The following is a 51,222-nucleotide window of genomic DNA, read 5'->3' as shown; positions in this document are numbered from 1 at the left end:
ACCAATCAATTTCATTTACCCCAGGTGAACTCCAATCAAGTTGTAGAAACATCTCAAGGATGATCAATGGAAACAGGATGCACCTGAGCTCAATTTCGAGTCTCATAACAAAGGATCTGAATGCTTATGTAAATACATTATTTTATACATTTGCAAAAATCTTTTCACTTTGTCATTTTGGGGTATTGTGTGTAGATTGCTGAGGATTCTTTTTTTAATCCACTTTAGAATAAGGCTGTAATGTAACAAAATGTGGAAAAAGTCAAGGGGTCTGAATACTTCCCGAAGGCACTGTGTGTAAGGCTACTTTAGACTCAGTGACACCAGTTAAAACCAAGATTAAACTGTCTGCCATGAGTCTCACCCTGGTTAAATGACCACACTCGTGCCTTAAAAAGTGAACTTAGAAAGGCTGAACGTAAATAGAAGGCCTGCAAACTTCCAGTATTTTATGAAATAATGAGGAATCTGATGATCAATTTCACTGCTGCGATTAAAGATGCAAGAGCGAACTAGTTCTCTACCCTAATCTGAGAAATTCCACAAGTCAGAAATGATGTTTAAGACAATTGAGTGTTGTTGGTGCCCCCCATATATACTATATGGAAAATTATTCATTTGAAAATCCCCAATAAAAACATTCTATCGGAATGGTGAGCATTCGGTGACGTTAAACATAAGCACCATCAGATTTTTTGTTTATGGAGTTGACAAAAATTGAATTATTCTTCATTAAAGTGGTATACACAGTAACAATTTCGTTTTTCCTCCGTTTATGACTCGAAAACCTAATTAAATGTAACATGTGAACCCAAATTAATATTATATGAGGCCGATGGAGTTTACAATTTATGATTGTAGTCATGGTGATTCCAATATTGTTTGTTTAAATCTATCAACAGTATTAGTATGGTATAGCTGACTTTGCTCATTCCTGATTAATTTAGGATTTTAGACAAAAATGACAGTGTTGACCACATCTTTTAGGAATCACAGTTTTGAGAGAAATGCTCTTTAATGTCACAGAGGCCTGGCTACACAATATTATTGTTCAGTTAATATCCATTATTGGCTATACGCTTTTTTTTTTTATAGTTTGAAATTGGGTTCCTTTCATCTGCACAAGAGCAGACATGTAAATAAACAACATTTGAAGTATTTCAAAAATGTACACAACAAATATTTTCCCTCGTAAAATTCCCCGAAATGTGCAAATAAAATATCTGACCTAAATTCCCGATACATTTTGCCATGACGCTGAGTTTGTTGTTGCCGTTTTTAAAGCTAATTTCATGCCATTCTAAACATGTATTTAATGGCTTATGACGTGTTCATCTGTCTGGGAGAAAAGATCATTCGGTGACTCATCTGTAGATTTTTTTTTGTATTTGTATCGCATGCGTTTAGTTCAGTTTCCCAAATATGTCTGCTACATAGGCATAGTATCTATACCCGAGTTCTGCGCTGGCCCGTTGCTCTCGGTGTATCCATTCTAGCTCAGTGGGTGTATCAAACAATAAGTCTGTATGGCAGAGGGAGACACATTCATTACTAGAGTGTAGAGGCCTGCGCGCCGTCCTGCAATAGATGGATGGAGCCCTATATGTGCCAAAGCCCACCTTTAGATACCATGGAATCTGTTTTTCGTCAATATAGCCACGCAGCACACTGAAACATCCCCTGTGCCGTTTCATGCTCGGGAATCGTGAGACATAACAATATGTCCTCTTGAATAGCATACCACAACATGTAGCGAACAAAAGTCAATGCATCTCGGCCCTCACAGCTAACGTCCATTTGGTGAGCATTCGGTGGGGAGTTTGAGTCGTTCAGTCAGTTTCCTCTTGATTGCTAGCTATAGCATATCTTTTTTGTTTCACAGAGTTATCTGACAACGGTATTGATGCGAGTTTTTGTGTCTCTGCCACCCCACACATTAGTTTCATGATATCAATTGAGACCGGTAATATTAAAATCTCTGCAACAAATAGAGTGGTTTCCGAGCGCAGCGGGCTTAGCCATTCACGGCGGGAAGGATTCAAGTGCGGTATTTCCCATGATCTAAGGACGCTCTCTGGTTGAAATGTAACTTTAAGATTTGCATCATTTTTTATTTACATTCAAGGTTAAGCATATTACAATGATTTTGAGAGAAATACGATATAATTTATTTTTATTTCAAAATAAATTACCAGGATTTTGAAAATTCTCCCTCGACCCCATTTTCATATCAGGCGTACCCACATGGGGTCGTGACCCCTAGTTTTGTAAGGGCTGCACTATGGTGAGCGTTACATTCATGCCAGGAACGAGAGGGTTAAAACGGGGAGGGGATCATGCTGGGAGGCTGACGTATCGAGCACAGTCAGTGGATAACTGGGTTGCAACATCAATAACAATCGGTATAATACCGCTGGATCATCGGCGTTGCATGCGTTTAAATACAGGAATCCCCCAGGCCTATTGAATGCGATTGGTATGCATTGTCACAACCCTAGTAGAACACTGCAACGAGGAAATTCGGACTAATATTCGTGGTTTCGTTATCTGTAACGAGGGCGTTACAGGAAAGATGCCTTGTCCATCGGTGAGTGCGGTGCGCGATCGCAGATGATAAAGAACGGTGCATTTGAATTTTGATATGTGGATATAACACACGGCTTATCGTGTTATAGTTGAATAACGGTGTATAGGAAAATATCTATGACAAATGGAGTCGAACAGATGCTAAAATGCGAGGTGCCCGGTCTATCTGCGCAGGTGGATCACCAACCTGATGTTAACAATCGCGTTTCTCCCCGCGTCTGCCGGGTCGGTATGCTGTGAAGCTGGTTGTGAATACCGGGACTCGAGTCATGCTTCCCGGGGTCGGCGTGTTTGGCACCAGCTTGACCACGCGGGTGATTATCCCGCTTTTGCAGAACGAAGGATTCCCCGTCAAGGCTCTATGGGGACGGACTCAGGAGGAAGCCGAGGAGCTGGCCAAAGAAATGAACGTACCGTTTTATACCAATAGAATCGACGACGTTTTGCTGCATCAGGATGTGGATTTGGTGTGTATCAACCTACCTCCACCTTTAACGCGGCAGATTGCTGTCAAAACATTAGGTGAGTCGTGGTGAAGAAATGGGATGATGTGACATGCGCGTATTGCCTTTGGGAAATCAATAGAGAATACTTAAATCACGGTTTATTACAAAATTCAAATGTATTATTCTCAATGAACAGGGGTGTAAGTAAGGTAGACCATTTGCGTAGAAGAGCTGGCCTGTTTGATGTGAACATAGGGACAGGTGTGGCATTCTTTCCCAATCAACTGCAATATTTTGTGGGGAGGGGGAGGGGGGGGGGGCAGTATGGTGTAAAATAAATATATATATTGCAGTTGATTGGGAAAGAATGCCACACCTGTCTATGTTCACATCAAACAGGCCAGCTCTTCTTTGCAAATAGCCTACCTTACTTACACCCCTGTTCACTGAGAATAATACATATCAATGTTATAAACTAACTGTCATTTAAGTATTCTCTATTGATTCTCTAATGCTGTAAAAAAAAAGAGAAGAAGAAATCAGCTGCAATCTGAATGAAAATCAAAATGCACAGCTGCTACTTCTGTGTAATCCACCCCTTTCACACAGAAGGCTTTCTCCATCCCTAACCCAGATAGTCAGGGTCTTGTCTCATGTTGGCCTACATTGAAGGGTTGGGTGGGCTACACCACACTGTCCAGTATCCATTACACCCCTGGATCCAAATGTATCTTTATGAAGGATCGTCATTGGCTGCTGCCTTGGGAACACACAACACAGCCCGAGTCTCAACAGGGAAGTAGAACACAGGGATGGGAATATTAGTAGCTCATCGAGACCATCCCCCACAACATGAACCAGTTAACATCTACTAGAGCAGGAACATTTGAAAATGGAATTGTTACATCATTCTGACACGGATCCCTGTCTGACTATCGACCTCTCTAGACCATGTGATAATGGATACTTCAGATGGATGGACTGACACACACGCAGATGTCCAGTGGCGATGATCATATAGGAAATAACCCTGAGGAGTAGTCATGGTTCATATCCTGACATGGGACCTGGCACAGGGAGTCTCAAGGAGGACCCCGAGCTGGCTGACCCAGCAGAGAGGGGAAAGATACGTCACTATGGCGACATTACAGAAGATGACACCCTCGTAATAAGTAGCCTTACTCTCTGGGTTGCTGGGAGCTGTGGCCTTGTTACATCAGCAGAGACTGAGTATAGTTAGCATATGGGTCAGACTCAGCAGATGGGAAGTCACGGTCTTAAAGGAGGAGTTCAACAGGGTACTCTCACTGGTACTACTATGTTGTTATTGTACTTCTGACAGGTTTACTGCACAGGTGGGCCAGTGTGTGTGTGTTCCTGACACTTTTAATGTATCTTTCTTTCCACTGTAAATCTCTCTGGATAAGAGTGTCTGCTAAATTACTCAAATGGTAATGGGATGTCAACTCTTCCTAACCGGGAAGGCATAGGCATGTGCCCAGACCAATATATTTGGTTATCATTGATGAGTGCCGATTTACATTTTGACTTTTTAATTTATCTTTCTTTGCACTGTTGCCCAATCAGCGGCAGCAGCTGACATCAACACCAGATAACATCAGCCTCAAGGACACCGCAGTGGTAGAGCTGGATGGGGTCGTGGAGGTTCGTTGACCTAAAGTCATACCAGACCCTGTTTGACAAGAATAACCACGGCACGGACGCTGCGGAGCTGAGAGGTCAATGCGTCATCACTGTGACTTTGAGTAAATTCATAGTGCTGATTTTGTTACAGGAGTGTCGGTATGCATGGCGATGATCTCTGTCATAACTTGAATTATACTCTGGCGTGACGTACAGTGTAATGTCCCCAACAGTGACTGTTCCCTCAGAGTCAACATGTCCTCTAGCTTCTAATCTTACACAGTTGTCTTTAGAAGAGCCCCCTGTTCATTTGCCCGCTCCTGCTTTGTTTTGGTTAATGTAGTGATGGTGTTATCAGACGAGAAAGGAAAACCTCAGCTTATTTCATGACTGGACTAATGCGAATGATTCGGAATGTGTGCGCGCGCACAACTTCTAGGAATTTATTCAATTTCTATCTGTGGTGACGCGTTATCTCCCCATTTGAACAGGTACAGACACTTTGCATTATTTTACATTGTCGTGTCTCGAGTTGGGATGCAGGCCTGTATGGAAATGTTGGAGCTGGCTACATAGTTTAGGATGTCAACCTGGAACGCTGTAGCCCCGCCTCTCCGTTGTGTGTCAGAAGCATTCTTTTTTAGCTCGCTCTCTCACTCTCTGACGTGAGGAGGGCGAGGGTCAACATACTGGTACTGTGACAGCGGCCCATTATGGCTCAGGAAAGTGCTGGCTTGGAATAGTTGGCAGTGGAATACAAAACTATTTCCCCTTTGGGAATGTGCACTTGGAAGGCATTTGCCAACACAGTCCAACCCAAACCAGAGGGCCTGACTTTGGGCATTGAACCAAACAGAGTAAACCAGGCTAAAACATTAGCATGAGCCCAGTGTTTTTCCCCCTAGCAACTGCTATTGTTATGCAGTTTTACCTTTCAGTGTGACAATCTTAGTCACATTACAGCCAACTGGTATATCCAGCCAGGCCACATCGCTTCTTCAATAGTGATTTTTATTGTTAGGGTTTTCACCCTCCTCCTTCCTACTGTAGCATTCTGTTGACGCAGAGAGTCTGATACATTTCTCAGGGAATTGGCTCTTTGGCAAGCAAGTGTGCCTGTTGCAATTAGTATCTTGTGTCCCAGTCTGCGTTTTTAAAGAAGGACTCGTGCGAGCGACTAGCATTTCTTGGCCGGCGACCATATGAAAGTGCGTTTTCAGGCTGTTGAGGATTAGAAGCTCCTTTTGGTCATTCCATTTTTTTTTTACCCGAATACATTTAGCGTTTCTGATCCACTCCGGCCCAAATAACATCCCATTTTGCTTCTGTGATGTTCGAGCGAGGCAATAGAGGCAAAAGAGCAGATTCCTTCTAGCGTCTGGCCTACTACATTCATACAATCAGAGACTCTGAAAGGGGTTCACACATGTCATTCTGGGAGAAAAATGAACTGCCAGAACACAAAGCCAAGTAGTGAAACCACAATGTGTGAACGTTGTACAATAATTAGACTACAGACAACATTTGTCAGTGCTATCGGTCTGTCAGTCTCTTCTAACTATGGCATGTCAATCAGTGGGTTTATCAGTGTCTGTTTTTATAGACTGCTCGCACCCACTATGAAGTTGGTTCAGGGGAACAGAAACCTTGTGGAGATGTGATCGGTGAGGTGAATTAGTTGGACCTGAGAGGGAGGTTAAAAACCTAGTCTTCTCCACATTTAATTTTCCTTTAAACCTATTCACACTTTTCATATCAGTGCATGCAAAGGAGAGGAGACGAGGAGAAGAAGCCACTTTAGACTAATGAGATGCACCCTACAGCCTCTTTCGTTTAATGAGACTCACCCTACAGCCTCTGCTCTCTGGCTCAGTGCTGGGTCTATGATGCAACTAAGCTTTACAGCACCGCGCAAGCCTTCCTGCGGTCCTCAGCCTGGCCCTGGCGTCAGTGGCCGGGCTATCAGGTAACAGGTCAGCGTCCTCTGAAGCTGAACCGACAGACACTTCCTGATCCCCGCTGACTGTAGGAGGCCGCTAAATATAGAAAAAGCACAGGAGGAGCTACAGGGGTGCAGCGGTACTAATCATGTCCCGTTGAAAAGGGGCAAGTAGGCCTCCCTTAGCTTGAACACTGACACCCACACGCTAGACTTCTGATACACCTGGTACCTACCCAACTCTGCGTGGATTGGATATCATCATGCCCCCTGCAGTTGCTTCACGTGCGTGTAAGTTACACTAGCTGCAACTGGCTAACCTCTGTGACACTTTGTGTGTGCCGCTGTCCTTCCCATGCTGAAAGCTTTCCTCTGGTGCATCTCATACCTATCAGGCTGTAGAGACGTCTGAAGGTGGTCTGTCTAGGGACCTTGGTTATAGACTAGTCTGATGGTGGTCTGTCTAGGGAGCTTGGTTATGGACCAGTCTGAAGGTGGTCTTTCTAGGAAGCTTGGTTATAGACTAGTCTGAAGGTGGTCTGTCTAGGGACCTTGGTTATAGACTAGTCTGAAGGTGGTCTGTCTAGGGAGCTTGGTTATAGACTAGCCTAAAAGTGGTCTGTCTAGGGAGCTTGGTTATAGACTAGTCTGAAGGTGGTCTGTCTAGGGAGCTTGGTTATAGACTAGTCTGAAGGTGGTCTTTCTAGGGAGCTTGGTTATGGACTAGTCTGAAGGTGGTCTGTCTAGGGAGCTTGGTTATAGACTAGTCTGAAGGTGGTCTGTCTAGGGAGCTTGGTGATGGACCAGTCTGAAGGTGGTCTGTCTAGGGAGCTTGGTTATAGACTAGTCTGAAGGTGGTCTGTCTAGGGAGCTTGGTTATGGACTAGTCTGAAGGTGGTCTGTCTAGGGAGCTTGGTTATAGACTAGTGTGAAGGTGGTCTGTCTAGGGAGCTTGGTTATGGACCAGTCTGAAGGTGGTCTGTCTAGGGAGCTTGGTTATAGACTAGTCTGAAGGTGGTCTGTCTAGGGAGCTTGGTTATAGACTAGTCTGAAGGTGGTCTGTCTAGGGAGCTTGGTTATAGACTAGTCTGAAGGTGGTCTTTCTAGGAAGCTTGGTTATGGACCAGTCTGAAGGTGGTCTTTCTAGGAAGCTTGGTTATAGACTAGTCTGAAGGTGGTCTGTCTAGGGACCTTGGTTATAGACTAGTCTGATGGTGGTCTGTCTAGGGAGCTTGGTTATGGACCAGTCTGAAGGTGGTCTTTCTAGGAAGCTTGGTTATAGACTAGTCTGAAGGTGGTCTGTCTAGGGACCTTGGTTATAGACTAGTCTGAAGGTGGTCTGTCTAGGGAGCTTGGTTATAGACTAGCCTAAAAGTGGTCTGTCTAGGGAGCTTGGTTATAGACTAGTCTGAAGGTGGTCTGTCTAGGGAGCTTGGTTATAGACTAGTCTGAAGGTGGTCTTTCTAGGGAGCTTGGTTATGGACTAGTCTGAAGGTGGTCTGTCTAGGGAGCTTGGTTATAGACTAGTCTGAAGGTGGTCTGTCTAGGGAGCTTGGTGATGGACCAGTCTGAAGGTGGTCTGTCTAGGGAGCTTGGTTATAGACTAGTCTGAAGGTGGTCTGTCTAGGGAGCTTGGTTATGGACTAGTCTGAAGGTGGTCTGTCTAGGGAGCTTGGTTATAGACTAGTGTGAAGGTGGTCTGTCTAGGGAGCTTGGTTATGGACCAGTCTGAAGGTGGTCTGTCTAGGGAGCTTGGTTATAGACTAGTCTGAAGGTGGTCTGTCTAGGGAGCTTGGTTATAGACTAGTCTGAAGGTGGTCTGTCTAGGGAGCTTGGTTATAGACTAGTCTGAAGGTGGTCTTTCTAGGAAGCTTGGTTATAGACTAGTCTGAAGGTGGTCTGTCTAGGGACCTTGGTTATAGACTAGTCTGAAGGTGGTCTGTCTAGGGAGCTTGGTTATAGACTAGCCTAAAAGTGGTCTGTCTAGGGAGCTTGGTTATAGACTAGTCTGAAGGTGGTCTGTCTAGGGAGCTTGGTTATAGACTAGTCTGAAGGTGGTCTTTCTAGGGAGCTTGGTTATGGACTAGTCTGAAGGTGGTCTGTCTAGGGAGCTTGGTTATAGACTAGTCTGAAGGTGGTCTGTCTAGGGAGCTTGGTGATGGACCAGTCTGAAGGTGGTCTGTCTAGGGAGCTTGGTTATAGACTAGTCTGAAGGTGGTCTGTCTAGGGAGCTTGGTTATGGACTAGTCTGAAGGTGGTCTGTCTAGGGAGCTTGGTTATAGACTAGTGTGAAGGTGGTCTGTCTAGGGAGCTTGGTTATGGACCAGTCTGAAGGTGGTCTGTCTAGGGAGCTTGGTTATAGACTAGTCTGAAGGTGGTCTGTCTAGGGAGCTTGGTTATAGACTAGTCTGAAGGTGGTCTGTCTAGGGAGCTTGGTTATAGACTAGTCTGAAGGTGGTCTTTCTAGGGAGCTTGGTTATAGACTAGTCTGAAGGTGGTCTGTATAGGGAGCAGCCGTCCACTAGAGCAGCCGTCTATGTGATCTCTTACTCTTGAGAGAATGATGATGACCAGAATGTAAATCTGGTGTGATTAAGCTTCAGGGCAGCCAGAACATGTTGGTCTAGATGATCTACTAGTCTTCCATCCCTCTGTTCTAAGGTCCCTGTTGAGACTCAGGCTGTTGTTGTGTTCACAGTTTTCTGGTTAGCCAGGCGTATAGGAGACAGAATGACAGTGTCATTCCCTTTACTTCCTTGAATGGCACAGCTTGTTTTTTTTTTGTTGAGAGTTTACAGGCGGCCCTTCATGTTCACTCCTCCAGGACAGCCTTTTACATGCACAGCAGATTGGCCAGTGTTACCTAACATTTCTAGTGTTGATTCAGGTGTTACATTAACACTTGCTGGTGTAAAAATAACCCAAGTGTTGGTGTTAATAACCAGTGTTTAACCAAAACCACACCCATCATTATCATATTTCCCAAAATGCTCTATTGCAGGTAGATTTTTTTCAAAATGGTTTTGTTTTTATACATTGATTAATTAATCTTATGCTACTCAAATATAACATACGTTTTTCTAAACTAATCCAATCTGTTTTATTCCACCCATTACTGAAATTGTTGTTCCAGTTTAGGTAGTCTCCTATCTTAGACTTCCCAACCCAGCAGTCGTTCTGAATTCAGGTTATTGGTGAATAAAAATTCCATATGTAGGATATCCCAACTAGCTGGATTCCATTAGGAATTTCACTTTGCAAGGCAGCATAATGTGACCTGCATTCCTAAAAACCATGTGTTTCAGGCCACTGTATTAGGGCAAACCTAAGCCCTCAAAATAAAGCATTTTTTTTAAATGCTTGTAACACGTTGAATAATTCAATGTTTCCTGATAATATATGCACTTAGGATCTCACTTGGTGTGAAGGCCATAGGACAAAAAAGACTGCAAAAACCATATCTCTATCACTAACAAATAAAGTCATGGGTGGTAACTCCACAATTCACCAGAAAGGCAAGGCATTCTGGGAAACATGTAACACTGGAGAATTTGTTGTGTGCCAATAGAAGCTGGAGTGGGAGAAAAAGGGCCTACTCTTGCGGTCCTGTGAAGTTGTCTATGTTAGAAAAACTGAATCTCAGAAAAAGGAGCTCTACCAGCCTACCTTCTCCCAGTACTGAAAAGTGAGCATTGCTCAAGTTAGGGGGGAAGAGTTTACTCATGGAAACACGTCCATTGTCTATGAAATGAGGGTCTGTTCTTTTGCTGTTCTGTGGCCCCACTTGTTAAAGTTTGTTTTGACAGTGCCAGATTGGCTACATTTGGCCATGCATGAAGCCTTATTTTGCTGCTGCTATTCATGTTGAGATACGCTGCGCTAACCGTCTGTACTTGTGCCACTGATCCAAATATCCATCCAGGGATTTTCTACAGGATTGCCTTGTTGTTGCCCAATAATGAATATGCTGACTGTTTGTGGGAACGTGATGTTCCTTTTAAGCAGAAGGGAAGTGTGGGCGTTTTTCCCTAACCACTCCTTCCAGGTGGGTTTTTAAACGGGGCTAGTCTTGTCTACACAAAGTACAGACTTGCAGCTACTGTACCAGTCAGTTAGAAACCAGGGATTACAGTATTTCTCTGCATACACTCATAGACACAGAACCTATTGTGACAAGCTATTGACACAGAACCTATTGTGACAAGCTATTGACACAGAACCTATTGTGACAAGCTATTGACACAGAACCTATTGTGACAAGCCTATTGACACAGAACCTATTGTGACAAGCCTATTGACACCGAACCTATTGTGACAAGCTATTGACACAGAACCTATTGTGACAAGCTATTGACACAGAACCTATTGTGACAAGCTATTGACACCGAACCTATTGTAACAAGCTATTGGCACCGAACCTATTGTGACAAGCCTATTGACACAGAACCTATTGTGACAAGCTATTGACACAGAACCTATTGTGACAAGCTATTGACACAGAACCTATTGAAAAATGATTTATTGCTGGTAGCTACAAACCCAAGCTATTAGCAGTGTTATGTTTCCTACCTATCGTCATTGCCAAGGGGGGGGGGGGGGGGGGGGGGGGGGGGGGGGGGGGGGGGGGGAACTTCTCTAATATCCTTTATGTGAGTTTTTAAGGGAGCAGCCACACTCGTGTTTCATAATTGGACGATGGGGACGAGAGACCTCCCGTCTCTCGTCCCCATCGTCCAATTATGAAACACGAGTGTGGCTGCAGGCCCACATTGAGGCAGTCCCGTGAGGGGACAGCAGATTTCACTACTACCCAAAGGTCCCCATCATTCATCTGCATTAGGAAAGGGTCTCTTAAGGTTGTAGAGGTTTGGGGCTGACAGTAACAGTAACCCAGATGATCAGTTCAAAACATGCTATTAATAATGCAGCTATTGTGTTTTAATGCTAACGGGGGTTGGAAAGAAGAGACTTGTACTGTAAAAACGGTAAGGACATTTGTATCCCATGTAGCCGCAGGACATTTCTCACTTCCTGTGTGTGTGTGTGTGTGTGTGTGTGTGTGTGTGTGTTTTCACGCTCCAGTATTTGAGAGTATTCAAGTGCACATTTGCAGGGTGTCTTGCTAGCAGCAATGAGCAACAGGGGAAAAAGGAAGTTCCCTGCTATGGAGATGCTAATGATGGCCACAGACACTATGGGCGGCTGTCGAGGGTGCAGCATCCGAAGGCTTAGTTAAGAACAATGCCTCAGTGCCAAACCCCAAAACGTCCCTCCTGAGTGATGCGTAGTTGCCTTTTACCCTTTTATCTTGCTTCTAATCTCTCCAACACGTTTTCTTCCCGGCAACCATTCAAACACGCGTCTCCCTCCTGGTGAAGTCAGACGTGTTTTCACCCTCAAAGAAAAATGACTTCACAGGAACAAAGACTCCAAGATAACTGATTTTCATTTCCTGACATCGTGGACATCTATCACTTAATTTTTAATTAAATATTAGCTTTCTTTATTTAGGCATGGACTGCACTGAAATGTAGCTCTTAGCTGCCAATGTTGTACACCATGACGATAAACTAAACCTTGAATAAAAATGAACCTTTTTAATGATAATCATGGAATTGGCATTTTCTATTCATGGTATTCAGGGACAATATGCACTGACTCTTGACATTTCCCACATTCATCATAGCCATTGATTCTGCTTCACTTCACAATGTCTATTTTTTTAATCTCCAATCCTCCGTACTACCAACACATGGCAGGCACGAGGGCCCTACTCCATGAAGGGCTCAGTAATGAAGCAGTCCTACGCTCCGCTTCGTCCTCTAATATACTGTACACAGCAAGTCATTCAGAGGGTACGCTGAATGGTCTGCAGCGTTTTTGTCTGCATAGCTCTAGGTCAGAATTAATTGTACGCCATAGGCATTCTAGGAGAATGATGGCTGTGGCAGAATGTAAATTCAAATGTTTTTTTTCTTACAGTATTCTGGGTTGGTCTGCATTGAAGTTTGCACAGAATTTGGACAGGAAGTAAATGAGTAATGCTTAAGAGGTAGGCCGTTTCCTCGACTAGAGAACCGAGCAGAGAGATGGTCAGGTTTTGTTGGAGTGTGTGGTGGTTGTTATGGCCCCTCTGCTCTGTGACCTTTGGCACACCAGCATGGTAAAGGTCTCTGTGACCTTTGGAATACCAGCATGGTAAAGGTCTCTCTGTTGAACCCTGTGTGCTGAGAAATGGCTATAACACTCATACCATCTGTTTGCTCATGTAAATAATCGTCTTCTTAACCATGCTGTGCATATTTCATCGTGTTTATCTGACGTCTTGAGGCAGGAATCGCACAAATTATTCATTGTGGCGTTCCTGTCAGCCACGCTTTTTTTTCACACAAACACTCCACTATCTGCTGAGTGGACCCAATATGCTCTGCCAAGGTATCTGCTGAGTGGACCCAATATGCTCTGCCAAGGTAACTGCTGAGTGGACCCAATATGCTCTGCCAAGGTATCTGCTGAGTGGACCCAATATGCTCAGCCAAGGTATCTGCTGAGTGGACCCAATATGCTCTGCCAAGGTAACTGCTGAGTGGACCCAATATGCTCTGCCAAGGTAACTGCTGAGTGGACCCAATATGCTCTGCCAAGGTATCTGCTGAGTGGACCCAATATGCTCAGCCAAGGTATCTGCTGAGTGGACCCAATATGCTCTGCCAAGGTATCTGCTGAGTGGACCCAATATGCTCAGCCAAGGTATCTGCTGAGTGGACCCAATATGCTCTGCCAAGGTATCTGCTGAGTGGACCCAATATGCTCAGCCAAGGTATCTGCTGAGTGGACCCAATATGCTCTGCCAAGGTAACTGCTGAGTGGACCCAATATGCTCAGCCAAGGTATCTGCTGAGTGGACCCAATATGCTCTGCCAAGGTATCTGCTGAGTGGACCCAATATGCTCTGCCAAGGTATCTGCTGAGTGGACCCAATATGCTCTGCCAAGGTATCTGCTGAGTGGACCCAATATGCTCAGCCAAGGTATCTGCTGAGTGGACCCAATATGCTCAGCCAAGGTATCTGCTGAGTGGACCCAATATGCTCAGCCAAGGTATCTGCTGAGTGGACCCAATATGCTCAGCCAAGGTATCTACTGAGTGGACCCAATATGCTCAGCCAAGGTATCTGCTGAGTGGACCCAATAAGCTCAGCCAAGGTACCTGCTGAGTGGACCCAATATGCTCAGCCAAGGTATCTGCTGAGTGGACCCAATATGCTCAGCCAAGGTATCTGCTGAGTGGACCCAATAAGCTCAGCCAAGGTATCTGCTGAGTGGACCCAATATGCTCAGCCAAGGCAATTTAAGGCTGGATTATCCAGTTGTTGCTGTAGGTTTACCAGATGGCCAAAAGCAAAAAGAGCAATTTAAACCCATCGCTATGGTATTTCAATACATATTGCGTGTGTTGAAGAGGTTATCTGGGGTAATTGACCTCAGATCTTGTATGTTTTCGTTACCTTTACACCTGTGCTGTCTTTGTGTGGTAACGTCACCCAAGATGGTGGCTGTTCTCAGCACTGTCTATAAAGAGGCTGAAAATGGTTGACCCTCTTTCCTTTAGAGAGATATGTGTTCTCTCTCTCTCTCGTGCTTTCACCCTCCTCTCTCACTCTCTCTCGACCCTGAGTGGGAGGATGACAGAGGTCATCACCATGCCAACAATGTGCACCCCCTTCTCTCTCGAGCCAACTGACTCCTCTTTCCCAGTTACCCGGGCCAGCTCATTGTGTTTCTCTCGTCCACTGAACAAGAGGAAGTTCAATTGTAGCCCGTCTTTACAGAAAGGACTGGCAGTGAGGCGTACAAGGGAAGCTGTGTTTGTCCATAGCTGTTCTATATGCCTTTGCCCTGCAGTCAGTGAGTCAGATGTCTGTCTCCATTAGTCAGACCTGGCTGAACCCCGTCCAACACCTTTTGGATGAACTGGAACGCCGACTGCGAGCCAGGCCTAATCGCCCAACGTCAGTGCCCGACCACTAATGCTTTTGTGACTGAATTGAAGCAAGTCCCCACAGCAATGTTCCAAAATAGGGTGGAAAGCCTTCCCAGAAGAGTGGAGAATGCTGCTATAACAAAAGGGGGGGGACCAACTCCATATTAATGGCCATGATTTTGGAATGATATGTTTGAGGAGCAGGTGTCCACATACTTTTGATAATGTAGTGTATCACTCTGAGAAAGAGAATGAATGTAAGGGGTAGTGTTGTTAGTCAACCATCATGTGGATCGGTCTTATAGGATGATACAATTGGTCAGGAGCCGAAATGTTTTTCCCTCAACTCCTCCCTACTTATCCACTGCTATGTCATCTTCTTTAATGACAGTCACACTCCAAACCAGCCTGTTGTCTCAGGAGAACGATGGGGGTCCTAAAAGGGTCACTTGTTTGTCCCTTTTAATTAATTATTTTCGACAGGGGGTTGTGCATGAGGCTGACGACCCCCCCCCCCCCCCCCCCCCCCCCACCTCTTCTCCCCCACCTCTCCCCCAGTGTTGTGGCCAATTACTCACTCTACGCTAGGCCATAACAAACACGTTACTGCTTCAACGTAGCCTGTAATTGTTTTGACATTTATACTGACAGATTAATTAAACGGAGTGCGCTTACGGCCAATATGCACAGCTAATTTTCACAGCGTGTGTCTGATACGACATGCGTTCATTAGCATGAAAAATGAACCGAGTGACTGACTGAACAGAATATAATAATGCCCCATCATTCTTCTCCTTTGTGCGGTTCCCTGTTTTATAGTACACGTGTAACGTTGTTACAACGGTGATATATAGTATGAAGGGACGTGTGCTGATTTTAAGTAGGCGGTGGCGGTTAGCGCACGTGGCTAATTGGTCCCTCGGGACTAGAGGCTAGTGGAAGGTTGATCGCCATGACACCATGACAGGACATCAATATCTTTTGTTAGTCTCTAAAAGGGAGGAAATCACAGGCCTGCAGATTGTTTTTGGTTGAAAGATATACCACTGTATGCTGATTTTTAAACGCTAAGCCAGATGTTGTGGTAGCACTGCACCTACCGTCAATTCCGCTGTCCTCTTAATGGGTCGGTATCCACCTTCTATGATATTAATGCAACGTAATAGCTGCACTCTGAGCATGTGGGAAGGCTCTGTTTAATGACTCCGCGGGGCGTCAGCGGGAGTAAAACCCAGCTCAGTGATGCTAACGCCTTCCATCATCATGGAGATATTCACCGCTCGCTAATGGAGCCCCGAGTGTCATTCAGACCCAGATGCAAATGGTCTGTACTTTTCAAATCCCTCCAACTTGAATATTCTGTTCTAAAAGAAAGGGACCCATTCAAATGCGAGGCTGTTTCATTTGACCCATTTCATACCGCAGTAAAGACTTGTCTGTGACGTGTGAAAATAGTCTTGTAGTAAATAGTCTTGTAATAATTAGTCTTGTAATAATTAGTCTTGTAATAATTAGTCTTGTAGTAATTAGTCTTCGGCATGTTTTTTTTTCATCTTTTTTTCAACAGGTTGATGCAGATTTTTTACATTTTAAACTAAACCACACTGTTCTCTACTAAATGTATTTTAACCACCAAAATGTGGACAGGTCTCTTGTTTGGTTAATTGAGGTGGGAAAAAGTCAGTTAGTGTGCCAGCTGGCTGGACGGCTGTCTCTGACATCTCTCAGTAACAGTGTGACATGTAATATCATCTGACATTTAAAAAGGGTTATGTTATGTAAATTGAGGATCAGCAGGATGTTCATGAAGTGGAGGCGAGCCTGGGAGAAAGTGGTTAGTTGGCGAAGGTAATGTTTCCCCACTGACATTAGAGTTACATTTCTGTGTTGTTTTGTACTTAAGTGAGAGTAAAGCAAACATTGTTCTGTCCCTGGAGATGGGGCTGTCCGTCCCTGGAGATGGGGCTGTCCGTCCCTGGAGATGGGGCTGTCCGTCCCTGGAGATGGGGCTGTCCGTCCCTGGAGATGGGGCTGTCCGTCCCTGGAGATGGGGCTGTCCGTCCCTGGAGATGGGGCTGTCCGTCCCTGGAGATGGGGCTGTCCGTCCCTGGAGATGGGGCTATCTGTCCCTGGAGATGGGGCTATCTGTCCCTGGAGATGGGGCTATCTGTCCCTGGAGATGGGGCTATCTGTCCCTGGAGATGGGGCTATCTGTCCCTGGAGATGGGGCTATCTGTCCCTGGAGATGGGGCTATCTGTCCCTGGAGATGGGGCTATCTGTCCCTGGAGATGGGGCTGTCTGTCCCTGGAGATGGGGCTGTCTGTCCCTGGAGATGGGGCTGTCTGTCCCTGGAGATGGGGCTGTCTGTCCCTGGAGATGGGGCTGTCTGTCCCTGGAGATGGGGCTGTCTGTCACTGCTTGGAGGGACCATTTAGCTGCTGACTGGACACTGGAGGAGTCAAGCCCCGTGGAACAATGAGCAAATTAGTAAGCAGAAAGCTCTTTTTAGTTTGATTCTCGTTCGATTTAGAAAGCAGAGGCTGTAGCGATACTAACTTGTGTTCCTTAGCTCAGTGTTTCCTCCCTCTTGTAGTTACTTTAGGACTAATTCAGTTTGGGCAAGCAGCCTTAAAGATGAGATTGTTACTAGGTGTCTGGTTTTCGTCTGTCACTATCCTTCTCTCCTTCGTCAGCTGCTGCGTTGTGGATGTGTCCTTTTTAATTTGTAAAAGCCGAAGAACGGTAGTGGTATGATGCCCAGTGCATTACACACTTCCAGTGACGGGTCTGTGTGCCTCTATCATTCAACCTTTTGTGATGAACATGATGGCTAGAGAGGTTCTTAGCTCAACTGTACGTCAGCATTTGCTCAGTAAAATAGTTTTCTGTTCTACGGAGCTACAATATGGAGCGTTAGCACAACTTTGACTCAATCCCAGGTTGGAACTACTTCAGAAGTATCTTCTCTCTGAGATGGAAAAGCTTCAATCTATTACTCATTCATGCAATCAAAACTGGATGCATATTTTTATCGTTATCAACCGGTCCACTCCAAACAACAGCCCATTTTTATCTCCCATCCATCAGCGTAAATCAATTTAGTGTTTTGAGCTTCTGAAAAAGCATTGGATAAATTAACACTGATTGGACAGAACGTTGTAGCCTCCTTGAGTTCATTGGCTGCTGGGCTAATTACTTTTCCGCCGAGTCGCTAGCGGATGTCTTTGGAAGCCCAAACACTCCTTATTTTCCTGTTTACTACATGTGCACACAGACTCACACACGGAGTCATAGCACCCGCGAGTGCATGGTGACAGCTGGTTATTTAGTTCCTGTACAACGGCAGTAAAATTCCACTACCTGTCCCACTCTATGAAACTTGGCCTGGCTGGCCTGGGCTGTCCTGGCTGGCCTGGGCTGTCCTGTCCTGGCCAGGCTGTCCTGTCCTGGCTGGCCTGGGCTGTCCTGTCCTGTCCTGGCTGTAAATCTGTTGACACCGTGGAGCCTCAGAGTAGCACACTGATAGCGTCCTAGATGGCAGATCACAACGACTGGTTCCCATTTTTTTTCCAGACGGTTCTATTTTTTGTCATCCTAAAGTGGAGGGCCATTGTGTTTAGCTGCCTTTCTAAAGTCTTCGAAAGCCAAGTTAATAAACAGATCACTGACCATTTCGAATCCTACTGTACCTTCTACGCTATGCAATCCGGTTTCCGAGCTGGTTACGGGTGCACCTCAGCCACACTCAAGGTACTAAACGATATCATAACCGTCATCGATAAAAAACAGTACTGTGCAGCCGTCTTCATCGACCTGGCCAAGGTTTTCGACTCTGTGAATCACCTTATTCTTATTGGCAGACTCAACAGCCCTGGATCAGGGCCCGCAGCAAGAGCAACATCATTGATATATACAGAGAAAAGATTCGGCCTGAGAATTGAACCCTGTGGCACCCCCATAGAGACTGCCAGAGGACCGGACAACATGCCCTCCGATTTGACACACTGAACTCTGTCTGCAAAGTAGTTAGTGAACCAGGCAAGGCAGTCATTAGAAAAACCGAGGCTACTGAGTCTGCCGATAAGAATGTGGTGATTGACAGAGTCGAAAGCCTTGGCCAGGTCGATGAAGACGGCTGCACAGTACTGTCTTTTATCGATGGCGGTTATGATATCATTTAGTACCTTGAGCGTGGCTGAGGTGCACCCGTGACCGGCTCGGAAACCAGATTGCACAGCGGAGAAGGTACGGTGGGATTCGAGATAGTCAGTGATCTGTTTGTTGACTAGACTAGATAGGCAGGGCAGGATGGATATAGGTCTGTAACAGTTTGGGTCCAGGGGACGAGGGGGATGACTGCAGCAGCTTTCCAATCCTTGGGGATCTCAGACGATATGAAAGAGAGGTTCTGTAGTTGATATTAGCCCTTTTAACGTCTGGTCAGCAGTCCTCACGTCCTCGGGAACACAAATGTTACATATTCGTAAAGTGCTTATATAGTGGTGGAGAGAAGGGCGTGTTTCATAGTTCACAACCAATGTCTGTTCACTTGGGCGGGGCCACTGAGTGAACAGAGTTTACCTTATGGAAACAATTCATTTAGAAGCTAAAATTACATTTAATCTTTTTTTTACATAGTTTCATATTAACATTTTAATTGCACAACAATACCATGTGAATCTGATAACTAGAATGTGTAGGTACAGTTTGTCATCCTATCATCAGTAATCATCAGTAATAATGTCTCAGATGACAACTGATCTGACATATTCTTTAAGTACCAATGCATATTTTCAACTGGTTGGATTACCGAAATATGGTTCTGTTCACCAGACTCTCTATGTTAACAAAGGGCTTTCCAATAGTCACTCTGTAGACTAGAGAGCGAGAGAGCGGAAAGGGGGAAAGGTATTTATGGGGGTCATAAACCTCACCAATAGGCCAACGTCATGACACCATGTTTACGGATTTGGGGTTGTACCTGGTAGGTTACTTGATAATTTGTGTGAGATTGAGGGCATCTAGTTTAGATTGTAGGAAGGCCGGGGTGTTAAGTATATCCCAGTTTAGGTCATCTAACAGTACGAACTCTGATGATAGATGGGGGGCAATCAATTCACATATGGTGTCCAGGGCACAGCTGGGAGCTGAGGGAGGTCGAAAACAAGCGACAACAGTGAGAGACTTATTTCTAGAGAGATGGATTTTTAAAAGTAGAAGCGCAAACTGTTTAGGAATGGATCTGGATTGGAGGACAGAACTCTGCAGGCTATCTTTACAGTAGATTGCAACTCCGCCCCCTTTAGCAGTTCTATCTTGACGGAAAATGTTGTAATTGGGGATGGACATTTCAGAATTTTTGGTGGCCTTCCTAAGGCAGGATTCAGACACTGCTAGGACATCAGGGTTGGCAGAGTGTGCTAAAGCAGTGAATAAAGCAAATTTAGGGAGGAGGCTTCTGATGTTAACATGCATGAAACCAAGGCTATTACGGTTACAGAAGTCAACAGATTAGAGCGCCTGGGGACACACAGGGCCTGGGTTAACCTCTACATCACCAGAGGAACAGAGGAGAGGATTAGGATAAGGGTACGGCTAAAGGCTATAAGAACTGTGTCAGGTCTACTCTCTGAAATGCCAATCTGGTATCACCCACACTCTCAGTGGTGATTGTGAATGGTGATTTTAAAACAGTTAAGAGTTTAATGGCTGTGATAGGAGAAAGCTGAGGATGGATCGACAACATTGTAGTTACTCCACCATACTAACCTAATTGACTAACCTAAATGACAGAGTGAAAAGAAGGAAGCCTGTACAGAATACAAATATTCTAAAACATGCATCCTGTTTGCAGTTTCACTAATGTAAAACTGGCAAAAATGTGGCATAATAAATCAACTTTTCGCAGTGGGGAAGACCCAGGGCCAGGCCTCCACGATGGAGGGGACACTGTAGCCAGCCTCTGTGCCTTCATCAGAAGTGGAAGGTTTTTCCCTGTGGCACCACAGAACTGGGTCATGGTGATCCATTTCCTGGCCTGGCTGGATCTTGCCTTTTGGAGTTAATGGGAGATTAGCTGGGACATTTTGAATTCCAAAATGTCTCTGGTGTGGGGGGAGGTTGATGTAGAAGAGGAATGGGGGGGGGGGGGGGGGGGGGGGGGGGTGTTTTCCCACCCCCGCTGTTCATCTATGCGCCTGGGGTAATTACAGCGGGCATTGAGGGTTCACAGAGGGCTGGCTGGCCAGGAATCCCGTGGTGTAGGGGGGAGGTATCAATACTCTGTTACCACTGGGAGGTACTTAGATTAGCGTCTTGATTGGCCGCCCCACACTGCCTTTATTTTAGTGGATGTTAAGTATCCATTATGTTTCTAAAAGTCACTCAGCGTTATGAAGAGGCTAACTGCTCGTCTCAGGGTAATGAGCTTAATGGTGAAGTGAGCTATTAGCGGCTCTATGTTAATTGTTTTAGCCTTTCTAGTGGCACGGACAGGGCAGTAGGTGAATAGCCTCTCTCTCTGCTCTGCTGTTAGATGTGTCAGAGGCTATTATCTGCAGCAGTTTCATTCCTCAGAGATCTCTGTAATGAGGCTGTGTGATCAGAGCACCATTCCTCAGAGATCTCTGTAATGAGGCTGTGTGATCAGAGCACCATTCCTCAGAGATCTCTGTAATGAGGCTGTGTGATCAGAGCACCATTCCTCAGAGATCTCTGTAATGAGGCTGTGTGATCAGAGCACCATTCCTCAGAGATCTCTGTAATGAGGCTGTGTGATCAGAGCACCATTCCTCAGAGATCTCTGTAATGAGGCTGTGTGATCAGAGCACCATTCCTCAGAGATCTCTGTAATGAGACTGTGTGATCATAGCACCATTCCTCAGAGATCTCTGTAATGAGGCTGTGTGATCAGAGCACCATTCCTCAGAGATCTCTGTAATGAGGCTGTGAACAGAGCACCATTCCTCAGAGATCTCTGTAATGAGGCTGTGTGATCAGAGCACCATTCCTCAGAGATCTCTGTAATGAGGCTGTGAACAGAGCACCACTGGGGGTTTAGTAAGTAGTGGAATTAAAGGAAAGGGCTTTAATGAGGTTACTTCAAAGTGCTTTGACTCTCACACTCACCTTTTTCTCCCGTCTCCTCATCCCTTTGGTCCCCGCAGTCTAAAGTGAACTCTGTCTGTACACTCATGTCAAACAGAGCGAGTCTTTCTTCTCAACGACAACAACAGAAGCTATGTTGAAATATGTGTCAGCTATTTTTTTTTGCACTGATTCATTGTCTCTTCACGGGATGTTTTCATGGAGAGGAGGATATTATGTCTGCGTGTGAGTAACACTGACCTCTCTATCTCTCTCTACTCCCCTCCCTCTTTCCCCTACCGCAGGTATCGGTAAGAACGTGATCTGCGACCGCTCCGCCACCCCACTGGATGCCTTTCGCATGATGTCGGCCGCCCAGTACTACCCCAAACTGCTGAGCATTATGGGTAACGTGCTGCGCTTCCTGCCCGCCTTCGTACGGATGAAGGAGCTCGTGGAGGAGGGCTACGTGGGGGAGCTGCTGGTCTGCGAGGCCCAGGTCCACAGCAGCAGCCTGTTGGGTAAGAAGTACAACTGGAGCTGTGACGACCTGATGGGAGGTGGGGGGCTGCACTCGGTGGGTACCTACATCATCGACCTGCTCACCTTCCTGACGGGCCAGCGGGCGGCCAAAGTGCACGGCTTCCTCAAGACATTCGTCAAGCAGACGGCGCACATCTGTGGCATCCGCCAGATCACCAGCGACGACTTCTGCACCTTCCAGATGGTGCTGGAGGGCGGCGCCTGCTGCACCGTCACGCTCAACTTCAACGTGCCCGGCGACTTCCGCCAGGAGGTGATCGTGGTGGGCACGGTGGGCCGGCTGACAGTCAGCGGCACGGACCTGTACGGCCAGAAGAACACCATGGATGGAGGGCCGGAGCTACTTCTGAAGGACAGCACCCCTCTGGAGAAGGCCTCCCTACCGGAGAAGGCTTTCAGCGACATCCCCTCACCCTACCTGACAGGAACTATTTGCATGGTACAGGCGGTGCGGCAGGCCTTCGAGGACCAGGATGACCGGCGCACGTGGGATGGAAGGCCGCTGACTATGGCGGCCACCTTCGAGGACTGCCTGTACGCACTGTGCGTGGTGGACACCATCAAAAAGTCCAACCAGTGTGGCGAATGGCAGAACATTGAGGTGATGAAAGAGGAGCCCGAGGTGAGCCCGGCCTACCTGATCAGCGAGGCCATGCGGCGCAGCAGGATGTCTCTCTACTGCTAGCACTGGCACCAAAATGGCCGACTGGTGCTAGAGACCTGGGGGTGAGAGAGTGCCCTCATCGGCTGGCTGTCTGACCAATCGGGGATAAGGGTCCTGTTTCGCTTGTCCCCAAAATGATGTGAACAGCGATGAACACTCCTCTCTCTCTTTGTCCTCTTTTCTGGATGAATAAGCCTCGCACTGTGGGTCTGAGAAAGGGAAGCCGTTTCTATGGATGCTAGACTCTCGGGTCAACAGAGGGGTTTTATTGTACCTCCTAGAGAGGTGAATGTTTAAACCACAGGGGGCTTGAATGGTTCAGTCCCTGTCTCAGTGTATGTGTGCTGTGTATGAGTGTGAAACCGGAGTGCAAAAAAATGCCTGAAAAATCTATAGTTTGGCTGGTAGGGCTTTTAGTGAGCCCCCCCCCCCCCCCCCCCCCCCCCCCCCCCCCCCCCCCCCCCCCCCCCCCCCCCCCCCCCCCCCCCCCCCCCCCCCCCCCCCCCCCCCCCCCCCCCCCCCCTCTGGTAAAGTGTGCAATAAATCCTGCCAGAGCTGCAGGCTCGTGGAATTATGTCATCCTGCCTGAATCAAAGGGAATACCCTTTTTTGCCTGCTTCTCGTTTTTGTAGTAACGTCCTTATGCAATAGACAGACACGCAGTCTGTGGATGGCGACTCGATCCCGTGCTATGCTGTGAGTAAAGCCAAGTGTTTTTCTATCTCAAGGTCATTCCCGTTGCTTAGCTAGCCAGCTAGGTTAGCATTTGCATGCGCTAAAGCTTCTTACACAATAGCGACAATGTAGGTTAAAACAATCAGTACTCACCTCTGGGCTAGAGCACGGATGGGGACACTAGCAAGCGTCAAGCCTCCGGATAAACAGCCTTTAAGACTCCCACTAGGAACGCTTTGCTTGACTACCGGTTTGTGTGAATGTGTAACTTTTTAGTGCTGCTACCTGAAGAACATGAGTTCATTCGCTTTTTTTGAGAGAAGAGCACTGATGGTCATGTACTCATCACTATCCACACAGGTTACAGGAGAGACTGGTAGTAGCACATATTGACCTACAAGCCAAAACGTTGTATTTTTGTATTTTATTCAAGCGCTATCTTGTTGTTTTCCCGATGTTGATTATGCTATGTAGGCTTCTGTCTATAGTCTTGTATAAAACAAAAAGTGAATTGTTTAAAATGAGTCATGATATAAATGTACTGTTTTTTATTTGTTGTTAAAACTGCGGTGTAAAAAGACTGGAGCATGTTTTGATGAACGTACTGTTCAGTATAAAAGTATTCATTTTGTGTTTTGGACTGATCCGTACGGGGGGGGGGGGGTCTAGTTAGTGGGAGACAGGTGAGGTGAGGTGAGAGAGGCCTTTGAGCGTTCAGCTCCTACGTGCGTTGGTCCTGTTTGTGGGATCTCTGAGGAAAAGGACTATTTTGGTTGGAGTTATAGAAACCTTTTTGAAAAGTGTGGTCCTCATTCGTATTCCATTTTTGATAGGTGCAGAAAATCTATCAACTTCCCTTAGGGCTCAACAAGCACACTTTGTTAGGGCTCAACAAGCACGCTTTGTTAGGGCTCAACAAGCACGCTTTGTTAGGGCTCAACAAGCACGCTTTGTTAGGGCTCAACAAGCACACTTTGTTAGGGCTCAACAAGCACGCTTTGTTAGGGCTCAACAAGCACGCTTTGTTAGGGCTCAACAAGCACGCTTTGTAGCTATTCAACAGATATCATCTGTCCAGTCAGTCACCCATTGGGCACACACTGGTTGAATCAATGTTGTTTCCACATCATTTCAATGAAATTACGTTGAACCAACATTGACTTGACATCCGTGCCAAGTGGGATGCCTTCGCCTATTCAATGAAACCTGGAACTGTGATATTGATTTAGAATTTTGGTCGAAGTTCTCACTTCTGGACATTCCAGGGCCTATATTCACAGGGTGTCTCAGAGTAAGAGTGCTGATCTAGGGTCAGGTCAATCCCTGTCTTATTCGTTATGATCTGAAAGGTAAAACTGATCCTAGATGTATTGTGAATACGGGCCTTGGTCTCATAAAGAGTTGCGGTCTTCAGTGTAAGAATCCCCGTTGCATGTTGGCCTTTCCGATCGTCAGTAAGCGAGAAGGAGAGATTCAATATCCAGTCTTGGTATTATGTACTTGACCATCCTAATTCTTTATCCAATTCTCAGTTAGTCCCCTCTGTTCCTAAATCGGGTCTATGGCCTTGTTCCAAACCATGCACCTCTAAAGCTGCACCCAGAGAGGAAGTCTGAGGATTCCCTTTTGAGGCCTTATAGGGAGGAGGTGTTAGGAACTATGGTTTAGTCCCCAGTCTTCCAGTCCAGGATGGAGCCCGATTCTCTTTATTAGATCAAATCAAACCGTTGAACTTGACCGTGAAGATCGCTAACGCGTCAGTTTAAACGTGACAGCGCTAAATCAGACATCTTATCAGAATCTATGAAGAACAGAAAGGATCCAAGTACAGTCCGTTTAGCGTTTTGATCGGGCACACCGGCGTATTTAGCCGTAAGCCTACATCTTGACGAGGTGCTCTAGATGCCATTTCCTTCAACATTTTTTTAGGCCAGTTTATGAAAATTGAGTTTGGGTATTTAAGTGGTTGAATATTTAATGTGTGAAATTAGAAATTAATGTTGTGGAAGATTTCATGCATTTGGTGTCCCTCAACAGGTTTGCTGACTAATTTGTACATTTTAATTTAATGTCTTCATGCCATTTTATTATTTTGCTTTTTTGATTTTTATAAAGTGAACGTTTCAGGTCACAGCCAATGTTGGTGAAGTTCCATGATAAAATGGACAACTGCTATACCACATCAAACTGCAACAACTGAGATTTTAATATTGTAGTGTGTGTGTGTGTGTGTCTATAGCTGTACCTGAAGGTGCTACCCTTAGCGCACTGTAGATTCTCCTTTGACTGTCCGCCCCCTTCTCTGCGGGACTGTGGTATGACAAAAGACGAGTCATATTGCCAATTCCTTATTGTCATTGCCTGTGGCTTTTTAGGGCGTAAACTGTAAACATGGGGGGGGAGATATTAAACTAACATGTTAAGTTTGTTTGTTCGGCTTTGTTTGCTGAAATGTGAATATTTTAGATATTCTCCGTGCTGTGCCAACATTTTACAAACAACTTAGGGAGATTGGGGGTTCCTGATTTAATATAGATGGTAGTCTAGCTCCGTGGGATTTAGATTAGATAGATTTTAGGAAACAAAGACTTTAGAATGTGGTTTGGATACATGACCCCCCCCCCTCCCTGCCTTTGGTACCCTAAGGGGGGTCACTCTGTTCATAATGAGAATAAACCTCAGAAAGGTGGTTCCTGTGCACCCTCAGTTCGTCACCTAGCAACTGTGGCAACCACTGTGCCAACACTCGGCCATCTTGGATTTCTTTCCACTCTCTCTCATTCTCTCTTGTTTTCTGTTTCTGTCTCTCATTCTCTCTTACCCCCTCTCTCTCTCTCTCTCTCCTGCTCACTCTCAGCCTGAAGGACAAATTGACTTGGTGCCTCTGCAGACCCCTGATAGCTTATGCATTAAACTCACCGTTCACTCACAATTGTTTTGCCTTTTAAACTGTAAGATGAAATATGATATTGATAGATTTCCCCCACATTCCTCTTACCATACAGTGGCCCCTTTTCATTATGGCACAGACGAAGCAACCACCGGTCAAGGAAGCTTACATTGAGCCTGCTTACTTTGATGAAAATATAATGATTGTTGTTGATTTATTATGATGGTCATTTTAGATTTTTTAAAGTCCAATGTCAATGATGGCAGTAGACTAGAGTTAGAATAGCTGTTTGTTGGGTGACCGTTTACCCTTCACACTGGGGAAACGCTGAACCCTACTCCTTGCCCTAGTGTCTGTTTCCTTGACTACTGGCTGGAGTGGCAGTTATTTGGCCCAATAGTCCCAGACTCCCGGCACCTTCGTTTCCTGGGAGGAGGTCAGAGGTGATGACTGCTGAAAAGGGCAACACACACACACACACACACACACACACACACACAGGAACCCTCCCTCAACAGGTTTGTAAATGCTGGTACAGTAAATATAATTGCTGAAGGTAATGTCCATCTTGATACTGTATTGACGTTTGCTGACTCTTTATTGTACTGTATGTGTATTGTGGACGCATGGACCTTTTGGTATATATTGAACCAACCGGCTCATATTGATCAGTCTTAAACTAGAGAATGTATTGTAGGAATGATCTATTTTCTATATATCAGAAAATGACCGTTGTGGTTTGGGAGTTGGTTTGGGAGTTGGGTTGACGGGGAGGGAGGGAGGGTGTGTGTCAGTAATATCTGTCCTCTTAGTTTGCTGTATATGGAGAAAGGCTGTGAATGGAGTCCCCCTTAATTCCTTAGCCTGGCTCTGTGTCAGTGTTCTACTGTTTGATCTCCCCACTCCAGTACTTTGCACCGCTACTGTGTGTGTGTGTGTGTGTGTAAGAAAGTGTGTGTTACTAGTAAGAGAAAGTGTGTGCGTGTTGCTTGGGGGGAAATGTCTTGTTCTGACCCCATCGTCCTGGTGTTCAACAACATGGTTTACCTGCTTCAGAACTTGTCCGATGCTGCAGTTTCTAAAGATTAAAAAAATAAATACCTACCTACCCCTTGTCATGGGTTTCCTTTCTTCACTGCATCACAGCCTTATCGCTGCATCATCACAGCCTTATCACTGCTGCATCACAGCCTTATCGCTGCACCACAGCCTTATCACTGCTGCACCACAGCCTTATCACTGCTGCATCACAGCCTTATCGCTTCTGCATCACAGCCTTATCACTGCTGCATCACAGCCTTATCACTTCTGCATCACAGCCTTATCACTGCTGCACCACAGCCTTATCACTGCTGCATCACAGCCTTATCGCTGCTGCATCACAGCCTTATCGCTGCTGCATCACAGCCTTATCGCTGCTGCATCACAGCCTTATCACTGCTGCATCACAGCCTTATCGCTTCTGCATCACAGCCTTATCGCTTCTGCATCACAGCCTTATCACTGCTGCACCACAGCCTTATCACTGCTGCATCACAGCCTTATCACTTCTGCATCACAGCCTTATCACTTCTGCATCACAGCCTTATCGCTTCTGCATCACAGCCTTATCACTTCTGCATCACAGCCTTATCGCTGCTGCATCACAGCCTTATCGCTGCTGCATCACAGCCTTATCGCTGCTGCATCACAGCCTTATCTCTGCTGCATCACAGCCTTATCACTGCTGCATCACAGCCTTATCTCTGCTGCATCACAGCCTTATCGCTTCTGCATCACAGCCTTATCTCTGCTGCATCACAGCCTTATCACTGCTGCATCCCAGCCTTATCTCTGCTGCATCACAGCCTTATCACTTCTGCATCACAGCCTTATCGCTGCTGCACCACAGCCTTATCACTGCATCACAGCCTTAGCTCTGCTGCACCACAGCCTTATCACTGCATCACAGCCTTATCTCTGCTGCACCACAGCCTTATCACTTCTGCATCACAGCCTTATCGCTGCTGCACCACAGCCTTATCACTGCATCACAGCCTTATCACTGCTGCACCACAGCCTTATCACTGCACCACAGCCTTATCACTGCTGCACCACAGCCTTATCACTGCTGCATCCCAGCCTTATCTCTGCTGCATCACAGCCTTATCTCTGCTGCATCACAGCCTTATTTTTTTTATTTTATTTATTTATTTCACCTTTATTTAACCAGGTAGGCTAGTTGAGAACAAGTTCTCATTTGCAACTGCGACCTGGCCAAGATAAAGCATAGCAATTCGACACAAACAACAACACAGAGTTACACATGGAGTAAACAATTAACAAGTCAGTAACACAGTAGGAAAAAAAGAGAGTCTATATACATTGTGTGCAAAAGGCATGAGGAGGTAGGCGAATAATTACAATTTTGCAGATAAACACTGGAGTGATAAATGATCAGATGGTCATGTACAGGTAGAGATATTGGTGTGCAAAAGAGCAGAAAAGTAAATAAATAAAAACAGTATGGGGATGAGGTAGGTAAAAATGGGTGGGCTATTTACCGATAAGACTATGTACAGCTGCAGCGATCGGTTAGCTGCTCAGATAGCAGATGTTTGAAGTTGGTGAGGGAGATAAAAGTCTCCAACTTCAGCGATTTTTGCAATTCGTTCCAGTCACAGGCAGCAGAGAACTGGAACGAAAGGCGGACAAATGAGGTGTTGGCTTATCACTGCTGCATCACAGCCTTATCACTGCTGCATCACAGCCTTATCACTGCAGCACAGCCTTGTCGCTGCATCATCACAGCCTTGTCACTGCATCATCACAGCCTTATCGCTGCATTACAGCCTTAATCTAGGCATTACCATGATGCATATTATTAGTTTTCAGACATCAGTAGTTACACATACATAAACACATTTTCCCATCATGCAATGCAGGAACTGACCAGGACCCGGGAGAGCAGTCTTGTGTGTGTGTGTGTGTGTGTGTGTGTGTAGCATATATGGGCCATCTGAGTGTGTAGGAAGTGGTTTGCTCTGGCGATCACCTGTAGTGATTCTGAAAGACGGCTCAGGTCCTTCTACCACTCACACTTTCATCCTCCTCACCCTCCATCATGTTCCGTATTGACTGAACTTCATGTCTTAAAGTGATGATGCACTGTCTTTTCTCTTTGCGTAGTTGAGCTGTTCTTGCCCTAATATGGACTTGGTATTTTACCAAATAGGGCTATCTTCTGTATAACACCCCTACCTTGTCACAACACCACGAATTTGCTCAAACACATTAAGAAGGAAAGAAATTCCACAAAGTAACTTAACAAGGCACACCTGTTAATTGAAATGCATTCCAGGTGACTACCTCATGAAGCAGGTTGAGAGAATGCAAAGGGTGGCTACTTTGAAGAATTTCAAATATAAAATATATTGATTGGTTTAACACTTCTTTGGTTACTGTGTTATTTCATAGTTATGTCTTCACTAGTATTCAACAATGTAGAAAACAGTACAAATACAGAAGAACCCTTGAATGAGGTGTGAACAAACTCTTGACTGGTACTGTACACATTTCACAGCTGACTTGGTTTTCCATTTGGTGTTTTTAACCTCCTGACAGCAGTAAGACCATCTTTATGGAGACACTGACCGAGATCCTCTGCTGCCACCTAGTGACCAGAACAGAAACTGCCTGTCCTCTCAACACCCACTACTAACATAATGCACAACTATTGGTATTTAGGGCTAAGATGCCTCTGATTTTCCTTCTTTACATCTAATCAGGTGCTAAATCAGACATATGTAAGCAATGGACTCGGTGTAAACTCAACAGTTTTGGCCTGCTTAATTCTTATGAAAGTTGTCTTCTCTTGTTTCACCTCAGATAACCCTCACATTTAACTCAGAAGAATATGCGACAGGAAAGAAGCAAAAGGAATTCATTAAGGCCCACAACCACTGTTCCACCAAACAACAAGCAGACAGTAGAGCTCAGAGGCAAGTGTGTGTGCAATGCATGAGAAAACCAGCTGTAAACTGTAGTACTTTATAACGAGTTCAAGGGGGGCCAGACCAATCAAAAACATGATTTGTTTTGTGCAGCTTGCAAAGTTTTGTGATGGACTTTCTTGCCCCTCTGTCCCTTTTTCTCTACCAATCGCTCTCTCCCTCCCCATGGGAGATCATTATCTCCATATTGAAGCTGAATCTACTAACACCATGACAGGATGAGATTGACCCAGATTGATGCAGATATTAAAACATTTTGACAAAGCAGGAGAGGATATAGAACACTGCCATGGTTCTCTGTAGGGGAATGACAACCTCTCTCTCTCAACCCTCTTCCCAACCCCTCTTTCTCCCTCTCAACATCTCTCCTCTCTCAACCCTCTCTCCCTCACCGCTCTCTCTCGCTCTTCTCTCAACCCTCTTCCCAACCCCTCTTTCTCCCTCTCAACATCTCTCCTCTCTCAACCCTCTCTCCCTCACCCCTCTCTCTCGCTCTTCTCTCAACCCTCTTCCCAACCCCTCTTTCTCCCTCTCAACATCTCTCCTCTCTCAACCCTCTCTCCCTCACCCCTCTCTCTCGCTCTTCTCTCAACCCTCTTCCCAACCCCTCTTTCTCCCTCTCAACATCTCTCCTCTCTCAACCCTCTCTCCCTCACCCCTCTCTCTCGCTCTTCTCTCAACCCTCTCTCCCCTTCTCTCGTCACTGTGAGTGACACTCAGATGGTCAGGTAGTGAGGCACTAGCTGAAAGCTCACCCTCTGTGTTTCGTGTGTTTCGTGTGTGTTAAGAGCAGCAAAACCTGAGGCATTGTAGATGAAGACATACCAGTGGTTCTGTGGTTATTCCCATGTTCTGCTAGATACTTAAATATTTATGTTCCACTCTCATGGTCTGTAGCTAGAGTAACTGGGCTAGTTATCTCATATATATATATATATATATATATAAATAAATAAAATATGGGGCTTCACAACCCTACTTAACATTCAAAAACATTACTAAAAAAACATCAGTTTAGTTTTTCTCTAATCTTTTTTAACACATTTTAATGTATCAACCAGTTAACAGATCATCTTGACCTGAGCCCCCAACACTGGATATCCCACCAAGAACCCAGGGCTGTCTGAAATGACTATATTCCCCAATATTACGGGTCTATGTTGAGGATAAGGAACCATTTCAGACTCAACCCAGGCCTGTAAGTCCCAGGCCCACATTGTAGACAGGTAGTGAAGAACAGAGAGAGCACCAGTGCAAGTAGGAGGATCCTTTTTTTAGGAGGCGGTTGCAGTGGTGGGGAAGGGGAGCTTCAGGTACTGGTACCACTGTTTGAGTTGCCGCGGCAACAACAGCAGCACGTTCTCCGTGAGGAAGAGCAGTGCTTCCTGCATGGCCGGTCGAAGCAGCTGATTGGGTGACATGGAGAGGACCAGGAGACAGAACTTCTCCTTCAGAGAGAGACAGGGTCATGTTCATTAGGCATTAAACAGAAGAAAACAGTACTGAAACAGGGTTCATCTTGTCCAGTAAGAGCCGCTTGTTTTTTAGTTTCAGATCGTTTTGCTAGTGTGCCCTAATGAGTACATAATGAGTATGTTTCTGTGTCTTCTAGGACAGGTGAAACTTTCAGAATGCTGCAGATAGAACTGCCACGCATAGATCCGAAACGGTTGCCTATTCTCTGTGACAAAGGTCTGTTCTACACTGTTCTATACCTTGGAGTAGGGGAGCTTTTTGTTGGAGAAGCTTTGAAACTCTGAGATCTTCTGCAGTATGAGGTTGTATTGGGAGTCTCTGTCTCCAGACAATTCTGTGGCATCACTCTGCAGTGTCGCAAACCTGTTCATATGATTAACATTTTATATTTATGATTCTGTTCCAACTTTCTGACACGAACTGAGGATGAAGGAAAGCGTTTCAAGCCACTTGAAAGTATCGAGTTACACCACCTGATGTTTATATGAGAGAGGTGAGAAGGGGCCTTACCAGAGACCAGTGGTGGATTTGGGCTCCTTCAGCCCACTCTTCAGAGAGGTAAGGAGTGAGGACAGACCAGCGTCGGACTTTGAGGCCATTAGAGCATTGAAAAGAGTTCTCATCCTCTCCTCTCGGTTCCTGAGGACAGAGAATGGGACTACAATGAGGACATCTTGATGACAAAGTAACAATTTTTGGTCATGGGAGGGGGGGGTTGCAAGTGCATTTTGGACAACATCCAACTTTTTTAGTCATTTCAGATTGATGGTGTTTGTACTTCCTGTTATTGCCATATGGGACCGAGAACCTACAGATTGCCCCTCTAATGATTTACTTCAACAGGCGTGTTCCTGTGTGGCTCAGTCGATCGAGCGCGGGTTCGATTCCCGCTGGGGACACCCATACGTAAAATGTATGCATGACTGTAAATTGCTTAAGGTAAAAGCGTCTGCTAAATGGCGTATATTATAAACTGGGTGGTTCGAGCCCTGAATGCTGATTGGCTGACAGCCGTGATATCAGACCATATACCACGGGTATGATAAAACATGTATTTTTTTACTGCTCTAATTACGTTGATAATCAGTTTATAATGACAATAAGGCACCTCGGGGGGATATGGCCAATATACCACGGCTAAGAGCGTCCAGGCACGCCGCGTTGCGTTGTTCATAAGAACAGCCCTTAGCCGTGGTATATTGGCCATATACCACCCCCCCCCCCCCCCCCATGCCTTATTGCTTAAATAACAGGTTGATCATCCAGAACAAACAATCCTCTACAAAAACACTGTCTGACTGCGACAGGTGCTGTAGATTGACAGTGTCCTCCTCACTTTCTCTTTTGAAACACTACTGACTCCATTGGGATGTTCAGAACCTTCTTCACATCCCGGTAATGCTCCTTGGCTCTCTCCAGCATGCCTGACTGGTCTACACCAGGCCTAGGTGAGGGAATGGAAAAGACTCCATCTTTAAATCTCAACTATGGAAATAAAATATACATTTTACGTATTGGAAATCAATACATTTAGTTGTTTTAAACTCACTTTACTGTTTTCTTCTCTAGGGACGCTGTCGGAGAAGGCAAAACGAGGTGAGTATAGAAGCAAAAATTAGAGATACTGTATACACAACAGTCAATTTATTTATCTAATGTAGAATTCATTGCCATTACTAGAACAACATATCATTTTGGTATTTCAGAGGATTTGTACTGAAGTGATGTGTTTAATGGCAACACATGAACACAGCCTGGCCAGGGGTGGAATGTAGTTGGTGAGGTATACAATCCCACAATCCTTCAGGGATTCATGCTGTGGCAGAGTCCAAAAGCCCACAGCCAACAATGACACCAGTGGCGCTGTGCTTTCAGTGTTGGCTTTCTGTATTTACTTAGTCTTTAGTATAGGCAAATAATCACACAATGAAGTGTTACCAAGTCACAATGTGTCCAAGTGGGAACAACATAGGACATGATGTGTGTGTGTGTGTGTGTATATACTTGGGTCTGTTGGAGTGTGTGATCTCTACTCAGTCCTGTGCGTGTATATATACTTGGGTCTGTTTGAGTGTGTGATCTCTACTCTCAGTCCTGTGTGTGTATATATACTTGGGTCTGTTTGAGTGTGTGATCTCTACTCTCAGTCCTGTGTGTGTATATATACTTGGGTCTGTTTGAGTGTGTGATCTCTACTCTCAGTCCTGTGTGTGTATATATACTTGGGTCTGTTTGAGTGTGTGATCTCTACTCTCAGTCCTGTGTGTGTATATATACTTGGGTCTGTTTGAGTGTGTGATCTCTACTCTCAGTCCTGTGTGTGTATATATACTTGGGTCTGTTTGAATGTGTGATCTCTACTCTCAGTCCTGTGTGTGTGATATTGTGTACTGACTGTTCTCATCCAGCAGCAGTAGCAGCCATGGGGGCATGTATCCATCTCCGTCAGGCACCTTGCGCCTGGGCCCTGACTGCAGAGCTTTATATCTATGATTATAGACAAACCAACGTATTACGGTATGGTAGAACAGGACTGTAATGTGTTTTTATTGATCATTTTCTTACCCTGTGGTTCGGGTGGTGGTTAACTTCGAGGGCTCTGAGATTCACAGGAGAGACAGTGGCATCGTGGGGTGAGACAGTGGCATCGTGGAGTGAGACAGTAGCATCATTGTTTGTTTTGATAATTGAATATTGCAATTCAGGTGACACGCAATAGATTGTTCCAATCGACCAGGTCATATTGTCACCTGTGGTGTCCTGGTGACTGATGAAGGTGTCCCACACGTCACGGCTGATGCTGTGACAGTCCTCTGGGGCCAGGGACACCAGCTGCCTGGTGTAATTCAACGGAGGGTTGTAGCTGGGCGACTGCTTCAGCAGGATGTTGGTCTTCTCTGTGTCCTTCATGATGATGTTCACATAGCTGCTGTTGAGAGGAACCTGGAAGCTTCTGTTACTATTAAATCCTTTCCAACACATCCCAGAGGTAGTCCGGCAGACTCTGCAATATGACGCATGACTGCACTAGCTCAGGCTCACCAGTGTCTTCAGATCTCTGTTTCGCATGTGAGAGATGCCACACAGGACCATGTAAATCCACTGGAGTTTCTCTGAGAACAGCTTCTGCTTCCTGTACTGTATCCTCCTAGGAAGAGAGCAGGAAATACAAAGGCCTATAGCAAGTGGCAGACAACTTTCTTATCAGTAAGTAATCCAGCATCGTATGGGAGTAGGATTGATAAAACTACAGCAATCTATGTTTTGTAGTAGTATTGGGTGTGATTTATAACTTGATTTCCAAGTCACATAAATAGACCGTACACAACGTACTGTAGGTTCTCCTCTTCCTCTGGGTCCAGTGCCTGTTGGTTCATGGACATGGACAGTGGTGGTACAGTCTCTTTATCAGCTGAGGAGACAGAAGGATCGGAGGGTGAGCATGTGGTCAGCATAGTAGAATGTCTCCGTAGTAGAGCACTGTAATTCATTCTGCATTGTGCTTTAGGTGACCGACCTGATATGGCTCGGTCACATGGTGTCTTGGGAGGCACAGGTTTCTTCATGAGCAATAATGGTTTATCCTTTACAATGAGAAAATAGAGGAGACAACATGAATTCTTCATGTTACAGCGAGACGGCTCCAACACCCTGACGCAGCGAGACGGCTCCAACAGCGAGACGGCTCCAACACCCTGTCGCGGAGAGACGGCGCCAACACCCTGTCGCGGAGAGACGGCGCCAACACCCTGTCGCGGAGAGACGGCTCCAACACCCTGTCGCGGAGAGACGGCTCCAACACCCTGTCGCGGAGAGACGGCTCCAACACCCTGTCGCGGAGAGACGGCTCCAACACCCTGTCGCGGAGAGACGGCTCCAACACCCTGTCGCGGAGAGACGGCTCCAACACCCTGTCGCGGAGAGACGGCTCCAACACCCTGTCGCGGAGAGACGGCGCCAACACCCTGTCGCGGAGAGACGGCGCCAACACCCTGTCGCGGAGAGACGGCTCCAACACCCTGTCGCGGAGAGACGGCTCCAACACCCTGTCGCGGAGAGACGGCTCCAACACCCTGTCGCGGAGAGACGGCTCCAACACCCTGTCGCGGAGAGACGGCTCCAACACCCTGTCGCGGAGAGACGGCTCCAACACCCTGTCGCGGAGAGACGGCTCCAACACCCTGTCGCGGAGAGACGGCTCCAACACCCTGTCGCGGAGAGACGGCTCCAACACCCTGTCGCGGAGAGACGGCTCCAACACCCTGTCGCGGAGAGACGGCTCCAACACCCTGTCGCGGAGAGACGGCTCCAACACCCTGTCGCGGAGAGACGGCTCCAACACCCTGTCGCGGAGAGACGGCTCCAACACCCTGTCGCGGCGAGACGGCTCCATCACCCTGTCGCGGCGAGACTGCGCCAACACCCTGTCGCGGCGAGACGGCGCCAACACCCTGTCGCGGAGAGACGGCGCCACCACCCTGTCGCGGAGAGACGGCGCCAACACCCTGTCACGGCTCCAACACCCTGTCGCGGAGAGACGGCGCCAACACCCTGTCGCGGAGAGACGGCGCCAACACCCTGTCGCGGAGAGACGGCGCCAACACCCTGTCGCGGAGAGACGGCTCCAACACCCTGTCACGGCTCCAACACCCTGTACATTTCAAGAGGTATGAATAAAACCCGAAGGATGAAATTATATCAAAACCGCATCGCTGGGAAGCCCACATGTTCCAGTGTCGTTAAGTACACACATCCGAAGTACAATCAGGCGATCTACTAAACAAAAACGGATTTTGAAGTTAAAACATTTTTTTTTTTTTTTTACTGGGTTTCTTCTGAGTTCTGTTTTCCCCACAGTGCTTTACCTGGTCTCTGAGGCAATATATGAGGGGGCGCCCAGTGTGGAGAGCACGTCTGATGGAGACCATCTCTCTCATGTACTGCTTCACCTGGAGGAAACCATTCAGGTTCTCCACTGGAGGGGCTCTGACGTTCTCCTCCTGGGGGACATTTTTATTTTATTTTTTTTTGGGGGGGGGGGGGGGGGGACAGTTGAAATATATACAATTCAAAATCAATGAATGTGATAAGGAATAATGATTTACTGCATGATAATGAATTATGTTTGGTCGTAATTATACGGTACGTCCCCCCCCCCCCACTCACCTTTTTAGTCTTCTCCTGAGTGAATTTGCTGGAGATCACTGTATTTTTTCCAAACTTCTTGTCCCACTGTGTCTGTCATAAAACGACTCAGAGTGAGGACAAGCCATGTTAAACAACTATACAAAACACATTGAGATGTGTGTCACCTTCAGTGACTTTTGGTCCTCTGATGTGAGCCAGGTTGAGAAGAGATCAACGTTGTCAGAGTAAAGCATTCCCACTGTTTTGTATGGTCTATTCAAGGGACAAGGCAATGCTTTAAGTTTCGTGTATTTATATACACACACAAACACACACAGCATGGATACCAAGGTGTTTGTAATGTTTTGTATACTCAGTGTATTAGGTTTCATACTTGTTGACAGGGGAGAAAAAGCCTTTACTGAGCAGCTCCTGTCTCCTGTAGTAGTTCTTCCTGGCCTGGCCATTTTGTATGAGGCCATACTGTGTGTCACTGCGGGTAACAACCTTCTCAGGGAAGTAACTGTGGTCTTGGAAAACGCCAAGCAAAGTGTGGTAGCAGTCAGTAGTGATTCATTACATTACATTTCACTCTTTAGTGGCTTTTGATGAAGTAAGGTGACGTTGTACAGTAGTCCACTCGCTCACCTTTCTTGAAGTCGGTGGCAAACTTGTGCTTGACGTAAGTGATGAGTTCCTGGTCTCTCTCACTCAGAGGCTGATCTAGCAGAGCAGCTATTCTCCTGATCTCTTCAGCCATGAGGACGGTGGAGGACAGTAGGCTGCTTCAACTGTTAGACAAAGGAAGGTGTGTGTGGTGTACGCGTCATAAACATGCACGTTGGAATTACTATATTTCTCTCTAATGCCCAGGGCAGGCTACATTTGTGTTAATGATGTTAGCTACATCAGGACTCAAGTAGAAGGGAGTCTTGTAACATGTCAAATATATTTCAAATATGAGTCTTGCAACATGATTACATTGGTAAATAATTGTGTAGCCGATCGATCCAATAGGCATATACAGTTATAAAAGGTGGCCTTATATGGTATTTTTCTTACATCCGCATAATCAGCATAATTTGATGCACCTGGATAAAGATGAGCAGGGGTAGCTGCATCTCAATGGTGACCGGTGAGTGGGCGTGTCGAAAGGAAAGTGGTGGGCGTGTCGAAAGGAAAGTGGTGGGCGTGTCGAAAGGAAAGTGGTGGGCGTGTCGAAAGGAAAGTGGTGGGCGTGTCGAAAGGAAAGTGGTGGGCGTGTCGAAAGGAAAGTGGTGGGCACATGGGAAGGAGTGGGCGTGTCAAAAGGAAAGTGGTGGGCACATGGGAAGGAGTGGGCGTGTCAAAAGGAAAGCGGTGGGCACGTGGGAAGGAGTGGGCGTGTCAAAAGCGCTCTGTTATGGGTTAGACGGTTTTGATTGAGCTGTGTTTTCTGCCGTTTCTAACCATACCAGACATTTGAGCTACCATACCACAAGAGTTTGTACTTTGTTTTAAAGTGAGAGGATGTCTGTCGTTTTACACAAATCATTTTTTTAAAGTTATAAAACTGGCGATTTGTTTAAAAAAAATATTTAAAAAAAATAGGCCTACTCATGGATGTACTGTTTTTATGTATTTTGTAATAATTTATAAATACACTAGATGACTGCTGGGGTGCTATTTTGAAGCCACCGCCCCTCCATCTTGGCACTACCCCACCGATGTAAAAAAAATATATATTTTTGAAATTATAGAAATGCATTTACTAATATTTTTGTTGTTGCCATGTCTTTTCTATTACAGACACCTTAATGCATACTTTTACATGTATATGATGTGAGCTAAACATACAAATAACCTTTTTTATTTTCATTAGTATCATTTTTCGAAAGTACTAATGTTACTGTCCCCACTACAACAACAACAAATACTTAAATACATGTAATTGTGTCCTTGAAACATTGATGAAATACTGTACAATTCCTGTAGATATTGCTTTTCTGGGGAGTGCCAATATGGCCAACCGGTGGCTTCAAAGACTCTCCATGTCCAAAAAATAGCATTCGCAATCCAGGGTTTCTATAAAATCTTGAATGTATGCGAGCGATTTGATGCAAATATTCTAAAATCCGCATGTTGAAAATATGCAAATTTTCCCAAAGGGTAACAATCAGTCCGTGATGAGGAGGAGCGCACAAAATGTACTCTTTCACTTAAGATTTAAATTCGGTACATAAAATTTAAGTTCAGTGTGTTTCCATTACATTTTTCAAACCATACCGATAGTTGTCACAAAAAAACATGTTAAATAGCAAATGTGCCTAATCTGGTCTTGACAGTGAGCTCTAGCCAACATCTCTCAAATACAGCCTAGTGGTGACATTATCATGGATAAGAGCGAGAATATTTTTATTTGTCAAACGGCAATCACACATCGATCATCATGTCACCAGAATGTCACCCGTGCTCTTTCAACACCCTGGGGCGGCAGGGTAGCCTAGTGGTTTGTGTTGGACTAGTAACCGAAAGGTTGCACGTTCAAATCCCCGAACCCACTGTTCCTAGGCCGTCATTGAAAATAAGAATTTGTTCTTAACTGACTTGAGTTAAATATAAATAACCCTGTGAAGTTAATCAGAATGTATTTAACCTGTAGCCTAATAAACTGCAGTCGTAGTGGGACGACCACACCGTATCATCGAGTGACTCCCAAGATTACTTCTATATGATGGTTATTATCTCAATATTTGCACAAGTGTGTTTCCACTGCTATTTCTCGCATAACATACGAACAAATTCTTTGTCGGCATTTATGAAATTGTCCCTCAACAGATGTGGTGGATCAGAAAGTTGTGATTTTTTAAATATATATAATGGTACGACTTGTGGTTGTCAACCTGATACTAGCTACTTCACACGCCATAGCAGGACATAAGTGCTTGGTAACCGAGAGCGTTGTGTTGTTGCCCTTCATACCCTCCCCATTGATTAGACTATGTATCAAGATAACATCTATATGGCTATCAATATTAGTTCAATATGGGGTGTCATGCTGGAACCAATGGGATGCTCGAGGGATGGGGAATACCCACATGTAGGAACAAACGAATTGCGGGCTACAGTTGCACACTACAGTTGCAGTTAAACACTCGTCCAAAACGTTACCTTTGAGCACGCCCTTCACACGTCTGTCCTCATCACCATCCCCGATGACACCTGTTGGAACTCCGCAAGAACACGCAGAACAGAAACTACATGAGGTGAAAATTAAATCCAAAACGAACTAAAATAAGAAAGTGTTGGAAAAGCCTACCTTTGGGGAGCGTGTTTGTAGACCTGTGTCAGCAGTACGGAAGGAACGTTAACAACGTTCTTTATTCACCGCGTCACAAAGGGTTTGCGTTTGGGAATAACTGAGCGCGCGCCACTCCGTTCCCCGATTCGTTTGCAATTGAAAAACGTATTTAATTGTAGTTCAATTTCCAAATGAATTTATCAGTTAAACATCTTAACTGGCCGCAAACACGAATTAGCGAAATGACCATACCACGACACTGACTATAAATTGACATGATAAAATTATGAATGGAATTTTTATTTTCAGTGGAAATAAGTGTTCCAACAATGTCCAAAAGAGGGGGCTTATGCCCCGGCCAAAGTGTTTGACCTAAGAGATGCTAGAATAGATCATATCATAAAATGTTCCACTGTTTTGTGATATGTCATCACTAAGGACGTGTTCTGGGTCGAAGGTAGGCTACGTCAGGACTGAATTAGTCTGGCTCTTTAGTATTTTATGAGAACATGGCTGGCCTAACCAAAGGGATGACCTTTGTAGTAGATTAATAAAACCATAAAGACAAGTCCTGTCCTGGAACTCCCCCGCTGTCATTAGTCACATTATAAAGCCCTGGCGTGATCTCATTAGTCACATTATAAAGCCCTGGCGTGATCTCATTAGTCACATTATAAAGCCCTGGCGTGATCTCATTAGTCACATTATAAAGCCCTGGCGTGATCTCATTAGTCACATTATAAAGCCCTGGCGTGATCTCATTAGTCACATTATAAAGCCCTGGCGTGATTTCATTAGTCACATTATAAAGCCCTGGCGTGATCTCATTAGTCACATTATAAAGCCCTGGCGTGATTTCATTAGTCACATTATAAAGCCCTGGCGTGATCTCATTAGTCACATTATAAAGCCCTGGCGTGATTTCATTAGTCACATTATAAAGCCCTGGCGTGATCTCATTAGTCACATTATAAAGCCCTGGCGTGATCTCATTAGTCACATTATAAAGCCCTGGCGTGATCTCATTAGTCACATTATAAAGCCCTGGCGTGATCTCATTAGTCACATTATAAAGCCCTGGCGTGATCTCATTAGTCACATTATAAAGCAATGGCGTGATCTCATTATAAAGCCCTGGCGTGATCTCATTAGTCACATTATAAAGCCCTGGCGTGATCTCATTAGTCACATTATAAAGCCCTGGCGTGATCTCATTAGTCGCATTATAAAGCCCTGGCGTGATCTCATTAGTCACATTATAAAGCCCTGGCGTGATCTCATTAGTCACATTATAAAGCCCTGGCGTGATCTCATTAGTCACATAAAGCCCTGGCGTGATCTCATTAGTCACATTATAAAGCCCTGGCGTGATCTCATTATAAAGCCCTGGCGTGATCTCATTATAAAGCCCTGGCGTGATCTCATTATAAAGCCCTGGCATGATCTCATTAGTCACATTATAAAGCCCTGGCGTGATCTCATTAGTCACATTATAAAGCCCTGGCGTGATCTCATTAGTCACATTATAAAGCCCTGGCGTGATCTCATTATAAAGCCCTGGCGTGATCTCATTAGTCGCATTATAAAGCCCTGGCATGATCTCATTAGTCGCATTATAAAGCCCTGGCGTGATCTCATTATAAAGCCCTGGCGTGATCTCATTAGTCACATTATAAAGCCCTGGCGTGATCTCATTAGTCGCATTATAAAGCCCTGGCGTGATCTCATTAGTCACATTATAAAGCCCTGGCGTGATCTCATTACTCACATTATAAAGCCCTGGCGTGATCTCATTACTCACATTGTAAAGCCCTGGCGTGATCTCATTATAAAGCCCTGGCGTGATCTCATTAGTCACATTATAAAGCCCTGGCGTGATCTCATTATAAAGCCCTGGCGTGATCTCATTACTCACATTATAAAGCCCTGGCGTGATCTCATTAAGCCCTGGCGTGATCTCATTACTCACATTATAAAGCCCTGGCGTGATCTCATTATAAAGCCCTGGCGTGATCTCATTACTCACATTATAAAGCCCTGGCGTGATCTCATTAAGCCCTGGCGTGATCTCATTACTCACATTATAAAGCCCTGGCGTGATCTCATTATAAAGCCCTGGCGTGATCTCATTACTCACATTATAAAGCCCTGGCATGATCTCATTATAAAGCCCTGGCGTGATCTCATTACTCACATTATAAAGCCCTGGCATGATCTCATTATAAAGCCCTGGCGTGATCTCATTATAAAGCCCTGGCGTGATCTCATTATAAAGCCCTGGCGTGATCTCATTATAAAGCCCTGGCGTGATCTCATTAGTCTCATTATAAAGCCCTGGCGTGATCTCATTAGTCGCATTATAAAGCCCTGGCGTGATCTCATTATAAAGCCCTGGCGTGATCTCATTATAAAGCCCTGGCGTGATCTCATTAGTCGGATTCTGTCTCTAAACGTTTTTTCTGCTTTTTTATAAAAATGTTTTGCAACAGAAACCAGAGTTTATATTGAACAAATTCAGGTAGATCCTGCCCCGTTTCAAGAGTAAATGGTTTCCGTTGCGGCACAAAACGTTTTGCAACTGAATCCAACTAATGAATACACCCAATGTGATCTGTGTATTCTATTATATGGTACCAAATGGTTTTATTAGAGGAAATGACCCCTGCAACTATCCATTGAGACAGCCTGGTTCTGTTCTTTCGTTTAGGAGCTGCGGGACCGACCTCTGGACTAGAGACCTCGTGGAGGGTGGGAATGATTGTCCTCAGGCGACCCACTCCAGGCAGCTCTGATGGTTGTTCCCACTATCTCTAGACCTCCAGGTAACAACATTTTAATCCCAGCCTGCCCTGCAACTGGATGGATCATTTCTTTGTGAGTACCATACTCCATCCTCTCCTCCCTCCCTTCCGGCCTCTGACATGGCACAATCCAGTCTGCATATTTTTTTCTTCTCCTACCAACGCATTGGGAATCAGATCATCACATTTTATTGATCACGTACACATGGTTAGCAGATGTTATTGCGAGTGTGGCGAAATGCTTGTGCTTCTAGTTTCCGACAGTGCAGTGATATCTAACAAGTAATCTAACAATTCCACAACAACTACCTAATACACACAAATGTAAAGGGGATGGAATAAGAATATGTACATATAAATATATGGATGAGCGATGACAGAGCAACAAAGAACTGGACCTATGCATTAGATGATATAAAATACAGTATATACATATGAGAGGGAAATGTTGTGTCTTGTGTAGTACATGTTTGATACAGCTGTCTAATTTCCAGGCAGATGCATCTCTTCACATGAAGGCCAAAGTTCATCTCTATTACATTTAGTAATTATTATTCTAACGATTGCTGGAAAACACTGTAGACTCCTTACTCAATAGCTTGGGACGGTCTGTAGCAGGCCTAAATGCATTTTTGAAGATACACAGGGTACGTTCAAATAATTTATTTGAATTGGGACTGGTGAACTTAAGTGTACTGAGTTGGAAGTTCTCCAGTGTTCACTTCAACAGGAATCAACTGTATACATGTTCTAATGACTTGAAATATTTGCAAAATCATTTACTGGACCCCTCCGATTGCACAATACAATCCCACTGCGTCCATATTTTGTTGTCTGCTGGCAGTGAGTACTGTATACTTTAGGCATGTGTTGCGTGTTGGCAGAACCCTGCAGTGCCACCGCGTCCTCTATCAGTAGGCCTCTTCTCTGTGACTGAGCAGCGCCACACCGCTCCGACGGCCCTTAACGTCTCACATGAGGTTTCATTCCCTGCTCTTAGTTTCCATTGGCAGGGATGCTCTGATCATGTGGTTTGGAAATGCCCGTCGTGCCACTCACACTTTCCACAACTATTTCAGCCAGGCAACACAAGACCGCCACCGACAGCATTGTCTGCTCTGTGAGTCTGTGAGAGAGCGAGGGTACATCCATCTCTCCCTCCTTCTCACCTTTCCCTCCCCCTCTTGTTCTCCTCCCACCTCTCCCACCTCATCTCCCCCTCTTGTTCTCCTCCCACCTCATCTCCCCCTCTTGTTCTCCTCCCACCTCATCTCCCCCTCTTGTTCTCCTCCAACCTCATCTCCCCCTCTTGTTCTCCTCCCACCTCATCTCCCCCTCTTGTTCTCCTCCCACCTCATCTCCCCCTCCCCTTTCTCTCCCTCACTCCTCTCTCTCCTTGTTCCTGTGATATGATGACCGGGCTGAGTTGTCTGAGCTTGTTTTTTTTTTTACTGCTTGGCCCCTTGTCCTCGGTCATTACAGTGTGTGGAAGTGGATGTCTTTGCATAGCTACTAAAACATGTGGGACAATGTGTTACACAATGTCCGACTAATAAGTGGAGTCATCTGGATTTTGCATCAATAGAACTGGACCCAGTTCTTTCTCTGCTGCGGGAAGGGAGGAGGTTGCCGACTCATTTGTCCCGTCTCAATTTCCACGTTGTCTCCTGAATTCGTATGCGTGAGCCTTTCCTCTCTTAATAAAGGAAGACCATTGTGAGCAGGAAATACTTTCCTTGGACGAGGAGGCTGACGGTTTGATGAGACAGGCTAGTTTTGTGTGACCTTGTGTGTCAGTGCAACCAGGTTTAATTACATTTGATGTTCGGTTGGACATCCCCCCCCCGACTTGAGTGCTGTTAAATTTTTCTTGGGGGGGTGGTATGTCTTTAAAAAAAATCTGTGCTATCAATACAGTATCTGATGTAGTTGCTGTTGTCTGATATGACTCTGTGGGAGGGGGGGCACAGAGTACTTTAGGCACACGTGTGCATACACACACACACACACACACACACACACACACACACACACACACACACACACACACACACACACGGTATCAATAGAGTTGGGGGTTATATATATGTATACACACACACACACACACACGGTATCAATAGAGTTGGGGGTTATATATATGTATACACACACACACACACACACACACACACACACACACACACACACACGCGCACACACACAACCCCTAACTCTATTGATTGATACCTTAATATGTATGTTTTAGTCAGCCTTGAAAATAAAAATCCACACTCCTTTATTTTCATGTACATGAATGGGGTGAGAGTCCTGATAACTACTACTGGATCAGTCTATAGACAGGCTGGCATGTATACATGAGAACCTCTGACTCATCTTGTCCTGGGCTACATGTGTTTTGGCTTAGGCTGTTTGTTCCGAGGGAGATTTACATTGGGATATGTGATCAAGAGCGTTGGGGCCGCCAGGGTCACTAGGTTGAGTTTAGAGATAGTGATGAGCTATGCAGGGACTGGCTACAAGTCCTTTCGGGTGTTAACCCCTGTATGGGGGCTTCCTGCTGACCTTAGCTATGGAAAATCAACTGAAGCTCCCTCAGCCAGACACATATAAACACAGGCACACAAGCATGCATCTTTACAACGTCTGTATGCCAGGAGCAGTCAGTCATCTAGGCCAGAGTGACCAATCACAGGGACTACAGAATCCTGAGCTGGGAGAGAGGCCCCTCAGAAACACAAGCATGCTAACCCACACCGTGGAAACTTCCCAGTGTCCTTTAGCCTGATGGGGATTGATATAACGCCTAGGGCTGTGACAGGCGTGGAATTTCGGGTTGACTAATTGGCCAGCCAAATGACTGCGTTCACCGTAATAACTGTTTTTCAGACGCACATTTTCTCCTTTCCTCCGCTCCTGACTGCACCTGCTGTATACATTCATGGAAATAGAATGAATACAACAGGTGTCCCCATTCAAGTCAATTATGGCATAATGGATGGACTGGCAGTCGTTGCAGGAAGTAAAAGCAGAAAGTGTACCCATGTGCTGTGATTTGTTGATTCCACTCAACTGACATTACAACAAATACATTCCATCAGTTCGCGTCCTTTGGATGAACATTCTACATTACCATGGAAATTATTGCATCACAATACCAGGCAGCCATTGTGAGTGTACCCATGAGTTTACCAGTCATATTGCCAGGGTTAGAGGTTCCAAGACTGTTCTATTCATTCTATTTCTATGTGTGCTGCTACAGGGAGGGGGGGGGGGGGGCATTGCCTTGGCCACTGAAGACGTATTTGCTCCAACACATTGCTTCTTTCAGCGAAGAGCAACAAAGTTTCATCACGTTAAGAGTCCAGTTTCCACAGAAATGGACTCACACATACAAACCACAACATCTTACTAGGGATAGACACAGCCTATGTGTTTTAATAAAATCAACTATATGCATTAAGCATGTCTGACGCTTTATGCTTACTGTTTGAGGAAATAAGACACAAATGACTCGGGGGGAGCCAGAGATCAAGATAACCAGAAGAAAAAAATATATATTTATTTGATGAAACAGTTTATTTGGCCTTAGTGCTATTAGCACATACAAACGCATTGAATGACAGATTCCCTACAAGAAACAATAGATAGTCTCCCCGCCCAAACCCCATATCTGAGATATTTAAGAAACACCAGGATACATTTCTAGTTTTTTCCTTTACATGTATATATATATATATATATGTATCCTCCTGTTTTACACAGTCTGCCAGTGTCAGTCTCAATTTGTCCTGCGCCAGGAGACCTAATCAACCCCAGATTGGAATGTTCACAGCTGAGCCTTTTACTCGTCTCTCTTGGCTGCAAAAAATCCGTCTCAAAGCCCTGCAAGAGAGTAGCATAGACATGGCTAATAGCACAGATTCTGCCACTATTGGACATTTGTCAGACACAGGGCTGAGAAGTCCGCCTTTAGGCCATTACACTCAGTGCACGCTTGTTGAGGATAGAGGAGGAGGAGGATACAGGCCATTACACTCAGTGCAGCTTGTTGAGGAGAGAGGAGGATACAGGCCATTACACTCAGTGCAGCTTGTTGAGGAGAGAGGAGGATACAGGCCATTACACTCAGTGCAGCTTGTTGAGGAGAAAGGAGGAGGATACAGGCCATTACACTCAGTGCAGCTTGTTGAGGAGAGAGGAGGAGGATACAGGCCATTACACTCAGTGCAGCTTGTTGAGGAGAGAGGAGGAGGAGGATACAGGCCATTACACTCAGTGCAGCTTGTTGAGGAGAGAGGAGGAGGATACAGGCCATTACACTCAGTGCAGCTTGTTGAGGAGGAGGATACAGGCCATTACACTCAGTGCAGCTTGTTGAGGAGAGAGGAGGAGGAGGATACAGGCCATTACACTCAGTGCAGCTTGTTGAGGAGAGAGGAGGATACAGGCCATTACACTCAGTGCAGCTTGTTGAGGAGAGAGGAGGATACAGGCCATTACACTCAGTGCAGCTTGTTGAGGAGAAAGGAGGATGATACAGGCCATTACACTCAGTGCAGCTTGTTGAGGAGAGAGGAGGAGGATACAGGCCATTACACTCAGTGCAGCTTGTTGAGGAGAGAGGAGGAGGAGGATACAGGCCATTACACTCAGTGCAGCTTGTTGAGGAGAGAGGAGGAGGATACAGGCCATTACACTTGGTGCAGCTTGTAGAGGAGAGAGGAGGAGGAGGATACAGGCCATTACACTCAGTGCAGCTTGTTGAGGAGAGAGGAGGAGGATACAGGCCATTACACTCAGTGCAGCTTGTTGAGGAGAGAGGAGGAGGATACAGGCCATTACACTCAGTGCAGCTTGTTGAGGAGGAGGATACAGGCCATTACACTCAGTGCAGCTTGTAGAGGAGGAGGATACAGGCCATTACACGCAGTGCAGCTTGTAGAGGAGGAGGATACAGGCCATTACACTCAGTGCAGCTTGTTGAGGAGAGAGGAGGAGGATACAGGCCATTACACTCAGTGCAGCTTGTTGAGGAGGAGGATACAGGCCATTACACTCAGTGCAGCTTGTAGAGGAGAGAGGATACAGGCCATTACACTCAGTGCAGCTTGTAGAGGAGAGAGGATACAGGCCATTACACTCAGTGCAGCTTGTTGAGGAGAGAGGAGGAGGATACAGGCCATTACACTCAGTGCAGCTTGTTGAGGAGAGAGGAGGAGGAGGATACAGGCCATTACACTCAGTGCAGCTTGTTGAGGAGGAGGATACAGGTCATTACACTCAGTGCAGCTTGTTGAGGAGAGAGGATACAGGCCACTACACTCAGTGCAGCTTGTTGAGGAGAGAGGAGGAGGAGGATACAGGCCATTACACTCAGTGCAGCTTGTTGAGGAGGAGGATACAGGCCATTACACTCAGTGCAGCTTGTTGAGGAGAGAGGAGGAGGAGGATACAGGCCATTACACTCAGTGCAGCTTGTTGAGGAGGAGGGTACAGGCCATTACACTCAGTGCAGCTTGTTGAGGAGAGAGGATACAGGCCATTACACTCAGTGCAGCTTGTTGAGGAGGAGGGTACAGGCCATTACACTCAGTGCAGCTTGTTGAGGAGGAGGATACAGGCCATTACACTCAGTGCAGCTTGTTGAGGAGAGAGGAGGAGGAGGATACAGGCCATTACACTCAGTGCAGCTTGTTGAGGAGAGAGGAGGAGGATACAGGCCATTACACTCAGTGCAGCTTGTTGAGGAGAGAGGAGGAGGATACAGGCCATTACACTCAGTGCAGCTTGTTGAGGAGAGAGGAGGAGGATACAGGCCATTACACTCAGTGCAGCTTGTTGAGGAGAGAGGATACAGGCCATTACACTCAGTGCAGCTTGTTGAGGAGAGAGGAGGATACAGGCCATTACACTCAGTGCAGCTTGTTGAGGAGGAGGATACAGGCCATTACACTCAGTGCAGCTTGTTGAGGAGAGAGGATACAGGCCATTACACTCAGTGCAGCTTGTTGAGGAGAGAGGATACAGGCCATTACACTCAGTGCAGCTTGTTGAGGAGAGAGGAGGAGGAGGAGGATACAGGCCATTACACTCAGTGCAGCTTGTAGAGGAGGAGGATACAGGCCATTACACTCAGTGCAGCTTGTAGAGGAGGAGGATACAGGCCATTACACTCAGTGCAGCTTGTAGAGGAGGAGGATACAGGCCATCTGTAGCATTTTTATGTGTTCATACTTTGGATTCATCCCCTTTTGATACCAACTGTCAGATATGTTAGTACTCAGTTACTCTATGTGAAGGCCCATCACTCCTCATATGCAAGGCTCTGGTTAAAACGGACAGCAAGGTCAACACACAGTACTTCATGAGGAATGAGAAGCAGGTGAGTTAGGGAAGGACCTCCTGTGGAAGGATGTCCTGTTACTGTGGAGGCAGGCGACGAGCAGGGTTTATTTGTGTCGTTTTGCCATGGAGACGGGAGTATCATGCTGCTACTGCAGGGCTGGCTCCAAACAGATCTTTAAATGGGGCGTTTGTCTCCGTCAGTGTCCACCTGCAGGCCCCAGGAAGGAAAGAAGGAGCCAGTGGAGATTACAGGAGAAGGAACTAGCTTCTGTAGAAGTAGAGTATAGAGTTGATCCTTCAATTTAGATTCACGCTCCTTTCTTGATCAAGATTCCAGCCTTCATTTGAATGTGGTTATTCAAATGTGCTTTTTTTTTTTAGGTTTTAGTCTGCAAGAATGACGGATGTCAGGACATAAATTTGTAGTACATTACCCGTTGTTAGTATAAAACCCTGCGTTGGAGTCTGTGGAAGATTTGCTAAAGAAATACAGTCGTCAGGACACACAACAAGGTGTAAACATTCTAGACTGTACACACTGAAGGCGTTGGCCACTCATCTGTTTGTAATAGAGCCTTCTGACGTTATTGAGTGGCTACCAGCTCAAAACTTTGATCTTATCACACAAACGGTGTATTTCCTTCCCCCAAAGCTTGTCACATAATTCTTGCTCTCCAGTAGCCGTCTTGTTCACATAACGTAAAGCAAACACTCTGGTGTCATCACTGGGGTGAGATGGAATAACCGTGTCTAGTTAGACTCAACGGACCCCCTCCTCCCTGTAACCAGAGAACATCCGAACCAGGAGCCCCCGCACACGACTGTACCCTGCCAGGTCGCCAACACCAAGCCTTCTGCGCCAGGCCTGGTCCTCATCTCATCCTACTGTGAAGGGGTTTATGTGAATACTGTTTTGATGTGTGTGTGTGTGTGTGTGTGTGTGTGCGCGCACACTTCCCTTTCGTCACCTGTAATCTTCGGTCCCTCGAACAAACCTCTTGTATCATCAGTTGTTTTTATTGAGGCAGGGGAGCATCAGTTACAGAGTTGAGTCCGTGGGCAGCAGTAAATCACAGTGCGTGTGTGAAAGTAGAGACACTCGCGGCTATTGAAGTGGAGGCTGATGTCCTGTGGGAGCTGTAGTGGAGGGGGATCTGGCTGGATAGGGGCAGCATTCATAATGTGAAATGATATCCCCAGGACCCGAGCATAAGGGTCAAACGAAACCGCCTACAAACCTGCTGAGAGCATGCATCAATTCAGGCCAATGTACTGCCAATGTACTGCAGGAATGCCAAGGTTAAGATGATGTACTGCCAATGTACTGCAGGAATGCCAAGGTTAAGATGATGTACTGCCAATGTACTGCAGGAATGCCAAGGTTAAGATGATGTACTGCCAATGTACTGCAGGAATGCCAAGGTTAAGATGATGTACTGCCAATGTACTGCAGGAATGCCAAGGTTAAGATGATGTACTGCCAATGTACTGCAGGAATGCCAAGGTTAAGATGATGTACTGCCAATGTACTGCAGGAATGCCAAGGTTAAGATGATGTACTGCCAATGTACTGCAGGAATGCCAAGGTTAAGATGATGTACTGCCAATGTACATCAAAAAAAAAATGTTTACCAAAAATGTTTACCAATAATGTCAAAGTGGAATTATGTTTTTAGAAATGAAATTCCGAATGAAAATACGAAATGTCGTGAGTCAAAAAGTATTCAACCCCTTTGTTATG

General features: G+C 45.7%; 3 protein-coding genes across 5 annotated transcripts; 1 reads left to right on the top strand and 2 right to left on the bottom strand.

The window, feature by feature from the left end:
* Window positions 1–2,275: 2,275 nt before the first annotated feature.
* On the top strand, window positions 2,276–23,344 carry LOC110535208 (glucose-fructose oxidoreductase domain-containing protein 1). 3 transcript variants are annotated; one of them, XM_021620075.2, is made up of 2 exons: window positions 2,276–2,587; window positions 21,991–23,344. In XM_021620075.2, exon 2 carries the CDS (start codon window positions 22,047–22,049, stop codon window positions 22,911–22,913), a length of 867 nt encoding a protein of 288 aa, XP_021475750.1. In that variant the 5' UTR covers window positions 2,276–2,587; window positions 21,991–22,046; the 3' UTR covers window positions 22,914–23,344. The 3 variants fall into 3 exon arrangements, with proteins under 3 accessions (XP_021475750.1, XP_021475748.1, XP_021475749.1); XM_021620073.2 differs by having other exon boundaries at window positions 2,276–3,108; window positions 21,991–23,343; XM_021620074.2 differs by lacking the exon at window positions 2,276–2,587 and adding an exon at window positions 16,678–17,086.
* An 8,134-nt stretch (window positions 23,345–31,478) lies between these two features.
* Window positions 31,479–33,363, bottom strand: LOC110535207. Its single transcript, XM_021620072.1, has 4 exons — window positions 33,262–33,363; window positions 32,436–32,564; window positions 32,165–32,288; window positions 31,479–31,897 (listed from the first exon to the last, which is right to left on the bottom strand). Exons 1-4 carry the CDS (start codon window positions 33,345–33,347, stop codon window positions 31,724–31,726), a joined length of 513 nt encoding a protein of 170 aa, XP_021475747.1. The 5' UTR covers window positions 33,348–33,363; the 3' UTR covers window positions 31,479–31,723.
* Window positions 33,364–34,288: 925 nt separating this feature from the next.
* Window positions 34,289–40,281, bottom strand: LOC110536543. Its single transcript, XM_021622308.2, has 12 exons — window positions 40,203–40,281; window positions 37,701–37,843; window positions 37,447–37,582; window positions 37,238–37,325; window positions 37,092–37,163; window positions 36,791–36,925; window positions 35,443–35,509; window positions 35,259–35,337; window positions 34,968–35,073; window positions 34,676–34,868; window positions 34,491–34,524; window positions 34,289–34,412 (listed from the first exon to the last, which is right to left on the bottom strand). Exons 2-12 carry the CDS (start codon window positions 37,810–37,812, stop codon window positions 34,289–34,291), a joined length of 1,146 nt encoding a protein of 381 aa, XP_021477983.2. The 5' UTR covers window positions 37,813–37,843; window positions 40,203–40,281.
* Between the last annotated feature and the right edge of the window lie 10,941 nt (window positions 40,282–51,222).

Source organism: Oncorhynchus mykiss, chromosome 11 (genome assembly GCF_013265735.2).
Source record: "Oncorhynchus mykiss isolate Arlee chromosome 11, USDA_OmykA_1.1, whole genome shotgun sequence".
Classification (NCBI taxonomy): domain Eukaryota; kingdom Metazoa; phylum Chordata; class Actinopteri; order Salmoniformes; family Salmonidae; genus Oncorhynchus; species Oncorhynchus mykiss.
The sequence above is the reverse complement of the archived record's forward strand: the minus strand, read 5'-3'. Positions and strand labels throughout refer to the sequence as shown.

What these genes read in the sequence shown, in the direction of transcription:
- LOC110536543 (XM_021622308.2), bottom strand. Translation starts at nt 37,812, where the DNA reads ATGGCTGAAGAGATCAGGAGAATAGCTGCTCTGCTAGATCAGCCTCTG. An exon ending in TTTTTCTCCCCTGTCAACAA is followed by an intron (nt 37,326 to 37,446) that starts GTATGAAACCTA and finishes TCCCTTGAATAG; the next exon opens with ACCATACAAAACAGTGGGAA. An exon ending in TATATTGCCTCAGAGACCAG is followed by an intron (nt 35,510 to 36,790) that starts GTAAAGCACTGT and finishes CTCATTGTAAAG; the next exon opens with GATAAACCATTATTGCTCAT.
- LOC110535207 (XM_021620072.1), bottom strand. Translation starts at nt 33,347, where the DNA reads ATGCTGGAGAGAGCCAAGGAGCATTACCGGGATGTGAAGAAGGTTCTG. An exon ending in AAATCCACCACTGGTCTCTG is followed by an intron (nt 32,289 to 32,435) that starts GTAAGGCCCCTT and finishes TCATATGAACAG; the next exon opens with GTTTGCGACACTGCAGAGTG. An exon ending in AAAAGCTCCCCTACTCCAAG is followed by an intron (nt 31,898 to 32,164) that starts GTATAGAACAGT and finishes CTCTCTCTGAAG; the next exon opens with GAGAAGTTCTGTCTCCTGGT.
- LOC110535208 (XM_021620073.2), top strand. Translation starts at nt 2,856, where the DNA reads ATGCTTCCCGGGGTCGGCGTGTTTGGCACCAGCTTGACCACGCGGGTG. An exon ending in GATTGCTGTCAAAACATTAG is followed by an intron (nt 3,109 to 21,990) that starts GTGAGTCGTGGT and finishes CCCCTACCGCAG; the next exon opens with GTATCGGTAAGAACGTGATC.